The following is a 72,089-nucleotide window of genomic DNA, read 5'->3' on the forward strand; positions in this document are numbered from 1 at the left end:
CTCGTGGTATCAAACCCTTGAATGAATAGGGCCAGAGCCTCAGCTGGTGTAAAAGGGCACTGATTTCAGTGGATCACTAAACCCAAAGTGGTGTGTACCCACGCTAATGAAATGGTTTTTTTTAAGCTTATTATAAAAAAAGATACATAGAAAGGAAGGGTGGATTGGCAGCTTATAAAAAGATGCCTGTAACTGAAGTGCACTTAGTGTATAATTATGACTATTTAGTTAATGTGAGCCAAACAGCTTTACAGAAAGGTGGGTTAGAGCCAAGTTAGAAATAGAGAGGACCAGATCCTCAGCTGGCCTTAATCAGTGCAGCGTCATTGATATCAATGGAGCAACGTCAGTTTACACCGAGCTGTGTATGTGGCCTGGACTGTGTACTCTGCTACCCACAGTTCCGTATCCTGCCCTGAGTTATACCTGTGGACCCTCCAGCGAAGTCAGGGGGTGCTGTACGTGCATATCCGAGGGCAGAACTGAGCCCCACGTGTCTACCAACGATTGTACTTTTTATTTTTAAATCCTCGGCGCACTCTGTCTGGTTACATCGAGTCATGTCATGCCATGCAGTGGCAGGTCACCAATGACACAAAGGAATGTAACTGCATGTGGCACTGAGTGTCTGGAAGCAACAAAAAGAAAATGTTGAAAAAGTGTTTTTTCCATATTCTAATCCAAGAGGTGGAAAGTCACAGTGCCTCAAAGCACTGCCGAAATAGTAGCCATCAGAACAAAAAAAATGTCCTATTCGCCCCTGCCTCAGTCCTCATGCCAAGCTGCAGAGTCAGAGAGTCTAAAGCAAAGAAACCAGCTGCCGATTTTTCTAATATTGGTGGTCTTCCCCCTGAGGAGCCTAAACAAAAGAAAACAGAAGGGAGCTCTTCCCCCATCCATCTAATAATTGCAGCAGGGGCCACGTATAGTGTAGAGTGGAGAATCTATTTTAAAAGTTGATCAAAATAAATTGATTCTTGGAGACAGCATATTCCCCAGCCCCCCAGGCCTTGCTGCAGGAGTCTGTCTCGGTTAGATTTTATAGCTCTGTAAGTTGGATCAACAATTTCTTTTAACACTATGAGCCTGACCCTGCCATCCTTAGGCACAAGAGTAATCCTCACTCATGCAAATATAGCCATTGAGACTTCCACTGATCTCCTTTCCACTTATGTGAAGACCTGCTCTTATGAGGTACTGAGCACCTCCAGCAGAGTGCTGCGCTGCCACTGAGCTCAGCCAGAGAACCTGAGCACCTTGCAGGAGCACACCCTAAATTCAGAGCACTGATATTATAATCAAGTGAATCACAATCTAAATAGAACCGGTGTGAGACCAGAATCAGGTCAAGTGATCACTATCAGGAATACCCAGGTGAGCAGAAGTTGCAGTAACATTATCTTCAGATAATTCACTTTTAGATCACGAACACTGGTGGAACCCAACAGTATGTTTTGGGCCTGATTTGAGTTGTGCTGACCAGTTCACTCCTTTTGGGAAAATCTCCACTACAAACAGCAGTGCAGCTGTAGTGCTCCTGATGAAGCCGCTCTAAGCATACAGGAGAGAGCTCACCCATCTGCTTAATAACTCCATGTCTGCAAGAGGTGGTAGCTATGTCAGCAAGAGAGTGGATTATTCACACCCCTAAGCAACGTAATTATGCCAAAGTAATTCTGTAGTGTAGACAAGGGCTTTGATTCCAGTGGTGGTTTAAGCATCTCTCCAAGTCAGATCCAAGTGCTGTAGCTCTTCTAAAATCTTAAAATGGGATTGTCATTTCCAAGTAGTGTTAGCACAAGTTAAAGAAAGTCTTGATTAGTTTTGGACTTCGCTTGCATCACTAGACGTTGAAAGACACCCAGTGAGTTGCAAAGAGAGCGAGCCAGGAGGGAAAGACTGATTCATTCAGAACCTGTTTGCACCGGCATATTGTACATGCGATAAACACTGAGCATGGAACTAGCCTGTCATATAAAACACTCTGTGCAGCGACTCGATAAAGCAACGTTGGCAGTCAAGGTACTCACCTGGGCAATGTTATGCAGACTACAATTTAATGACAGCAGTGGAACAGTAATGAATACTACTTTACCAAGGGCTCAAATGGTGAGCCAGTCCTTGTGGTGCTTTACTCCAATACACAGACTACCTACATCTTGGATCACAGGGGAGGAGGTGGGTAGAGCAGCCACTGTCGGACTGGTACTCCCCTTCTGTGCAGGAGGGTTAGGAGCGGGCAAAACCTTGAATCCACCCCCCAGTGGGGCATAGCGAGCTGGCACACATTATCCCTTCACAGATAGAGCAAGGAGAAGCAGGGACTTAACTGCGGCTGGGTCACAGTTCAGTCTGTGCTGTGCTACTGGAGCAGCACAAATATTCATTCCCCTTCCTCAGGGCAGGTTGCAAGGGTCCCACTTAGCCCCAAGTTCTGGTGTTTCTCTTTCACAAAGGATGTTGAGACATTGGTAAGGGTTCAGCAAATAGCAGCAGGAATGATTCAAGGTCTGGAAAACGTGCTGCCTGATAGCGAGCAATTAAAGTTCCATCTATTCCATTTATCCAAGAGAAGGCTAAGAGGTGGCTGGATCGCAGTCTCTGTGGGGAAGAGATTTCCAATAGTAGAAGACTGTTTATCAGAAAAAGGCGTAACAAGACCAAGGGCTGGAAGCTGACGCTAGAGAAATTCAGACTAGAAAAAAAGGTGCCCATTTTTAACAGTGCGGGTAATTAACAATTGGAATAGCTTACCTAGGAACATGGTGGATTCTCCATTACTTGAAATCTATAAATCAAGATGGGATGTCTCTCTCAAAGATATGCTATAGCTCAAACAGGAGATACGGGCTTGATACAGGCCCTACTCAGTCTAGGTGATCATAACATCCATTCTATTAAAGTTTGCTGCAATTTGTTCGACTAACTATTCAGGAGATTGGGATATGATGTTTTCCATGTTAACAGAAGAGACCAGACTTATTAACTTCAGATAGATGCACAGTTATGAAGCTGCTCTCAGGGGGAAGCATCAGAGGGCTTAGCATTTGAACCCAGTAGTATCACCAGTGGCAAGGGTCTGTAGGGCCAGCAGTAGAGGAACCCAGGCCCTCCCTGCTCCACTGGGTTCCAACCCAGGGCCCTGTGATTGACGTGTCAGATATACAGCTTGGGGAAGACTCCACCACACCTGCTCCCTGGCTTTACTGAGGCCTTTTGCCTCCAAAGTCACAGCCAAGTGTGTGTATGGACTCACCAGCTCAGGGGGGTGCTTCCCAACCATGATCCAGAGGCTCCTCTCCATCAATCACAGCCCACGATTCCCAGCCCCCACACGGGCCTTCAACAGCAAGGTCTGATCCAAGCGGTGGGGAACTCCCACAGCCTCTCTGCAGGAGCTAACAGCATGGGGCTGCTCCCCTGCTCTGCCTATCTGGACTGAACTGGGCAGCTCCCTTTTGAGCTCCGCCTCCATGGTGAGCATGCCAAGCAGGTACAACTGGGCAGGGCTTTCTGGATCCAGAGCTGCTCATTAGCCTTGATTCCCCAGGGTGGTGTATACCTCTCATCACAGGCAGTAATTCAGATCTTGAATGATTTATGGCACAATGCCTCTGCATGGAGCTTCCATTGACTTCCATGGGATTTCCTAAGATGGAGGGCTTGCAGGGTCACTTCCGTAGTTTCACCTTATTGTATTACTGTTACCCTAACTGTATGCCCAACTATTTAAACTGCAGCTAATCTGTTAGTATTTTATAAATTAATAGAAATAGTCCCGGAATAGCTTAGATTTTCACCCAGCATTCCTAAAATGCTGCTTAGAAGGAACACGCATTCAGCACCTCAAAAGGTTACCCATGTGATAGGCTTTGATTTTTTTTTTTTTTGGTTGAATGGTAATTAGCGTAAACCTTTATTTACATTGGAACTTGTACTGTTAAAATTCATTTAACAATCAACAAAGGAGTGGAATAGGCTGTTGTATTTCTTCTGAAATAGTTTTAATTAGGACTCAAAAGACAGCCAGCCATTGAATAGCAATGATTGTTTAGTACTCATACATCTACATAATCTTTGTGCATTTGGATGGATATTTCCTTTTGAACTGTAGGCACAATTTTTCTATTGGCCGATAAAACTCTTTCTTCATCCGGCGCTGAATCCCCCAGCAAATCCTCAAAATATCTTTGCAAATATCTTTGATATTTAGGCATTTAACTTTTTTCCTTCCTGTTTAGACCTTTGAAGGCAGGTGTGACTGGAATGATTTTAGGGTTATAACTCACAGTCTGAATAAGAAATTAAAGGAAGAACATTGCAATACTGTAGCCAGTACAGTAACTAATTGCTTATAGATTTTAAGTCACTTTTGAAAAAAGAAATATTTAAATAAAATGTATAATCTTTTGGAGTCAGACTTTTTAAAATGCTTCTGGGGGTAAACTCAGCTGTGTCATGCAGAATAACTGACTTCATTGGGGCTTACTACAGAGCGACACTAATGCAACTGAAAGCAGAATTTGGCTCACTGTCTAAAATGGAAAAACCTATTCATTAGACAGTACTGCTATCAGAACGGACTCCTTGCTCATTTTAGTTGGTAGGACCTTTTGTATGACATTATTTTCGAATATATATTGAAGCTGTAGTTTTTGGAAAAGGTTAATAAAACTGGGGGTCATAGGGACATCAGAAAGGAGAAAGCTGAGACAACGTCTTGCCAAAAACCTTTCTATTGGTCAAAAAACTTCTGTAGAATATATGGAACACAACACATACATAATGCATATATATAGGCCTTGGTTATGCAAAGACTTATGCATGCAAGTAACTTTATGCATGAATAATTCTATTGAAACCATTGGGGCTACTCATATTCCTAAAGCTATTGTAACCCACACACCTCCTGGGTGTGGTACTCTGGTCCCTCTAGAGGCACAGAGACCACTTAGAGATTAATGAATCTGCTACAGCCTTAGATGAGAGCTGCGTGACTTTTAGCTCATGCAGTAGACACTCACATTTAGTTCCAGAGGTCCCAGGTTGGATCCTGCCAATGGACAACTGAGGTCTATCAGTGTTGCACGACGTCAGAGGAATCTGGGGCGCAAGATGTGGTACATCTGAAAGCCATTTTATAAGTTATAGATATGAAGCTTCTTCTTTCTCTCACATGCCCCGTCATACCAGAGGACTAGAGTCAGCCTCACTGGGTCTACACCAGCCAGGGATTGGCTGCTTAAGGGAACTAAGACAGTTTTGCACTATCACATCAATATGAGGCAGCTTAATGGGACCATTCCTTATCTACTCATGTCATTTGGTTGACTAGTTAGATCTCACTTTCTTTTAAGCCAAGCAGTGATGGCTTGTAGATTCTTACTTCCTTCACGTGGACATAGACACATCAGCATAGGATGAAAGCGGCCTTAGTGCTTTAACTAACAGAGTGTCAAGCAATAAGCTGTTCCAGGCAATAAATGCGAGCAAAGAACTGAGGTACATGGCAGGAGAGCTAACAAGGCATGTACTGCATACGCTGTCAGCGTCGGCGGTGGCTGCTGAAGATGATTAGTATGAAGGAGAGTGAGAGAAACAAGATTTTGTGGACACATATTTGAGACAGATGCCTTCTTCCGTTGTTACATTTATCTGAATGAGACTAGGAAAAAGCCTTTCGCCAGAACAAGTGCCTGCAGAACGTAGCTGATGAGATTTTATTCAGGTTCCCAATGGGAGAGTTTGGAGGAGATGGATGGAAATACAATTTGTGTATCGTACATTATCAGATGCTTTTTAACCTTTAGACAGGCCTAGCATGCATATTAAAATGATTACCACTCTTACTGTCTCTAGCATGAGCAGGAGAAATCATAAGTACATTTGACATTTAATATTACAGTTTTAACTGACTTAAAAAAAATAATCAAACAGATCACCCTTTTAGCTGTGAGCCAAATGTAATTGCCCTCCTCTGCCTTTCAGAGCTAAATCATCCTGCCATAGCACAGTTATTGATATCCCTTGGATGCATTCAGCATACACCTGAGGTTGTAGAAATCTGAGGGACTTGTTTTAAGGTGGTAAACATCGTGCTTGTCAGAAATGAAGGGATCTTTTTTGAGGGAGGAGGGCAGGATGAGGTCACAATTCTCAGCAATTTGGATTATATACAGATTTCATTGCTAGTACAAAAACTGCATTATACCTGTTGTCTAACCATAATTTAGGAACTACCTTTAATCTCCTATATATAATGTTTTAGACTTCAATAGTAATGCCAGTGCTGTGACAGCAATGATGAAATAAATACCAGTTATCAGAAGGGCCTTGTGACGCCAGAGTTTCACAAATATGGAATCCAGCCTTGCTGCAAAACTGAGCTTCAGAATCCAAACTTTCATTAGCAAGTGTTTCTAGACCATATTAAAAAAAAAAACCTTGAAAATGAAAACTGAGCACTGATGCAATGCTGCCTTCCTGAGCCTGCAGACAGCCTCAAACAATAGCTCAGCAACATGAGGAGTCCTAGTCATGTCAATTGTTTGTTAAAAATTAGAGATGACCATTTACATGTCACCATGTTTATCATTAACTATTTCACTTGTGATTAATTTAGGAGTAACTCCCAGCCAGTGTGCTTAACCCACAATCTCAGACTGCCTCCCCCCACTCCTTCACAACTACAAAAAGCCCACTTGCCTTCTATTGAAGTACCAACCCCTGCCCTGCTTCACCCCTGACAATACTCCAGTGCTCAGTTTATTGAAAAGTGAAAAAGTGTGGAGATAACATAAGACAGAGGGAATTTAACCTGAAGCTAACACGGGAGCCACTCTAGTGGCTGCATTCTTTAATTTCATATTTAATTCAATAAAACCCTATTGTTTCCTTCATTTAAATGAGGCTAGCATGTCAGAGGGCTGCAGAATCCAGGTCTTTTGCTGCATAGCTTACATGTAGTACACATAGGCTCTGTTACTAAACACTCAAGATGAGAGTCAGGTGAAATTTTTTCAGCATTGTAGTGATCCCTCGCTCTCGTGTGGGGAGGGAGGCCACTCCGCCTCACAACAGGCAAACAGCAAGTTTCTATAGGAGAAACTCCAGCCCTCCGGGTGGGGTAGAGCCACAAACTGTCTTTAGCCTCCAGCCGCCTGGCTGGGGCAGACAGCAAACAGTGTAGGGGGGAAAGAGCTCTGGCCGTGGGCAGCAGGTGACCCGGCCATTGGGGAAGCCTATCCCCGGGCCCATCTCCTTATGCCCAAGGCCCCACCCTTCACCATCACCCCTCCCTTCTCCACCATCCCCTGCAAGAGCCTAGTGCACCCCCACCACAGCGCCAGGCCCGGGCGGCTGGGGGCAAGGCCCCAGTCCTGGTGCCTCAGAGCTCCAGGCAGCAGCGTTCCTGGCCCCCATGCTCTGGGCAGCATGGCCAGCCCTGGTGCGCCAGGCGGCAGCACTCCTGGTCCCAGGGCTCCGGGCAGCCAGGCGATGTGGCCAGCCCTGGGTGGCACAGCCCCAGCACCTGTCACCCTGAGTCCCTGCAGGAGGCAGCCAGCCCCAGCTAGCTAGGGCCAGCCAAGGCAGAGCACTCTGGGAAGGGAACCACAGGAGGGGGAGGCCTGGCCTGGGGGGCAGGCTGTTTGGGAAGGCACAGCCTACCCTTGCCTCCGATGCCGCACCCAGAGGGCCAGAGCCATGGGCGGGGGATAAAGCCATAAACATTCTTTACCCCACAGCCACCTGGTTCAGGCAAACAGGAATTAATAGCCTATAGGGGAGTTCTGGCCCTCTGGGCAGGGCAGAGCACAAGCAGTCTATGGCTTCATAGCCTTCTGACTACAACACAGCCCAGGCGTTCGGGCCAAAAAGAGGGTGTTTGGCCTCCACCCCAGGGGTGGGGTCAATGACAAGGGGGAGGGTAAGGGGACCCAGGGTCCTAAAAGTGACACCTCTCAGTCAGCAGGGAATCCTCCCAAAACATGTTGACTCACTCTCCAGCAGCAGAGCTAGACTAAAGTCTGGTTCCCCTGGTCTACTTCCTACCACAGTCTGGATGTAGGGCTCCATAGTCTAAAGGTCCTCTGTCTCCTTAGGGTACTCGGCTGTTGGCCATCCCCACAGCTCCTTGGGACATTCATCGGACAGCGATCCTGGCAACTCCTCAGGGTACTCATTGGGCTTCATTCAGGGACTAGTCCGGGATCCTACAAGGATCTCCACTCCCTGGAAGAAACATCTGCTCCCTCCTGTGGGCCAGTCCCCACTGAGCTCCAGGGCTCTGCTTTTATACTTCCTATCCCACCCCAGGAGTTCTGGTGCTGGGGGTGGGGCAGATTCAGCTCCGCCCACCTGGGGGAGCATAGTCCCTCGCTTTCCAGTTCAGAGGGAGGCCACTCCATCTCACTACAGGGATATAATAAATTTGCTGAAAAATGCATTGTTCAGGGCACTGTTCACATTGTTCACAAATTTGCATTGAATTCAGCAAATAGTTTCAGTCAAAAAACCCCCTAAAGACAAAAATTTCAAATTCATCAAATTGAGTCATTTCGAATCATCAAGTTGAATCGACAATGAAACCATTTAGTTCAAACCAAATAATTGGGTTTTTTTTCCATTTTGGTGAGAAAAACTGTCAGTTTCAGTTTGGAATTAATCAATTTTTTTCCAGTTCACCCACCAAACTGAAAAATCATTTATTCACTCAGCTGTTCTCTTGCCTATAAGGGAAAAGGGGTGAGGGTGAAAAATGTAAAGAAAAAAGTTGTTGATTCACTTGCTCACCAAGCTCTCCAACAGCCTGGACTCCTTTGAGCCCACCCCCACCATCCGCTTGTTCCACCCTTGCTTCTGTGCTACTGAAGATCTCCACAGACAGTCCCACAAACATGCAGACTTACTCCAGCTGATTTTCTCCTCACTCAGTTCTGCCTGTTTCCTGGTCAAGCAGCACAACTTAGCCATCCTCCTCAACTCCCCCTCTGACCTATTTGGCATCATCTAATCCCCCCTGCATATATCCCCTCTCTCACGCTCATTTCCCTCTCTGCTCAGGATATTGCTGAGGAGAATCTCAACAAATTTCATCATGAACTACCATCTCCCAAAGCTTTCTCCTCATTCACTTGCCACCAAGTGCTGACGTTTCTTACCTCACTTCCTCTTCTGGCCCTGCAAGCTGCCCCAGTGACCTCTGACTCCCTCCCCACAAAATACTGTGGCATATAACAGAAGGCGAAACACTGGTTCTGGGTAGCAGCTCTGGGAATACCAGTCTTTTAACAGTATTCAGATGTGCTATTTATTGGTCAGAAGCGTGATGTGAATAGCCTCATTGACTTCAGTAGGAGTACTTACTAATCTATAGGCTGTGAGATCAGGCCCCACATCCCAGAGAAGTCAGTGCAAATCAAAAAGGTTCACTGCCTTGCCATGTGTCACTGATGAGCCTTAAAGATATGGAGAAGCTAGTCCATTGGTCTTCCTCATGAGAGAGAGAGAGAGAGAGTGTGTGTGTGTGTGTGAGAGAGAGAGAGAAACGGGCTAGTATAGCAACTCTAACTCTAGATTTCTTTCTCACCAACCTCTTCTAAAATTCCAGAATAGCTTAGTTCCAGCTCATAAAACATGGTCAAGGAAGGAGATGGGGACCATCTGGAAAGATCAACACTCCGGAGGGAAAATATTCAGTTTTAATTAATTGTATCCCTTTTTTCCATGACAATGTAATTGCATTCTCTTTAACTAAATCTTTTTAATTGGCACTGGGAGGAAATGATAAGCAGAGCTGTACAAGTCCTTATTAGCTATTACACAGCGGTCACACTCGCTGCTGCTTGGAGAGGCTGTGCTGAGCAACATCAGCAGAGCTAGGGACATACAGATACAGGGTGGTGTGGTTATTTTGGGCTATGATCCTTCTGAGTGAGCAGAGGGAGCGAGGGAACTGGCTGCAGGAGACTTGAAACCTGGAGCAGGTTTTCTAAATAAGCCAACCAGAAACACCCGTCCCAGGAAAGGAACTCAAGCAGCTGGTTCCTTATAAGACAGCTGAAGCAGTTCTGGAAGGGGGTGCTGACTCTGGGAAGTCTGTAAGGGCTGAGCAGGGCCGTGCAGAGGCACATTGACCATGCTGGTGGCCAACTTGTTTAGAATTATGTTAAGTTATGCCAGCTAATGCTGAACTGGGTGTTTGGATAGCGAGGGGGATGTGGGTGCTAGCTAACATCTGAATCTGCCCATGTGCCTTTGTTCTGACATAGAAAGCCTGTGCTGCTCCAGAATGCCTGAGAAGGGCTCTACTGCCATTATGTTCCCTACGTAGCTACCTCCAGCAGGGCTGCTGTGGAGCCCAGCTAAACAAGACCGTTGACTTCTCCTAATAGAGCCCCAGAAGAGAACGCCAGCCTGAACAGGGTGGGCCAAAACAGCTGCCCCTCATTGGCACTGGAAGGGGGTGGGGGTGAGGGTCAGCTTCACTTTCATGTTGTTACTCATTGTCAACTCTCCTGATTGTACTGTGTACTGTGTATCTCACAGTGTGTGTTGTTTGTCTGAAAGCCCCAGCTCCTAGACTCATGTGATTAATCCAGGGAGGATCTCAGCTTTCATTAAAAGAAGAAGAATTTCTAGCCCTCATGACAGCAGAGAAAAAGCATGAAACACTGCCTCTTCTAGGCTTAGCAACTAGAAGGCAAGGAACAAGAACCCCCAGGATTTTTTTTTTAAATCTCATGTGTTTTTAAGGTTTGGGGTTCTTTGGGGCAGTGATTGTCTCATTGTGTCTTTACAGTTCCTAGCACAATAAAGCCCTGATTTCAGTTTAATCAGTTCAGCCCTGATTTCAGTTCAGTCTAACTGAATGTTTCACATCTAGTCAATTTTGACAATAATCTGTGTGTGTAACACTGACAGACCCCGGTCATCGGTGGGTAGGATCGAACCAGGGACCTGTGGATCTTAGTGCATGAACCAAAAGCCAACTGGCTGTTAGCTAAGGCTGTAGAGCAGACTCATTTTATCTCTCTCTTTAAGTGGTGTCAGTGCCACTAGATGGGACAGAACACCACACCCAAGGAGGTGGGTGGGTTACATGTGCACCTCTGCTGCCATGTTGCCTCATGGGAGATGTAATTTAGGTGCTTCCTGTGACCCTTCTCACCTAAGGGCCAGGTTCCCTGGCTGGACCTCATCTCCCATGATGCACTGCTGTCTCCCCTCTCATTAAACCAGCATGATGCATCATAGGAGATTATGGGCTGGACATCTTGACTGGACTATGAGAAGAATGGGGTCAGGAGGTGCTTTAGCAGCTTGGAAGTCATAATTCAATGACAGACAGAGCTGAAATGTAGGTTCATAGATTCCAAGGCCAGAAGGGGCTATTATGATCATCTAGTCTGATTGGTATAACAGAGGCCATAGAACTTCCCCAAAATAATTCTCAGAGCAGATCTTTTAGAAAAACATCCAATTTTCATTTTAAAATGATCAGTGTTGGAATTCATGATAACTCTTGGTAAATTGTTCCAAGGTTAATTATTCTAATTCTTAAAAATTACACCCTATTTCCAGTCTGAATTTGTCTAGCTTCAACTTCCCGACATTGGACCACTTTATATCTTTCCCTGCTAAACTGAAGAGCCCATTATCAAATATTTGTTCCCCATGTAGGTACATATAGCCTGCAATCAAGTCACTTCTTAACTTTCTCTGTGTTAGACTCAAGGAGCTCAGTCTATTTGGTTTATCACTATAAGGCATGTTTTCTAATCCTGTAATCATTCTTGTGGCTCTTCTCTGAACCCTCTCCTCTCCAATTTAGCAACACGCTTCTTGAATTGTGGACTCCAGAAATGGACACGGTGTTCCAGCAGCAGTTGTACCAGTGCCGTATAGAGGTAAAAGAACCTCGTTACTGCTACTGGAGATTCCCCTGTTATGCATCCAAGGATCACATTACCCCTTTGGGCTACATGCTCAGCTGATTATCCACCATGATCCTCAAGTCTTTTTCAGAGTCACTGCTTCTCAGGATAGCATCTCCCATCCAGTAAGTAGGGCCTACAGTCGTTTTCCCCCTAGATGTAAAAATTGACATTTAGCCATATTAAAATGCATAATGCGTGCTTGTGATCTGCTAACCATATGATCCAGATTGCGCTGAATCAGTGACCCGTCCTCTTCATAACCTACCACTCCTCCAATTTTCACATTGCCTGCAAACTTTATCAGAGATGAGTTGATGTTTTCTTCCAGGTCATTGATAAAAATATTAAATAGGGTAGGGCCAAGAACTGAGCTCTGCAGAACCCCACTAGAATCACAGATTCGCTTGATGATGATTTCCTAAATGGGCTGTATTTCTAGTGAAGTCCTGCAGACCTATCAGTTAGCCATATTTAATCCATTTAATGTGCGGGCATGTTAATTTTATGTTGTTCTAGTTTTTGTCAAAATAGGTGCCAAGTCAAATGCCTTACAGAAGTCTAGTACATCAACACTATTACATTTATCAGCCAAACTTGTCATCTCATCAAAAAAAGATATCAGTTTAGTTTGCCCAGATCTATTTTTCATAAACCCATGTTGATTGGCATTAATTGTATTATTCTCCAGTAATTCTTTATTAATCAAATCCTGTACCAGCCACTCCATTATCTTGCTTGGGATCAATGTAAAACTAACAGGCCTATAATTACCTGGGTCATTTCATTTACCCTTTAAAAAATATTGGCACAATATTAGCTTTCTTCGTGTCTTCTGAGCGTTCCACAGCTTTCTGAAAATCAGCATTAATGGTCCAGCGAGCTTCTCAGCCATCTCTTTTAAAACTCTTGTGTGCAAGTTATCTGGACATGATGAGTTAAAAATGTCTAAGTTTAGTAGCTGCTGTTTAATATCCTTCTGGGATACTAATGGAAACAGTGTTACCATTACCATATGATATAACTACATCATCTCCCCCCCAATATAGAACAGAAATATTTATTGATCATTACTGCCACTGAATTATTATTGATAATTCTACCATTCCCATTTAGTAATGGACCAATACCATTGTTAGGAATCTTTTTGTTCCTAATATACATAACAAACCCTCCTTATTGTCCTTAACTCTGCTGGCTATAGATTTCTCCTTGTGTCCCTTTGCTTCCATCATCAATTTTCTACAGGTCCTAGTTTCTGATTTATATTTGATACTATTAACTTCCCCTTTCTTCCATTTGTTATATACTTATAGCTACCTTCACTTCCACACTCAACTAGGTAATATTTTTAATCATTGTGTCCTTTTTCCTTGATTGTGGTTTTTTAGGCATCTAGTAAAGTATACTTAAACGATTTCCAATTGTCATTCACCTTTTTCTAATTAAGTTCTTCCTCCCACCTGTTTTAGCTCATCATTGTTTTCAGCTTTGTGAAATTGGCCGACTTAAATCACCAAGTGCTTTACTTTTTGATGGTTCTAAACTGAAATTTTTCTGAACTTTCCATTCTGCAAAAAATTTTGCTATTTCAAATTTTCCTCCCAACTTGGACCAATAACAACTATCAAAATGTGGGAATTTTCCAGTGATCAGAAAGTTCCAATCTGCAACCAGCTCTGTTTGAAATTTTGAAAATATTCCCTTTAGTGAAGAAGTGGTGTGTGATGAAAAGTGAGTTGTATTTGTTTGTTTTTTCTTTCCAGGACCCAGGTATTGTAGATTTTATCACCACCAATTCATTACCACTGTTTGACTTTATTTGCTTCCAAAGGAGGTTGGGAGGGATGATTCAGATCTGGGGAAATTTACACAAGTGAAAATAAAGGGTGTGTGTGTCTGGGGCAGCGGCGGCCAGGGGAGGGGTGCAGTTGTGTCAGAATAAAGAAAACTGTTTTGATTTGAAATCTAAACATTTAAAAATGATTGAAAATTGCTAAGTGATTTACAGCAGAAAGTCATGTGCATAAGCAGACACCCTAAGGAAGGCAGTTTATATATTAGCACAAGGACACATACTCTTTGATTACTTTTGTCAGTGATTCATTTGTATTGGTATGCTAGAGCTGATTCAGAGCACATCTTTATTCAGAATGGGTGGTGGCCCTTGAGCTCCCCCTAATGGCGGGAAGGATTGTTTTTTAAATCTAAATCACTGGTCTGATAATGTCACCCAGCCTTTCGGTTATTTCGTGAGGCTGTAAACACCAATTTGTTTCAAATGCCATAATCCAAATGCCATTCAAAGAATCAAATCTTTAAAATAAGGTGTCCTGAATACTGGTATAGGAGAAGACATTTAAAGAAAGTCTTTTAAACCTGGCAACTGGTTTTTATTTTTTAAATATTTTTTTCTGCTAGCCTTGTAAAACAACAGTGTAATAGACAAGAGTCAAACCCTTTGTAAACATCACCATTGAATGGAGTCTATGATAGGCCACAGCTGGTTTAGCAAGGTCCAATAGGTGTCTACTCTAAGATTTTTGTTTTTGGGAGAAGATATAGTGGGCTGATACTGCAACTCCCAGACTGCTGGTGTCATAAATGCTATTATACATTCAGCAAATTGGCCATCCCAGATAGTAAATAGGAGAGCATTGATTTATTATGAATTTTCTGAACCTAGTTCTGAATCAGATAAAACAAATTTTTGCACTTTGGAATTAAATCAATAATCCAGCAATTTAAACCACCATTTCAAAAGCTAAAACACATTAATTGCCTTGTTTATATTTAAATAGTAGAAGCTATGCTGCTTTCCATCAGCCAACCATCTGCCTCCAGATCTTTGTGCTTTGAATCCAAAGGTTTAGAATTTAACCAAGCCTCCTGCTTTTACAAAACTGGGCTAGAAATCACTGAAAGAACTTTCTATTGTGCTATATTTCTGGCACTTTCAGTCCTTGCAGGAAATAGATGAGAATAATTTATCTTGTGGTATTTGTACACCTTAATTTCTGGTCCTGGCAGGAAATTAGAAATGGAGAAACACAGATTTGGTTCTAAGACTAGGCAAAGGCTGTGAGCTGTTTTATCTGCACCAGTTGACCCACTCCTAGTTCAGATGGAGACTCTCAGTCTGCTTTCATGTTGTTTTATACTATACATGATACTTCTAGGGTCCCCATGTCCAAGCTCCTCACAATCTCGAAGGTATGTATCCGCACAGCATCCCTGCAACAGAGGGAAGTGCTATCATCCCCATTTCAAAGGTGGGGAACTGAGGCAGAGAGAGATGAAATGACTTGCCTACGGTCGCACAGACATTCTGTAGTGGAGAAGGCGGGAGCTGAACCCAGGTCTCTGAGGGTATGTCTACACTGCAGCTGGCAGGCATGATTCCCAGCATGGGGAGCTGGACTCATGCTTGAGCTAATGTGCTATAAATAGCAGCGTGGACACCGGCAGCTGCTCTGGCTAGGCACCTGAGCTCGGGCCCAGAGGGCCAGGCAGGCTTGGACTCAGGCAGGTAGCCCAAACTGCCATCAGTGCAACAATGTCCATGCTGCTATTTTTAGCCTGCTAACTTAGGGTGACCAGATGTCCCGATTTTATAGGGACAGTCCTGATTTGGGGTCTTTTCCTTATATAGGCTTCTATTACCATGGGACCATCACTGGTACTGCTCATGTGCATACATCAGGAAGTGATCTTACATGATCCTAGTACTACACAGCAAGCCAGAAAACCAAATGACTTCTGCCATTAAACTCATTTATTCTGGAGGGTGGAGTCAGCAATTTCCAGTTTGCTGAAGGGCCACACCCACTTCAAAAGTTGCACTCGGCAGCTGTTCACCAGGATGCAGACAGCACATCTGCAAGCTCTTCACATCACTGCTGTGGCAGTGGGAGAGAAAGCTAAACCTTTCAATGAAAGCTGGAAATATTCCCCGAAGACACACAGATCATTTGAAAGTCATACCCCCCTTTCACAGACATGAAAGCGATCGCTGAACAATTAGCTGCCGTTAAGATTTTCATCCTCATAACAGGAACACGTGAAGGCAAGTCTGCAGTGCAAAAGGCCAAATTCACAGCAGGCTTAACTGGATTTAATTCAGTTACATTAATGAGAGTTGGACCTAGTGAGTTTAGTCCAGTCCAGTCCCTCAGAGGAGTTTGATAAAACTGCCCATGGGGCAGTTTCATGGGGTCAGATCCTCACCAGGATCAAATCAGCACATATTGATTGACATTAGCCGAGGCACTTACCCACAGACTAGTACTAGAATAGACCTTGGAGATCATCTAGCCCAATTCCCCGCCACTGCAGTTGGCTTCCTTGTTGTAGGGTTACTACCACTACAAAAAGTTTTTTTCTCTCCTGCTGATAATAGCTCACCTTAACTGATCACTCTCATTAGAGTGTACATAGTAACACCCATCATTTCATGTTCTCTGTGTGTATATTGTGACAAAGTTCCTCCTCTACCTTGGTGGGTCCTGCACTTATTGGCAGATTTGCTCACCTCAGTGATCTTCCCCACAGTCTGGGTCAACTCCTCCTGTGTCTGATCAGGAGTTGGGAGGTTTGGGGGGAACCTAGGCCCACCCTCTACTCCAGGTTTCAGCCCAGGGCCCTGTGGATTGCAGCTGTCTATAGTGCCTCTTGTACCAGCTGCATGACAGCTACATCTCCCTGGGCTACTTCCCCATGGCCTCCTCCAAACACCTTCTTTATCCTCACCACAGGACCTTCCTCCTGGTGTCTGATAATACTTGTACTCCTTAGTCCTCCAGCAGTACACCCGCCCAGCTCCTTATGCCTCTTGCTCCCAGCTCCTCTCACACACTTCCTCTTCTCCAGCTCCCCCTCACCTGACTGGAGTGAGCTCCTTTTTAAACCCAGGTGCCCTGATTAGCCTGCCTTGATTGGCTGCAGGTGTTCTAATCAGCCTGTCTGCCTTAATTGGTTCTAGCAGTTTCCTGGTTACTCTAATGCAGCCCCTGCTTTGGTCACTCAGGGAACAGAAAACTACTCACCCAGTGACCAGTATATTTGCCCTCTGCCAGACTCCTCTACCCCACTGGTCTGGGTCTGTCACAATATATGTAGATCTTCCTACTCTATTTTCCACTGCATGCATCCAATGAAGTGGGCGGTAGCCCACGAAAGCTTATGCTCAAATAAATGTGTTAGTCTCTAAGGTGCCACAAGGACACCTGTTCTTTTATTTATTTTTTTCAGTCTGGTTTTAAATATCCCAAGTGAGCAGTCTTCTTTGGGAGGCTGTTCCTGGTGAAACAGAATTATAAAGCACTCTCCTCCACGGCTGCATGCCACGTTGAATTCCCCACAATTCAAGCATGCTGAGAACCTGAGACAGATTTACAGGGGTCCAGGATTAGGATTTGTGAATCCAGCCATCAGGGAGATTATTTTAGTGGACCTGAATAACACAAGTAACCCTTCAGCCTAGAAATGCTGCTTAGCTAAGCACATATTACCAGTGAGGGTGAAGGGTTTTTTTTTCCTTCTTATCATTGCCCCTAAAGATTTCTCTCTGGTTTCACTTTGAACATAAGCTTCATAGTATTACGGATGAAGACTCAAATATTGTAAGTCTGATCCTGAGATCTTGAAAGCAGGGTCCGTGCCTTTATGTTAGGAAGGGTTACAAAGGACAGTTCAGGTCCCTGGTCGCACGGTTAAGTAGTACTTACAAAATCAGATGACAACGGTGACTCATTCAGCGTGGTCCTTTCAGTTTTCATGTACTTTGCATTTTAGAATTGGCCTGTCCCCTGTCTGGCCCTGCAGAATGTCTTGGTCATTATTTATTTATTTCTTTTGACCCAGTTCATCTAAAGTTGCATGCACAAATAGAAAGCATTCAGACAATACATGCCACTTTATTTTAACAGCCAGAAATGCCCCTGGGTTAGTGTTTATAATTCCTATATGTGAGCTAAAATGACACACACCTTAGAGGAAATAGGATTAAAAAAAAAAGAGCAACAAAAGCCCCAGATCAGTCTAACAAAAGAATAAACATAGAGTATAAAAAATCTCACTTGCCATGCCCATGTTGTCCTCAGCTGCCTCGTTTCTGTGTGTATCATCTATTTGCCTGATTTTGATTGTAAAACCTGTGGAGCAGGGGACAGGGCCTGTATGTGTCTGTAAAGTACGACACTGCATGTATGCTCATTTTAGCCCATTCAGAACAGCTAGCAGGGAACAGGACATATGGTGTTAGCCAATCAGATGAGGCTAATATATCAGGGAATCTCACATTCTGAGGGCTCTACAAGCAGGAGCAATGGGAGTGCAAACGGACTGTTACTGAAATCAATGCTTGACGAAGTGCAATACAACACAAGAACAGCGAGTGGATTGAATTATAAATGAGCATTGGCTGGCAGATCAAGCTTGCGGGCAGTCTCAGGTGAGGGGACAAGGACTGAATGGACTGAGTTTTAGCACAATGGTTACTTGCATGACAACATACCAGACAGTGCATTAGTCACAGCTCATTTTTCTCTTGTTTAAAATATTTCAGTCCATCCAATTAGGGAGCAGAAATAGCGCCATGTGACTTGGGTGACCAACCACACACCAGGAACAATAAATAGAGAACAGCCAAAGCAAAGAGGTCACAAAAAACCGATGGTCTGAAGCTAACACAGTAGGTAGAGTTACACTGATTTACACCTTCAAAGGACTGGGCCTCCCAACATTTGTTCAGAATAGCCAGTGAATATTTATGAATAATTAATACATTAAAAAAAATCCAAGATGAGTGTAAGAAAGTTTTGCTAACCAAGAAAAGGGGCTAAATTCACAATGGCTATTATTCCTAACAAACAATTCAACCATCTGTAGATTCATCGCAAGAGTGTTTAAGCACACAACTGGGTTGTAAGCCTTGAGGGTCAGATTTTCAAGAACACCCAAGTCCTAATGGGTACTTTAGAAAGTTTTACCCTGCACTCCTGCTGCCAATAATACATATGCTTCAAGATATAATTAGAGGACTTCTGCTTTCAGTGCTTCTAACTGGAAACCAACACAAAATTCACCCCTCCAGTACTCCACACGCCCTCCTGCGCCCCAACCCCTTGCCTTGAGCAACTTCCTGTACATCGCACCCCCTCCCACACCCTGCACTCCCTCCCGCACCCCAACCCCCTGCCCGAGCCCTACATTCATGGCCCTGCATGCAATTTCCCCACCCAGATGTAGCCCTTGGGCCAAAAAGTTTGCCCACCCCTGGGCTAAGAGGAGCAGTTTGTTTTTTTCCCCTTCCAGGAGACATTCACCAGTTTAGAGGTCAGGTGTGAATGGAAAAAGCAGGTCACCAAATGCAGGGATTTAGGACTGGTCTACACTCAAGCTTTACCAGTATAACTATGTTAGTAAGAGGGATGATTTCCCCCACCCCGCAACATAGTTATACCACTAAAAGCCTAGTGGAGATGCAGTTGTAGTAGTAGGAAGGTGCTTTATATTGGTATGGGATATTTCACTTCCCAAAGCAGAATGAGCAATACTAGTATAAGCACTTTTATACCGGTATACCCGAGCCCACTCTGGGGTGGTAGGGTTGCTGTAACTTTAACAGTCTAGTTAAAGCAGCGAAATTTTCCAGTGCAGATAAAGCCTTAAACAAAGTTCATGTGTAATCAGATGTGTCATATTAACCGAATGGTAGCTTTGGTAAGAAAAAGGCAGTGTGGGGCACTTTGTGTTCATGTCAGCCATGTGACCATGACATTAATGCGCATGGAGCTCTCTCACTGTTACCTTTTGGCTATGTCTCCATTACGGCTTAGGTTGGTATAACTGATGTCGCTCAGGGGTGTGAATGAGCCACCCCCCCCTCACCCCCAAGCGACGTGAATTACACCGAAGTAAGCGCTGGTGTGGAAAGCCACCGTTGCTCATTTGGGGTGGATTAATTAATCAATGGGAGAGCTCTCTAATGTAGCCATAGCATAATTGTAATGGTCTCTTGTGGGTAAAATAGAAACAATTGCAAAAAATTAACTTGGGATCAAGAAGAGCTTTCTTTGGCTGCATTGAGACCATGCCAGGGTGGTCTCCCACTTTAAGAAGTGTTAGGTTAATGAAGTTCCAAAACAAAGTTACAACGGACGTTATTTCCAAGGTTGATCTGAGTCCTGGCCAGCACTGGCTGTTGCTTCCTCTTTTCAAATAGTTAGTAGCTTATACACTTTAAGGTCAGAAGTGACCATCATGATCAGCTAGTTCGCTCCTTTGAAGTTCCTGTTTTTATCAGCTTCCTTCTCTCAGGTACTACTTATTTACCAATTTGCCACACCTTTGCCTAATTCTTCTTGAAGCAACAGACCACCTTGACACAGGAAATTATAAGCAATTGTGATTGAATTTCAACAAAGTGAGCCTAGTTATCAAATGTGGGAGACTTAGTAGGATGTCCATATTCTGCACTGGGAGGCTGAACTTATCACAGAGACACAGAGATGGCCACTTAACTCATCCAAATATGGTGGTTGGACATCCTGAGAGGAGGCCCCCATCTGAATATGGGGTTCTTACTCAACTAGAGCTGGGTGACTAATATGATAATGGATTTGCAAATGTTTTGGGCAATGGAAGTCAAGAACTCAGTTTACAGTTAACTTATGGGGTCATAACAGACAGTGTTTGTGAGTATTTGGAAGGCTGTTGTATAGCTGTGAAAAAGTTTGAAAATCCCGAATGTTTTGCATATTTTAGCCTGGGGATGATTAATCTAAAGATTCAGACCAAAGTGAACTATTCACTGTCTGCTGTTATTAGTCACTTGTTATTTTCTTGTTTAAACATTCAGTTGGGGAGAAGAAATAATGCACTGTGACGCAGATCAAGAACCACAGCTAATAATAGAGGTTGATACCCACAGGCTGAAATTTGGTCCCATAAACTACTAGGCGTTTACTTACAATTAAGTAAGAAGCAGAACCAGACTAACACAGCTACCCCTCTGATACTTTACAATTAAGTAAGACACTCATAGAAATAAGGGTTGGTTCATGAACAATCTGAGAGTAGAAAAAAGAACTAGAACTTCAACAAACATTAGTCACAATGAATAGCGCAACCTGCCATATACCCAACCAAGTGGCTGGGTGCAGAAAGCAGGGTGAAAGTAGAGATGGTTATTTTCCAGTCTTGATAGACAAAGGCAGTATTTATATTATTCTAAACATGAGTCCTACTAAGTAACATGACCTTTTCCCCTTTAAAACTTTATTTGCCACCTGGAATTTAGAGGCAAAAGGGCTTCCCAGCAAAAACTTTAAGTGGGATATGAAACCGATCAGTGTCAGCTTTTCAAACAGCTGAGGAGAGAGGCATTGTGCATAAAGACGGGAACTTGGGTTGAATTCTGCATAATACATATTATGAACTGGGAAGTCCAGATCTGAACATTTCCTTAACTTTTAAAGATTGAGTTCTGATGGGGCAAAAACAAGAACTAACTGCAGGAGCAGAAACAAAAATTGGATGAGCATGTGGGAAAAGCAAGAACTAAATGTCTGATTAGAAATCACCCTCTTTTCTGGGGCAGGGGAGTTTTTGCCAGCTTGGCTTTGTTTCTTAAGCTCATGCTGGATACCATCATTCAATCACATATGCCTGTCAATAAATATCTGCTGCATTTTGACAAAGCCAGGGTTCATCATTTTATCATTTTGATTTTGTTATGCCTCTCTTCCCATATTTGCTGAGCTTTCAGGGGCAGAGACCTTGTATCCATAGTTGTTTCTGAAGCACCCACTAGAACGATATTGGTGCTATATAAACAGCCAGAACTATTAATTGTGTGAACTTCTTTGAAGACCATGAGCTTAGGCCTCGAAGATAAAGTTTTAACCCTAGTTTTGGCACAGCGTTTGACTGCTACCCCACGTACCCAACACAGAGCAGGTATGACACATGTAAATGTGTACTGAGGTCTGGGCATATGTGGAAAGCTGTATGCTCTGCTAACAGCAGAAACTGAAGAGCTTTACAAACGTGTACATCTCTTGGATACAATGGTGATGAGCGCAGTCCCAAAGCCTAGATACCGACCTTAATACAGGAAATCCCTATGGCCTGCGTTCTACAGAAGGTCAGACTAGTCAATCACAAAGCTGCCTCCTGGCCCTGGACTCTGTGGAATCTCCTGAATGAGAATTCAGCCTTTGGAGAAGGAACTTGAAACTACAGCCGAGGCCCTATAAGAGCCGTTCCTTCAGGAGGTGCACTGAGCCTGTGCCTTCAGTGGGAATTGGCCTGAGTAAAATGGAGTGAGTAAAATGGAGGATCTGGCCTGATCATTTTGATGAACCTCCCTCTCCCACGTCCCATTAACAAAATCAGAAAGCGCAAGGACAAGGAGGTATCGGCCAAGGCAACAAGCCACAGACACTGTTTGTAAGTCCCTTCATTGCAGAGAGCGAGGGAGGCTTGATCCATGTGGCTTGCTATTACAAAATGATGGATGAATTAATATCACACAATACAGATTCACTGATTGCCAACGGAAGCCCTATGAGAAGCTACTTTAGTCCAAGAAGCATTATTCACTACACTGGTGAGACAGGCCAACTCCTTTAATTTATGTGGGATGCACCACGGCTCTCATTTGGATGGTCCACTGCTTCTACAGCAAGTTTTAAAATGCTTGTTGCTGATGAGGTTTCAGCCTCCTGTTTTTGATGATGCATGTGCCTTGCCTCCACTAAATCTGATCTGAGAAAGGAAACTGAATCTATCAGTCAACATTAAAGAGAAAGGAGACTGGAAAACATTAGCAATTTCCTTCTCTTCATAAGGCTCATCCCGCTCTCCAATTATCTACTCTTCGCATTTGAAATGAGTCGTGTATTCTGATCACTTACTGGTGATGCTTGAGCCTGCTCAAGAATCAGGGTCCAGAGAATCTTATTACATGAGTTCAGGGGACCAACTCCCCCTTGCCTCAGAAACCGCTCCTCCTCTGTGATGTGATCTCTCTCTGGGTATGCCTATACTAGAAACGTAAGTCAACCTATATTAGGGCAACTTACAGCCACTGCAGTAATTACTGAGGTGGTGCATGTCCACACTAGTCTTCTAGGGTCAATGGTGCACGTCCTCACCAGGAGTGCTTGCCCTGACCTACGAGGGGCAGCATGGGGAGCTGAGAGTCTGGTCTCTAAGCTCTGCTGGCAACTCCCTGCTGCCGGCGCCAGTGCTCTGGGCGGCTCTGGAGCTCCTGCCACTTTGAGCAGCAAGGTAAGGGTGGGGGGCTGCGAGCCCCAGCGGGCCGCGCAACATCCTTACACACTGCCCTGAGCAGCATGGTAAGGGGGCCGGGCCGGGGCTGGGAGGAGGAGTTGGATAAGGGGCAGGGAGCGGCTGGAGGGGGCGGAGGTTCTGGGGGGGCGGTCAGGGGATGGGGAACAGGGGGTTGGGTAAGTGTGGGAGTTCCGGGGGGTCTGTTGGGGTGGTGGTGGATGGGATCGGGGCACTCAGAGGACAGGGAGCAGGGCGAGTTGGGTAGGGGGTGGGTCCTGAGGGGCAGTTAGGGTGGGGGGGTCTCAGGAGGGGGTGGTCAGGGGACAAGGAGCAGGGGGAGTTGAGGGGTTGCAGGTTCTGAGGGGGACAGTCGGGGGCAGGATGTGGGTGGGGGTCGGATGGTGGGGGACAGGCTGTTTTGGGAGGCACAGCCTTCCCTACCCAGCCCCTGATACAATTTTGCAATCCCGGTGTGCAGGGCCAGATTTAGGAAGTGCGGGGCCAGATTTCGACGGGGCCCCAGCAGGGATGACTAAAAAAAAAAAAAAGCCACATAAAAAACCACACGTGGGGCTTGTACTCACTGGGTGGTGCTCCAAGTCTTTGGCAGCACTTCAGCGGCGGGTCCTTCATTCACTCCGGGTCTTCGGTGGCACTGAAGGAGCCACTGCTGAAGTGCCGCCGAAGATCCGGTAGGGAACCGGTTATTAAGATTTTGGCAGCTCATCACTGGGGGAGGCCACCGGTGCTCCTTGCCCTGGCTCCCAGGCAGGAGGAGGGTCAGGCCACCCAGCTCTCGGAGGCATGGAGGCACCTAGGCCTTTCTTGTCAATTTCACAGCTCCTGCCATGAAATTAACAAGACAGCCAATAGCCAATGTAAGGACTGCAGTGTCTACACAGACACTGCATCACCCTAACTACACGGACATAAGCCTTACGCCTCTTGTGGAGGGGGATTTGTGATGTCCGTGTAGTAGGGCACTTACACTGGTGGGAGGAATGCTGTAGTGTAGACACCGCCATAATTAGGTCAACATAAACTGCCTAACCATGTAGTGTGGACCAGTCCTAAAACTTTGTGGCATGGCCCAGACACATTTCACTTTGTATGTGACACTGTATTATTGCATAGAAGAAAAGTGCACAGTCAAATAAGGAAAAAAAATGTAGCCAGGGTTGCATAATAATATCAAAGCACAGGAAAAGGGTTTTGGTAAACTTATTTCTTATTTTAAAGTAACATTCCTGTAAGCAAGATATATTGTACACAGCTCTGTATGTGCTACTGTTCATCCGCCACGTTACAATATGTAAATGTATGGTGCAGGAGTGTGTTGTGGATCCTTAAAAAGAAAGAAAGTGCTCAGTACAAATAAAAATCAATGCATCAGACATGGTTCTGTATAACAGACAGTAAAGGATGGAAGCCATTATGTAGCTACATATAGGACAGTTAACTCTGCAAGCTTTACACTTCATCATCAGTGACTTTCTGTCAGAATGGTACTGTGGCTAATGCATTCTCCTGCTTTGTATTTGTATATATTTCTATATTTCCATAGAGCGTTATGTCTAAGGATCTAAAAGGACTCTAGAATATGAATCAGTCTTCCTAATACTCCTGAGAGGTAAGTATAATTACCTCTGTTTAATAGATTGGGAGACTGTGAAACTGAGAAACAGAGGTTACGGACCAGATCCTCAAAGGTTTTCATGTGCCTAACTCCTCACCTTTAAGGATCTGGGCCTTAGTGACCTGGCCATGGTCATGAAGGAGGTCCAGGGAAGAGCTCGGAAGAGTGCCGGGCACAGGTCTCCTACTCCTAAGCTTTAACTTCCACTATCCTTCCACTCTGTGCAGAATACATGATTACTGGATACCAGACCAGCCAGGTTACCCGAAGATTTACGAGTGTTTGCATGACTTGGGTATTTCATTCCTTTTCTGTCAATAATTGTTTTGCGGCAACTAGGGTGACCAGTTGTCCCGATTTTATAGGGCGATTTTTGGGTCTTTTTACCCAAATAGGCTCTTATTACCCCCAGCCTCCATCCCGATTTTTCACATTTGCTGTCTGGTCACCCTAGTGGCAACTGGATTTCCTGGTTTACTCTTGGCCTTACTGGTTATTAAAGATTTAAGGAACAATTACTTGCCTAGTTAATGCATATTTTTAAAATAGGTAAAGAAACCAACAGTTTTATAAACACAGAAACAAAGAAGCAAGTCCCAGTCACAGACAACAGCAGCACAGTCTTTTGGAACTGATGGGATTACGACATCTTACGCCAGACAGCAGTGTACCATGCCCATTTCTACACTGGCTTAGGCACATTCCACCCCAGCATCTTCGCTGTGGCTGCAGTCGTGAACCTCCCAGTCGCTCTTTTCACAGTCAAAAATGGAAGCTTCTGTTCCACTGCACTCCACGTTATCGAGCCAAATGGGATCAGAAACTTTTTCGGGGGTGAGTGCTTAAAAATAAAAAGCAAAATAAGTCACTGTAGGGCGTGTGAAATAGACATATACCAAAGAAACCTGGAATGTGAATCACAAAGAGGACATTCTTTAGGCACAGCTCAGTGTCAGGAGCGGGTACCTGTGTCAACTCAGGAGGCGGCCCTGGCCCCAAGAGAAAGTAACTTATTGCAGCCTTTTACTGAGTGCAGCTGACTTCCCCTCTCACACCAGCTTGGCATTGTGGGCTGGCGCACTGGGGGGTGGAGTCAAAGCGTCACATATTCCTGGCCCTCCCTCCACCCATCTGCAGGTGAATGGGAACGGTGGGCCAGCAAAGGCTGCTCAGTGACCCGCAGTGCAGCTAACTCAGATGGGAGGAAAGGACTCTTTATGCAGGTTACGTCCATTCTGGCTCACAGCGCAGAGTGCACCTTTACCACCGTGTGTGTCCTGGTAAGAGCAGGTCACAATCCTGTCTTTTGTTACCAGTGAAAAACAGAACAAGCCCCCCTCCCGCCAGGGAATACATCATGAACTCCTGAAACAAAACACAGGAGGGGAAGGAGCTGGCCGGATTGCAATCGAAGTTGTCACCTGACACGTTGGAGGTGGTCTCTCAGCTTGAAGCTCATGCACTTTGCTGCACATATTGCTCATAGTCCCTTTGAAATGGAAGGGGTAACACTTACTTAAGAGGCCTTTGGGTACCCCACTGCAGAGAATTACACTTGCCACCTAGGCCTGCTCCAGCCTTTTTGCCGCCCCAAGCGGCAAAGAAAAAAGAAAAAGAAAAACCCAATTGAGCTGCCGCCGAATTGCCGCCAAAGACTGAAGCGGGGGACTGAAGGACCCGCCTCCGAATTGCCGCCGCTGACCCGGACGTGCCGCCCCCAATAACGGTCGGAGTGCTGCCGCTTTCTATTGGCCACCCCAGGCACCTGCTTCCTTCGCTGGTGCCTGGAGCCGGCCCTGCTTGTCACTAATATAGGGCATAGCTAAGACAGTGCAGAGCTTTAGGTTAGATGGTTTCATCCAAACAATCTCTACTCTCTGGGATCTGCAAAACTGGAAATTTTGCAAGAACAGACTTTCTAGTACTATTGTGGCACTTCTGCTTCCAGCTTTGGCTAGAAGTAGGAAGTGCAGGGGCACATGGAAATGAGAGATCAGAGAGGAAACAACATTAAGTGAACTTTTGTGAACTTTGGAAAAGTTGAGTGAGTTCAGATTGTGGGTAAAACTTGAGGGTGGGTGGAGGATAGAAGGGTTTTCTTTATAAGGGTTTAATTATAATGATTCACCCCAGTGATCGTGTCAAATCAGGGATATGTGCACTAATCCCAGCAATCCTATTTAACACAGAAATCTCTAAAAACTTTGCTTCTGTTGACCATCCCTATTCTGAATGGCTCGTGCCCACTTGCCCCAGAACACTTCCATACAACTGTTCTGTAAGTTCTTGATTGCTGGATGATTATTCTATAGGTTATGATACTGCCCTCTTTGCTTTAGCAGAATGCCCATTCGCTTCAGAAGGAGTTTTGTCTCGGTAAGAGTGGCAGGGTCTGGAGCAGAGGGGATGTGTGGGGGTGGAGGCAGGGTCGCCCCCAGATTTGCTGCTTGGCTTGCACTGAGCAGGAGCACACAGACTGAGCATGCTCAGTAACACTGCTGAAGCCGGCTGCCCTGACTCCGCGCCCCGCATCAGAAGGCATGGGTTGCCTCTGGTCTGGACCATCATAATTTCTCTTTCGGAGACCACTGGGGTAGGTGGGTATTTTGACAATCAGGAAATAGAAATAGCAGGTGGTAGGGAGATAAAAGGGACGAATGGAAATTCTAGAGTTATCCTCTGAGGCAGCATGTCTGCAAAGCCCATGCAGCTCACATGAGAATGCATGTATCTCAGTATTTGCCATCAAGAAACCATATATTGTGTACAACCTTAGACTGTGATCCTGCACTTGGAAAGAATGTCAGGACTTCCTGCTGTGAAGAGCAAAATTCCTGTGCAAGTGGCAGCAAACAAGTGTGGCACCCTGGACTGAAAAAATTTCAGCTCTGTATCTGAATGGGTGCCAGGAGGCCATGAATACTGTCCCTGTAAATGTTGAATCTTGCACCGAACACCAGCCATTCTATATAAAATCACAGATCACAATTTGGGATCGGGAATGTAATTGGTGATTTGGGTGATTAGTTATTAACTTACGTGTGGGTGCTGTCATGATGCGAACTGCATGACTATATCCCAGCATTTTGCAGACCACGTTTCCATCGCTTTTGTCCCATTTATCATCACATATTGTTCCCCACTTCCCTTTGTACAGAATTTCGACACGGCCCTCCTTAGCTGTTCCAACGAGCCTTATCTGGGGGTCGGAGTAGCTTCCCGCTGATGGATTAGGTGGTTATGAAATAATTGCACCAATTATACACAAGGAAAATAAGATGGTTGCATAAGAAAAAATGACACAGAAGAATAAAGTGTTAAATCCAATAACACAAATGAATGCCCACACCTAAATGAACATGGCTACATGGAAAACAGGTTGCTGTTGTAGCAAAAATCAGATCAGTTCAGGACCCTGTGGTAGATATGATGAACACAGGCATAGCTTGAGACTATTGAATCATTCTTAGGCCTGTTATTTGTACAGGTTATATGCATTATTGTGGGCTCAGGATTGTATTCTACTCCAATATGGAGGGTTACTGCAGCTCCTCTAAGAACTAAAAACAGTGGGGTGTGATTACTGCAGTCCCTGGGACCAGTAAACAGTTCCAGAGAAGTACCACTCTCTGTGGTGGTTTGCATATACTGGTTCAGATTGTGTTCAAGAGACCCAGGAGACTGGCGTATAAAGAGACAGGTTTTCATTTTGAGGCCACAAATGGGCTTGACCATTTGTCCAAAAAGGAGATGGCGTATCAAACCCCGTGGAACAACTGGAACATGCAGGGATGTCACTGGGGAGCACTGGTAAGCTTAATTATGTGTTTAGACCTTTTATTGTTCTATACGTTGTTTCTGTACTGCTCTGAGAGAGCTGTTGGTTACTCATAACCACTGGCACATAGCCCTTGGAGAGAAAACAAAGCACAGAAGCTGGACACTAGTCAGCCCTGCTGGGATAAGCAAGGGCATTGCAGGGAGGTGGGTTGCAACCGAACAACCCTGCTCAGCAGGAAGAGTGATGGAGGTCCCTGCCCAGAGATTGGTGATGGTGAAAGGCCTCCTTGAGCAGACCCAGGAAGGGCTCAGAGGTGCAGTTACTTCAGAAGCGTGACAGCCCTGATCCTGCAGGCTCTTAAACACTTGCTTCACTTTATGCACGTGGGAGGTTCAGTTGGCATCACTGAGACTATGCAAATGGTCAAAGTTAAGCATGTGTCCTGGGTATACACTGGGTTCTATATAGCACTGGTGTTACAGGGCAAGCTATGGAAACGAGATAACTGTCCAGTACCTGGTTCACCCCTCTCACCTTTGCTCCCTGGCAGTCCTGTTCCAAATTAAAAAAAACCAATCATTAAGCACACTTGCAAGGTAAAGTATAATGATTACCACTATGTCTTATACTTGTGTTGATCAGGGATGCAAGCAAATGTTCAAAGAAAACTCCAGCCCCCTCGCACATTTAGAATTTGAAATGTACTCCTGGAATTAAACCCCTGATGTGGTTAAGCCCCCGGGACAGCTTTGGAACTCATGATAGCAGCATGTTAAAAGCGGCAGGAATATTATCCACTGGAGAGTATTTGCAATGCACAACACTGGTGAAAAGGTCCTGTGATGGTGAATATATGTCAGTGTGCAGAATCCTGCTATATTAAGTGGACAGTATTTTACTGGTGCTGCCATGCATATAATACATATTTTAAATGTTATAAAAACAGCTCCAGAGCAGACATTTTTAAAATGATGTTTTAAAAAAATACATTTACAAACAACCTCCAGCTGCTTATGTTCTTTTCAAAATATAAAAGTCCCTTTCTCTATTTTGTGATCAAATGGCCTCCAGCAATTAATTTGACCAGCTCTTTGCTATCAGGTGCTGTCTCTCACTGTGTGTTTGCACAGAACCTCGCACAATGGGGCTGCAATCTCAGTTCACATCTCTACTATATTGTGGTAGTATTTTGGCAATAATGCCCAGTTCTTGGACAATTCCGTGTGACTCTGCATTAGACACAAACACATTTTCTTTTAATGTCACTCATCTATGTCGTCTTGTTTCATAAATTTGCCTCTTGGACTATATTACTACTATATTACAATTAAAAAAACCCAACAATAACAATAAATGTTCATAATAATTATTGGTACTTCAGGGGAGGGATGGCTCAGTGGTTTGAGCATTGGCCTGCTAAACCAAGGGTTATGAGTTTAATCCTTGAGGGGGCCATTTAAGGAACTGGGGTTAAAAAGAACAACAAAAAAAATGTCTGGGGATTTGCCCTGCATTGAGCAGGGGGTTGGACTAGATGATCTGAAACTAAGGGAAAGGTCCAGATCCTCCAGGGTGTTTAGGCACCTAACTCCCATTGAAAGGTGGGAATTAGGCATCTAAATACCTTTGAAGATCTGGGTCTAAGTGACTTTCATCCAAAGTCAAACAAGAAGTTAGTGGCAGAGTCAGGAATAGGAGCTGGGTCTCTTGACACCACAATGCCACTTGGGTCCTCTTAAAGGGTAGATTAGTTGGAGCGCACAAAGGAATCCCAAATTGACTCAAAAAAAAGTTTCCCATCCTTATTCTTTTGCTAAAAGCACTAAATATACAACTCTTCCTTTTAAAAAAGGATAAATATATAAATGGACATACACAGCCTATTTTGTAATCTGGTAGGGGTGTTTTCTGCATCATTAACCAGAGTTAGATGCAGGAGAAATCCAAAACTACCTGGCTGCATGTTGGCATCTGAGTCGGGTGTGGCCTAAGCAGATTTCAAATACGTGCCCGGAGTGAATTCAGAAATCAGTTCTTAACGTACAATCCAGTCTCACTGTTCTGATTGGGGCCAAATCAATTTGAGCTCAGTGGGAGTTTTGCATGTGTAAGGTTGGCTGGCTGGGGGCCACTTTATATCTAGCTCATCAGCAAAGATGCAGCCTCCGTCTAGAGTGGCAGTGGGCAGGGGCTGGTTAGTGTCACAGTGAAGTGGAGTGATGTCTCACTCTAGGGCTGTCTGCCCAGGTTGATATTCTGTGTTGTTACTTCCGGGCCACGTAAGCTGCTGTCTCGGCCACTTTTGGGCAACTGGGGACCTCGGAGCTTCACGCAAGGAGGAAAATATATTTCAGTCCTGTGCAAAGCGTGAACTATGGATAAAAAAAAAGCCTCCAACGTTAGCAGCTGCACTGGTGCTGGAGCCACCAGAATAAATAAGGGCTGGACTGAGCCTTTACATCTTGCCCTGTGTAAAGTAATAGTGTAGCTGGGCTACCCCAGAAACAGGCCGGGGAGGAACTGTGACTCTCCTCCTCAGGCTTCCCCTTTGCTCCGTGGGTTGTGGGAGTAATTTACTTCATAGGGTGCAGGGTAGTCCCCCTTTTTGGGCCAGCACAGCTCTGCTGGCTGGCTGGGGTTTGGAACCAGGGCCCTATCAAGTCCCTGATCTCCTCCACTCATTACCTGCCCACCGCTTCCTCCCTCCTCCCCTGTATACAGAGTTATGATCTGGGAAAGGTAAGCGGGAGGGGTCACATCCCCTTATGTTGCAGGGGCCAGTTAGAATCTAGAAAGAAAGAAGGAAACAACGAAAGGCAGACGTTTGGCACAGAATCCCATGCTGCATCACTGCCTGAATGTAGCGTCCGAAAGAAACATCTCAGCTCAGATGCAAGCAGTGAATGAAATTTCCCCTGTAATGGCTGCACTGAAATGCACTTGTCCAAGAGGCAAATTTATGAAACAAGACGACATAGATGAGTGACATTAAAAGAAAATGTCTTTGTGTCTAATGCAGAGTCACACAGGAATTGTTCAAGAACTGGGCATTATTGCCAAAATACTACCACTGCAATGCTGGTACAATTGCTGGTCCTCCAAGTTATGGGTGTCTATGGGCCAGTCTCATGATGACACCTAACTTTACTGATCACTTTTGAAATGTTTTTTTTTCCAGTCAGTCACTTTCCCTTTCCTTATTGCAATTGCATCCCTTTATGTTCACGCCTTGTTGCATGCAGATACCTAGATATTGTTGAATTCTTAATTTCATATAAGTTACAGAGGAGAGGTGCATTGCAAGGTGTCTCTGCTGAAACGATACACGGGAGCAGAAATGAAGTGTAATGAACTGCACTGGCAACCAGGGTGACATAAAGGTGGCTTGACCAGAGAATCTGGCCTCATGACTTTAAAACCCTTTGCATGATTTTTACCAAAGTTTCCAGAAAGATGATACTATGAGGTAGCATCCAAAATGTCAGGAAGATTGGTTTCTTTGTGGGGGAACTTGGTAGTAGGGTTGAAAAATCAGGTTTATAATGGAGAGCTAGCAGCAAGCTTAACCATGGAACAACTACTGCAACTTCCTAATACACACACAATGCAAAACATACCAGCTAATCATCACAAACCTTGAGAGACAGTCTTACCTCTAGGTCCCATGTCTCCTTTGGAGCCTTTCATTCCTCGTTCACCTTTTGGACCTGGAATGCACTGCCTGCTTTCACCATGTTGGCCTCTAAACCCTAGGTGGAAAATATCAGAGAGCTGATGCCTTTGTCAATTTCTGAAGAAAAGAGCATGACAAGTATTACATGCAATTCCCTTCAAATGTCAGTGAAACATTCCATGTAAAGTACCCGATTGTGTAATCGTCTATTACAGCAAGTGGTTTACCTGAATCTCCCTGTTCTCCCTTTGGTCCTGGAATGCCTAAGATCATCAAAACCAAAATAAATAAGTCAAACAGATATTTTCACACTTTTAAGCTTCCTCAAGCTTACATTTATAGTCAACGTTTCAATTAATGAAGATGGGAAGGCACGTTGGTTCTCTAGCTAATGGTTAATGAAGCGGATAAGGCACGTACAATATATTAAAATAAGAGCTTATTAACCTAGGAAGATTGGGTTTTCAGATCAAATCTTAGAGGATAAGTGGACCTTTCATTGATAACATACATAAATTGACATATCTTATGTGCCAGATACACAGCTGGGGTAAGTCACAGTAGCTCCATTAATGTCAGTGGAAGGAGATTTGGGGTGGGTTATCTTAACCTGCTGCACTTTATGTTTTTAAGTTATATCAAAAGGTGCCTCTAAGGACCCTTGGCACAGCTACATAAATAAGTATCCTGCCATGGCAGCCTGGCAGAGCTCCGTGCCCACTACTGTAGGTCCACACTGCATGAGTCCGTCATGCATGGGATTGAGCATACTGCCTCCTGGCTTGAGCTGGTCATTCATTCCACTGCACCCCCCCTATTCGAATAACTTGCGTTGCTGATGCTGAGCTTGTCTTGTTTTCCTTTACCTGCTACTCCTCTTTGTCCCTTTTCACCTTCAGGTCCCCTCTCTCCTGGGATTCCTGATGTTTAAAAAAAAAAAAAAAAGGTGCATGAGTAAAAAATACCTAGCAGGATATTCTTTTACTAAATTCAAAATGCTGGTAGCTATGTACCCTTCTCCCCTCTCTGACCAGGCATGCCATTTAAACCAGAAAGTCCCGGGGCACCAACTTCTCCATTCAGGCCTTAAAAGTTGAACAACAGCAAAAGTGAAGTACAAAGAACTATAAAGGAACCAAAGTAACATAACATTTCTCCAGGGGCGGATCCTCTATTCCTGTGCAGAGGGAGAGCAAAGTGGGTATAACTGCTTCCACGTTGGAATCCTCCACTCGCTTTCATTAGGGGTATCGTTTTAGAACCCACTTTGCAGAGTGTAAATGAGCGTACAAAGCGAAAGGCAGTGGAGAATCAGGTCCATACCGCATTTCAGTCTGAAGGATCCCAAAGCACTTTCCAAAATTTAGGTCAAATTCTGCATCTGGGATGCAAACACATTGGGTCACATTGACTTCAATGGGAGTGATGTGTATAGAGCCAAAAGGCGAATATGGCCATATACACACAGACTATGGTCCTGTAAACACACACACAAATAAATTAGGGCTCTAGGGAAATTTAATAGGATTCTATATAAATTGCTCTAAAAATCTATAGATGTTAACAGAAAAGAAGATCTTTTCTATAGACTTTCTAAGTCATCCCATAGAATTTTAGCGAAGGGATATAATTCTGTAGGATAGTTCACAAAGCCCAGAGAAAGGATAGCAGCTGCTATGAGGACTTTGCCATAGGGGTAAAGAACACTCCATCCATATGCACCCGAAGGGGAAATGTTCATAGACAGAAAGCATTTACCTGTGTTGCAATTTTTCCAGGGTACTATGAGACAGATTTGCCTTTCATTTACACTGGGCTAAATCAGGAGCAACTCCATGCAGTTACTATAGTGTGAAACTGTTGCTAGCAGGATACTCGGTATCCATATTTTCATATCTAAATGCCATGATGAGTCAGGCCACGAAGCAGGGGAGACACCATATGAATTTAGAATTAGACAAAAGGGGCCTGATTCACCACTGCATTATTCAAGTTTGACACTGGTGTTGCCTCAGTGGAGTGAAACTGGAGTGAAAGTGGAGTAATACTATGGTGAGCCTGGCCTTAGAGGATTAGAAAGGGATTTACTGGGTGAAATTCTGGGACCCGTGTAACAGACTGACAATTTCCTGCAATATCGTAAATGAACTTTATTGAATGAAGTTCAACCTTATTGAATTAGTTTTGAAATCTTTGAATTCCTTGTATTAAAAATGCAATGGTGCGTGTGTTATTGTGGAATTGTATGTATTTTCATACAGCTAGGGGTGATCACACAAATTCACTCAGGTTGTAAAGAAACCCCCCCACCCTGGTGTATACTAATTCAACCTAGATTCTCCAGGGACTGACAGACAAAGGAAGGATTTTTGAATAAATAACCTGGTTGTAAATTGGCATATGGTCTTTTTCCTGGTCGAGCAAATGGACTGGACCCCTAATCCACAGTGGGCCCCAATCTTTCAGGTAGGGTTGGAAGGACTGGCCTTGCAGAATCCATGTTAGGGTTGAGGTTAATTCTGTTATACTTATTAGCATGTGCGTAGGTTCTTTTATTGTTTTAATGTGTTTTCTCTGCAATGCGTTATCCCTTAAGAATAAAGTGGGTGTGCATAGGAAGTGCTGCATGGTAACTTATAACTATCGATGATCATTCTGTTATCAGTCTCTGAAGAAAAAACAAGCAGGTGTCCTCGGCCAACCTGGCTGAGCTGGGAAATACACAGTGAAGGCAAGGAAGTGTGCAGCCTGGGAACACCTTAGTCAGAAGGGAGAGAGATGCAGGTCTCCAACCAGAAAGGCAGTGCCTGGGGAACTGGAAGCTGGAGAGTGGATGCCTTTGCTGAATCACCGAGGAGACAGAGGTGCAGTTGCCCTGGATTGTGATTGCCTATGATATGCAGGAGGTCAGACAAGATGGTCGTAATGGGCTCTCCTGACTTTAAAAATCTATGTAAAATATAGAACAAAAGATCCTCCTTCTCCTTTCACTTACACCCATTTACAGCAGTTTCACACTGGTGTAACTCGACTGAGTTCAGTGGAATTACTCTTCAAGGCTGGTGGTGTATGTGAGACAACAGGCCTTGAATCTGTTGCTTGCTGCGGGATTGGAGGGAGGGCAGGGCAGATGTTGTGTTTATAATACTCCTCCTTGGTAATTGGGACAAATGGACATTTCTCAGTTACAATGATGGTGGGTTTGATTTTCTTTTAAAATTAGACTTTCAGGGCCAATCCACTACAGCTGTTAATTGACCTCGATTAAGTTAAAGCCGATTTACACCAGCTGTGGACCTTCCCCTTTTTTAATGAAATGCACCTTTAAGGGGGATCAGTGTGATACCAATACGAGAAACTTTTCTTTTTGACTGGCTTACCTGCCTCTCCTTTCTGTCCTGGAAACCCTGGTGCACCCACTCTACCTACAATACAATATTGGTGTTAGCATTAGTGATATTTGTACAAATCATTAAACATGCATCTCCCCTCCTCTCCACCAGCCCCCTGCCAGATTTGGCTTTCTGCCTTATTAACTTACCATTTAACCTGACTAACCTGCATCTCCCTTGTTTCCAGGAGCACCAGTTTGTCCTCTGTGGCCCATCTCTCCTTTCTCACCCACTTCACCTTTACTTCCTTGAAGACCTATTTAACAATACAATGAATGTGTGTGAATCAAAGGGTTGGAGTCAAATCTGCGTCTCTCTCCCATTGCTATAACAACATCAGCATCTGGCCCTGGGTCTGCATTTCTCGATCTGACGTTTTCAGTTGGTAATCAAGATACTTATGACAGAATACAAAAGAATGCAACAAAATATTTCAGAAGTGATTGCAATCCTCTATTTCCCTTTTCTGTTCCAGCATTTTCCCAAGATTCCTTGAATTTTTTAAGATCTGTTTTGGCATTTATGAGCCAGACCCTCAGCTGGTGCAAATCAGTGGAATTCTGTTAAATAAATGGAACCTACTGACGTACACCAGCCAAGCGGCAATGCTACATTTCCAAATGTTCTGTGTATAATCATCATTCTCTGCTCATATGTACCACTTCCCCTTGTTTCCACTCTCCACCCTGTCTTCGGTTCATTCTCCCTGTCCACATCTCAGATGCGGCTGATGAATACCAATGTAATGCAAGTTACACAGGCGAGAAACACTGCCTAATTCTTCTGTTTAACTTACACAAAACTCTAGCTTATATGGGATATAAACCACTCAGAGGCAGGCTTTTCTATCACTCTAACCAACCAAAGCTGCACACGATTGTGCATTTAAATTGTATTGTATTAGTTTATACCATATAAATCCTTCTGTAAACAGCACTGCTATAATCAGGGATGTGCTGATAATTAAATACCTGCTTCTTTCATTACACGTACATATCCTCAAAAGAGAATATAGGAGCCCATTACTCTGAGTCAGCATTTCTGGAGGACCACCCTCCTTGGTGCACTGGCATAGCAAGAAACAAAATGGCACCCCACAAATAAGGCAAATAACCTCATTCATCCCATCCCTTTATAGACTGGTAACCCCCTGGTCAGAGATATCTGAATCTTTGTGGAAACAACTCATAGAGTAATAATACATTTTACACCGTAAATGGAAAAGACTTAACTAGGAAGGCATGTGAAATTGTTATAACTGCATAGGTAAAAATAAGCAAATTGTCTTACCTGTAGGCCCCCTATCCCCTTTCATTCCTGGTTCACCTTTTGGACCAGTGAGGCCCCTGTCCCCTTTACTTCCATCTTCACCCGGTGGTCCTCTTAAACCTGGATGAAAAATACCAAACTTCTGATGCTTTGAACATCCCAGGAAAGACCCATTACACACACTACAAAATGCAATACCGATATAAGAGTCCAATTCTGCTCTTGTTGTAGATCCAGAGTGACTCCGAAGATCCCAATGCAGTTACTTTTGAAATAGATATCTGTCACCGAGGGCCAAATTTGGGCCTCTCTGTGTAAATTCAGTACTGTCCGCTGGATTCTATTCTCATTCACTGGTTTTACTTTGGTTTATTTCTGCTGACTTCAATGGAGTTATTCCTGATTTACACAGGTGTTGCTGAGAGCAAAATCCATAGTAGCAACACAGTGAAGGAAATGCATTACCTTGGTCTCCTTTTGTCCCGTTTGGTCCTTCTATTCCTGAAATCCCAATAAGTACATATTAATAACAATGATTAATGGACATGAAAGGTAGATATTTTTGAGCCTAGACAATCCACGGGTATTGGGCCAGATTCTCAGTGGGCGTAAAGGACACAGTCACTCCACTGACGTAACTGGAGCTATGCTAATTTACACTAGCTGCAAAACTGGTCCAACTGTCTATGACCCAAATCCTGCTGTCCTGGCTCAAAGGCTGAGGTCTGTGGGAATTTTTCCCTGAAAAGGCATTGAAACGTATAGGCAGCGAACTGCAGGATTTGGCCTGAAGTTGTACTTCATTGTTGTAAGTCATGCTGCACAGCCAGGAAGACACGGATGCTTGATGCTTAAAATGCTTGTTTGGCATAAACATAGACAAGCACCACGGATGGAGGAGGTGGGGGAGCAGCAGAGCGGACTTGCTGCCTTAGTAAGGGTCCCCACAGGCAGTCAGGCAGCAAGACCGCTCTGCTGCTCCCCCACCTTTACCTAGTGAGACTGGTGCAATTCCAGTGCAGAAAGGCTTGGGGTCCCCAAGCGGTGGGTAGCAATCTCCCTGCATGTCAGGAACATCTAACATCTAGGAGCCTTGGGGAGAAGGGAGGGATGAGGGAGAACCTGGTCAATCCATGGTTTGCCATGGTCCTAAACGGAGAACCAAGGCAGCGACCAGGGGACTACATCTGTTGTGAGTACAAAGCACAGCCTGAGGGATAATTCCTTCCCCAGCATGTACCATTTGGGCTGTGCAATAGCTCCAGGATTTAGTCCTAATGAAAGACCACATTCCGATCTCATTTACACTAGTGAAAAATTGGGAATAAATCCATACACTTTAGTGGAGTTACTCCCAATTTATCCTAGTGTAAATGAGACTAGAATCTGGTTGGAAGACTGGGTCTCCAGGAACAGGACACACAGGATAACTGGATCGTATGTTGATTACAACATACACATTTCAGTGTTCATCTTATAGAGCAATGGCTGATCAAATTATGTTGGCTCTATCAATAGGACTGTCATCTCTGACTGAGACAGAAAGTTAAGTTACCCTCCAGTTACAACTTATGACCCATAAAACACCAAGTAAATCACTCAGGTTGCTGCTGCGTGTCCTGGTTTTACCAAAACTTTGTGTATTCAGTTATTTGCTTCGCTCTTCGTTTACTTTTGAGGAGGTGCTGCTACTAATCCTTTCTTACCTGCTTCTCCCTTGTCTCCCTTGGCACCTGGAGCTCCTACTCCTCCAGGTATCCCTAAAATATCAAAGGAAATATGTGGATTGAGCATTATGTAGGCTAACATTTGTACAGTGACTGTAAAGGTTAGTAACTCAGTACCTGGAGTTCCATCCTTTCCAGAGGAACCTTTTTCCCCTTTCTGAGCACCCCCAGGGCCAGAAAGACCTTCAGCACCCTTTTCTCCAGGATTACCTTGAAATTGAATTGGCAAAAAAATTAACATTGATTCTTTTGTGGAGACTGAAACCACAGCTCCCAAACAAGTAAACTAACTGCAAGACACACACAAAACCTGCATCTACAGAAGCTCACCACACCTATCTATTTGTTTTCTACAAGTGAATGGGGTGAAATGCAGGAAATATCACAGGGGTTATAAAGGACATTCCTTGACAATGCACGGGATGTGTTCAGAGGTGGATTACAGTTTTGTGGGGCTCTGGGCCAGAGCAAGTGGCCTCTTCCCCATCATCCCCCCGCACTCCTGCCAAGGAGCAGGGTTGGGGTGCAGGGGCTTCCCCCCCCTCCCTGGCAGGACCACTGAGCGGGCAGAACAGATGTGCAGGATGCCCATTTTTCCAGGGGCCCCACTGGATATGTTCACATTCTCAGAGTTTGCAGTGGGAAGCATGTGCTTAAAAACCCTTTCAGGTTTAAAAACCAGTGGCCAAAATGTTCACATCTGAAGCGCTTAACGTTGGGTATCTCAATCCATATTTAGGCGCCAAAATCAAAGTGCCAATGGGAAGTCTGAGAATCAGGGCATTTTTATTTCTATTTGTTCTTATGATGCAAGGGAGGGTTCATTTCCACGACTTACCCTTCTCTCCTTTCTCCCCAGGAAATCCAATACCTAAAATACAAATACATCCACTTTTGTTCTCCTCTGCTTGTCTACATTGTTAAATATGTCCCCACCCCTCTCTGAGTTTTGTTATTTGCTTACCCTTTGACCCTGGTTCTCCTTTGCTTCCAGCTGGTCCTCGTAGACCCATGTCTCCCTTCTCACCTTTTCCTCCTAGAAGATGGATTTGACAGCATAATGAACAAGTGTAAATTAAAGGCTGTGGAGCAGGATTTGGCCATAACTAGGACCAGATCCGCAGATGGGTGTAAGCTGACATAGCTCCATTGAGTGCAATTGAATTATGCTAATTTACACCCAGTGAGAATCTGGTCTTGTGTATATTTCGGCATGTAACCAACAGGAGGAGTAAGCACTTGAAAACGTGAAATCCTTTTCACCTTGACTTCCTTTCTCCCCCCTGGCACCTGAATTGGACAGAATAAAGCCTTCATTTCAGGCAGGCAGAGATAACTTGGCTCAGAAAAAAAGGTTGCAGTTGTAGACACTAGTTAGACACCAGTTTGAAGTATAAGTCTTGGGGAGATTGAGGAACAGACAGTCAATGTTAGAAAAGGGAAGATTTTCTCCTAAAGCACCACGTGAATTCATCTAGGAGAAGTAATCGTCACATCTGGGGAGTTTTAGGGCTTGATCCTGAGCATGTGCAAACCCCCCCCCTCAAGTCAGTGGGCCCAGTCCAACTCCCACTGAAGTCAATGGATGAATTTCCATTGTCTTCAATGGGAAATGCATGAGGACCTTATTCAGCTATTCTACTGCAAGAACAAGTGCCAGAATTTGGGGTGCAGTCCTATGAAAGGCTGAGGCCCATAGTGCGATGTGGGAGCTGCTCAGCACTTTGTAGGATCACACCTTATTCACATAGGAAAACTGACATGTTGTATTACTCATTGTGGACTAGATTGAGCCTGTAGTAAAAGGTGCTGTGAAACTACTCTGCAGTTGTGGCTCCCACCTGGTTCCCATCAGTTCCTCCCTGGTCCCATCCAGGTTCAAGAAGTAAGTTACTGATAAAGCTCTTGGTAAAATACAACTTACTTCTCCCACCATGTCTGCCCGGCTACCCTGGCTAATGAGCAGCAGCGGGGAGGGGAGACAGAGTTGAGATTCTACTAGCTCCCAGCTTCTCCCCACCCACTTGCTCAGAATGGGGAGTATCCAGAGAACAGGGACTACACTCTGCACCAAAGCCAGACTCCCAGCAGGCCATGCAAGGGGGTGTGGGAGGAGCTTGACTTCAATGGGACCACTGATGTGCATAAAATTATGCAGGGTAATTACGTCTTTGCAGGAGCGGGACCCAAATGACTTATTGAATAGGGTTCCAAAATCTAACTTCCGATTCTGTACAGAACAGGGGAAGGGAGGGGGAATGAGAGAGAGGGGAAGCTGTTCATTGCTCGAGTATTTACTTACCTGGAGGACCAGGTTCTCCTTTGATTCCAAGTTGCCCTGAAATGGATATTTGATGTGTATTTTTAAACGGTCACCACTCAATCGTTGATTGAACAGTATGTTAACAAATTTAGCTCTGAGTTGAAAATGTCAGCCTCCCAGACTAGATGATCATAATGGTCCCACTCCCTTCTGACCTTAAAGTCTATGAGTCTATGAGTTTATAAGACTAGAAGTCCTAGAGAGGCCTGAAAAAAGTCTGAGCAACATTATGTGGGTGTGCTGGTTTGGGGGACTGAGTACAGGCAGCCCACGCCCATTTCAGCACAGGAAATAGAATCCAGCTGCAACAAAGTGGGACCATGAAGGGATATGCCAGCCTGGGCTCCATACTTCCACCCTACACACAATCCAGTTCTGAGGGCCAGATCTTCAGCTGGGACAGATCATCATAACTCCATTCATTTTTTGTGGCAGCCACTGTCTACTACTCTGTGTTTATACAATGAGGCCCTGTTCCTGGTTGCTCCTTAAGTATTATTATATTTTCGTAGCAGTGCCTATCTCTCACAGCGTGCTTTTCCTCGGTAGATTTCAAAGCACTGCACTTTGCAATCTTTAACGTATTTACCTTCACAACACTCCTGGGAGGCAGGACTGTCATCCCCATTTTACACGTGGGGAACTGAGGCACACGGAGGCTAAGTGACTTGCCCAAGATCACACAGAAAGGCTGTAGCAGAGCAGAGAACTGACTCCAGGTCTCTCAAGTCCTAAGGCTAGTGCCCTAACCGCTGGACCATCCACAATAATAAGTCAAGTTAATGGAGCTACACCATTTACATGAGCTGAGGATCTGCCCCCCGCCCCTTCAATCTTAGGGAAGAAAGCTGGAGTTTCCCATAGGGACCACTGAATTGTGCATTTTCTATTTAAAGAGGCTTTGACTCTTGTATTGCTTGTACAGCCCTATCAGGCTTTCAGATTATGCACCAAATATGACAGTAAAAAAGATAAGGTGCAGCAGAGAGATACCTGCAGCCAGTGTGATATTGTTCATCCTCATCCATAAATGGTGGTTGCTGACCCTAATGGTGTTGATTTCCTCTTCTAAGCTTTCGATCAATGGTTCTTCACCTCTGGGGTTCTTTCTGTAAAAGCTTCTCTCCGGAAGAGTTTCATTGTAGAAGGGGCTGACCAGTTCCTCTGCTAAATGAGAGTCGTCTTCTCTTTGGAGTTTGCGTATTTCCTCCTGCATGTTAAACACTGGGAAAATGGAAGGCATCATGGAATACATTTTCTTAATCTCCTTCTATCATCCTGCTCTATAGAGCAATTCCTGTTGACTAGCCCTGAGTTCCTGTAAAACAGACACTTCTTTCTTGCAGGACAGGTAGGATGTGACCTGAAACCGGGACGTAGGTACTGGGCACAGCTCAGCCATGCCTCCGCTGCTAGTCTGGCTGCACTGGTGTTTGTACTCACGCTAGCTCAATGAGACTACATTGAGCAGGGCAATACACCCCTAACTTATAGTGTAGACAGAGCCATTGGCTCTCATTGACTTACGTAGGCATTTTTAGTATGCCCTTCATTACTGTACCCAGGGGCCACATATGCCTGGATATGTGGCCAGATATGTAACATATCTAATGTGCACCTGGGGAAAACAACAGTTTCTAATAGAGGGAGCCTTCATTCTTAGAGTGCTCAGGATCATTTACTGTGCTCCAAACGTTTCTCTGAGGAACTGAAGGAAAGTGTCCTTATCCTCTGCTCTTCATGGCACTCGTCCCTTACCACCCTGAAACAGAGATCAGCTTCCTGGCATGAGGAGAGCGCGTGCGTAAAACTCTCCCCACCCTGTAACCACACTCTTCCTGGGTGTACTCTTCCAGAACCAGCCCTGAGGGACAGACGGGCATAGCAATGGTGTATAGGAGTGATATTGATTGCTCTTGGATATTAGCGGGGTAATGCTGAAATAGTCTACCTAGCTGTCTATTGATAATGCACCAATCATCACAGTATCTTAACTGGCTGAGCGAAGGGGGACTCTCCCAGGCAGAAAGAAAAGGTCTGAGACTGGTGGGAAGGAGGGGGAACTGAGGAACGGAGGACACACAAAGCACTCTGGAATGTGGGACAATGGTACGGAGGAAGGGCACATGAGGGACTCGAAGAGCCCCCTGGCATATGGCAGAGAGGGAATGGGGGGCACACAGAGCCCTTGCCATGGTGGGGACGAGGAGAATGAGGAACAATGGTATGGGGGCACACAGAGCCCCGGGCATGATGGGAGAATGGGGGACACTAGAGGGAGAGGGGGATGGGGAACCCACAGAGCCCCGGCATGGCAGAGAGGGGGGCTGGGGTTGCAGGGAGTTGCTGAAATAGAGGGCTGGAAGGGTGGCACACAGGAGCTTGCTGAGGCAGCGACTGGAGGGATGCACAGAGCCCCTGGTCTGGACAGTATGCTCAGCCTAGTGAAGCATGCAGCCCGCTAGGATGGCGCATTGCTAAAGCTCAGGCGCAAACATGTTGCCAACCATTACGAGCATCTTTGACTCTCAAGGGGTAATTATAGTAAATGGTTATTTACTGTAGCCTTAGGGTAATTACCTTTAAGCGCCAATAGTCCCAGGCCTAGAGTTAGCGCCATTATGTAGATTGCCAGTGCAGTCCAGACACAGCACGCAGAAGGCTTCTTCTTGCTGTGCGGTTCTAAAGTCCAGCAGAAACAAGACAAACATCCTTTCAAATCGTGTTCACCGGGACATCCTCTGTTCATTTGCAGCACACACATTTCTTTGGCCAATTCTGTGCAAATAAAGTATCTGTACCATTCTTGAAACACGGGCCGTATCTACACTTGCAGGGGCATGTAGGGTACATGGAGCTGCTGGGAAAAGCAAGCTGTGTGCACACTACAGTGTGTAGCTACATGCCACATGGCACGGGGGAAGTAGCAGGAAAAGGGTCTGGCAGTGGGGAGCTCCTGGAGTCTTTCTCCGCCGCCTCCCCTTGCCAGAGCCTTTCCGCACTGCGACAGCCTTTCACAGTGGCGGGGCAAGGCTCTGACAACATAAGAACAGAAGCTCAGGAAGATTCCTGTAATAGAAGGCACTGTACACAAAGTTACAGCAGGAGCACTCTGTTGGTACTAAAAGGGGAGGCAGTCCTGTGAAAGGGCTTTCATTTTAGAAGCTACAGTATTAAAAAAATGAAATCGAACTTTCAAAGAATTGTTCTTCAAAAGTGCTATTCTGTCCCCATATGCAGACACTAAACGATCCAGAAGCACATGATCCTGTGAGCAATTTATAAACTTTTAGTTAAACAAGAGTTTCATGCAGTGAGTGCTAGGATTGTACAGGCTGTAAGTCCAGGCAACTTAGAACATAAAAACGGCCCTGCTGGGTCAGACCAAAGGTCCATCTAGCCCAGTAACCTGTCTTCCGACTGTGGCCAATGGCAGGTGCCCTTAATTGAGTTTAGCGAAGTGTATGATGCTGAGTCATAATGATTAAAAGGAGCATCATCTTCATTAATGTTACAAGAGAATTGTTTTGAGTCAGCAACAGTGTTTTTATATTCACCTGCAATTCATAAATGTACATTTTTGGTTAGCTTTTGGTGATTCGAATCTCTGAAATATTTTAGGCATTGAAATTTTACACAATGGAAATGTATTTAGTTTATTTAAAAACCACTGGAAGAAAAAAATGATTAGTATTTGCTGGAGACTATCTCCTCAGCATTTTTGGCTGGAAGAGATGTGTCCCAGATACAGCTCTTTATTAATGTTCAGATACATTTAGGAGCAAAAGTCACAGTAAAAAGATATGTAACGCAAATAGATCAGCTATTTTCTTCACAGATCAGCCTAAATACTTATAAATCAATTTAATTAAGCAATAAAAGTACTTTACCGTATAGTTCAAATGTGGTGGTACCAGATGAAGCAAACCTAATCTTGTCTGACATTGTGAACGTTTTGGTATTATTCGAAATTCCATCTTCATTGTAACTCTTTGGATTTTCCATGGTGATTTTTTTTATAGTTAACCTAGAGTCCTGTCAGATTACAGACTCCGAGGAAATAAGGAACTTTCTACTTCATCTGCTGAATTTATGTCATCTGCTGTGCATTCTGATTAACTCGATTTTTCTAGACTTGCAAGATACTTCTGATGTGGTAATTTGATCAGTTCCTCAAAAATTCTATAACCAAGATGTTTAGCTTCTCCCTTGTGCTTACATTAGAACAAAATCTGGATGGGCCCTGCAGTTTGATCCTGCAAGGTGAACTCAATAAGAATAGTGAATGCTCCACACCGCTAAGAGTTGCTTAGCACTTTGCAGCATTTGAAGCCGAAGTGGCCAGCCCATATGCAGGTAAAACGCCCACTGAAGCCAATATGATGTTTGGTTGAACACAGACTTCAGGATTGGTTCCTTAGAGACAGAGGGCTAAGTGTTAACACAACAGTGTAGCTGGCACCGAAATGACATTTAGTCAGTGCGCAAAATGAGCATGACTTGGGGGAAGGCACTAACAGGAACATGTAAGGGTTTGTCTACACCGCTAATAAAAGATGTGTTCTTACCTCGAGTTAGCTAACTCGGGTTAAAACAGCAGTGAAGACATCACAACTCACCCTTTAATTCCTTTAAGGTTAGACTCTTGAATATGACTATAGAGGAGATTGGGGTTGAACGCAAGCTGAGTTGCTGTGTCTTCATTGCTATTTTAACCCAAGTTAGGAACACACCTTTTATCTGCAGTGTAGACCTACCCTAAAACAAAGCAGGTCAGAGCAGAAGATCACTCGGGTGGATTTCAAGTAAAAGGAGTACGTAGAGAAAGCTGGGAGGGCTGATTTCTCTTATACCCTCCCTTTAGGCCTTGTCTACACTTGCAGCGGCATGTAGGGTACATGTAGCTACATGCTGACATGAAAAACAGGCTGCATCTACTCTGGGGTGTGTAGCGACATGAGGTGGTGAAAGGCTCTGGTAGGGAGGAGGCAGCTCCTCCTTGCTGTCTGGCTCTGCCCTCCCAACCTTCCAGATCCACCAGCCCACTTGCATTTATGAGAGGGTTGTGTGGTCTTCCAGGCTGTACATAGAGTGGTTGTTTCATTCCTTTGTGATACATTGGGGAAGGCTCTTTGCTCCTTTTCTCCCCTCCCCTCTACAATGCAGAACCGAGGGTTAATTAACATGGTGATAAAAAATGTGTCCAGCCATGGGAACCTTACTTACAGTCAGGCCCCCACCGGTGAACATCAATGTAAAACTCTTTAGTGTAGACCAGGTTGGTCTGTGCTGAGAGCTCCTGGTTACCTACAAAAGGACAAATCTTATCAGCAAATATGAAACTGCTGAGGCATTCTGATTACTTACTGAACTGCACCCAAACCACTCCAAGGAAGTTCACATCATCTCTGCTAGTACTAATGCATTAGTACATTACTTTGTGAAAGTTTAGCCTAACGGGAGCAGCATCAGGCGTTTAAGTAATTACTTAAATAAGAAATGACAATAAGAGAAGGGCCACCGGGCACAAACGGATCTTTAGATGAAGGAGAATGCTGATCAGACCTTGCAACTGGGATGACAGTGATAGAGAAACATAATAAGAAAGTGATTTGCTAAAGGCTGCATCTGCTGAGAATCACAAAACTCCCTATTTTTCAAATTCAAATACAACAGGTCTCATCGAATCAACATTACAAAAGTGGATCCTGAAAGCAAACCAATGGCAAATGCTTATGCCTTCCATTATTCAAGAGCATTACAGCTCGTTATCAGCTAACAAGCTATTTAACAATATGTTTTCAAACACAAGCACATTTAAGAAACAACTGTAAAATGGGACTAGAAGATAGACATTACTATAGGATTCCCAACTACCTGATGAGATTTTGCAGTACTCCTGGTCACTGATGACTTTATTCTAGAATCCCAGTAATCAACCTATTGGTAACATTTTGCATATGGTAACTGTGGGATATGTAGCATGAAACTATGATGCTTTTTTCCCTTTTTTTAAAATACCATGTACTTGATCTCCACCTTTCTCAGAAGCCTGCCAGCATGGAGAGACAGCAGCCAGTTTGCTCTGAGAATTGCTGCAGCCTGTAGGAAGGAGGAACACACACTGTGCTCTCTCAGGGAACATATGTCGAGTGGTTCTCAGTCAGGGGTACATGGCTGACGCATGCAGCCCCAAATCCGCAAGGGTATTTAGACACCTAGTTGCTGTTGAAATCACTGGAAGTTCAGTGTCTATATACACTTGAGGATGTGGGCCTTGGTCTCTCTCTGCATCAGTTCCCCATCTGTAAAATTGAGATAACAGCCCTCCCCTACGTCACAGGGATGTTGTGAGTAGGGTTACCAGATGTCCCAATAAAATCAGGACTGTCTCAATATTTAGCTGTTTGTCCCACGTCCCGACCGATGTATGGTTGGGACTCAATTTGTCATGATATTTGGTGCCTGGCCGCCCCTGACCCTAGGAGCCAGAGGGACCTGCTGGCTACTTCCTGGGAGCCACCCCAGGTAAGTGCCACCCAGATCCTGCCCCTGCCCCAGCCTTCAGGTGAGGAGCCAAGTGGCAGGCGGGGCAGCCAGGGGCAATGCGGCATGCATGGCATGGCCAGACGCACATTGGTCCACTTGGCCCTGTGCTGCCAGTGTGCCCCTTCTTGTCGGGGGCGGGCCCACACAGCTCCCCCCACCAACACCCCGCGGACCTGCTGTGCCCAGTGCCTCCCCCAAATGCACAGTGCCCTGAAACCACCACAACTGCCCAGCACCCCCCACACAGCCCCATACCCCCTAGTTCCCCAACACACACAGCTCTCCCCCTCCCCCCACAACCCAGTGCCCTTCCCCACAGCCCCCCCACAACTACACAGTGCCCCACACAGACCCCTCTGCCCAGTGCCCTGACACACACAGATCTCCTCCACTGCCCATGCCACCCAAAGGCCCCCTACTGACTAACACCCCAAAACACACCAACCTCCCCCACTGCCCAGCATCCTCTCTACTCTACCCCATTACAGCCCTGTACCACCACCCTCCCCAACCTCCCAGACACTCCCCCATGCCCTGCCCCGCTCCCCTGGCTGCACTCATTGGCCCTGCCGGGAGGGGATGTGACTTTCAGCTGCACTCAGCCAGCAGTGCGGCTGGGGCTGGAACTGGGAAGCCGTGGGCTGGAGCCGGGGCTCTGCCAGGGGCACCATTTCAGATTTTGGTGTGTGTGTGGGTGTGGGGGGGCAACTTTAACTGTTATTCCAAGGGCTACTTAGGCCCTGAAAACTAGGGTCTTCTTGTAGATAATGTAGAAATTAGCTGATAGGACAGAGCACCGTATCCAATTCCTATGTAAAAAAAGAGGAGTTAATAAATATTAGACCCATCAACTCTAATACTAACATGTTCTCACATCTTGTGTCAAGTCACTTAAGGAACACTGGTTAGGTTGAAACATTTAATGTATATTCTTTGCACTAACTCTTGAATACAACAATTGAAACAATGGTAGAAAAACCTAGATTACTTTTTTGCAGTTCATCAAGCTTGGAATAGATCATTTAAGCTTGGAATAGATCACTACAAATAATAGACTAGAAACGAACCTTAAACAGGAGTGAAACTGACACTTTCAAGTCACTTTCACAGTATTGCCAACCCCAAATGTGCAAAAAATCCTGAGTCAGGCTCCCCAAAAATCATGAGATTGGCTTTAAAATCATGAGATTATGTAAAAATAACAGCTTTGGGGTTCTTTTTATTTACCTCTGCTTTTTGAGCCTTTAAGGTGCACTGGGGTCACATTTTGAAGCTTTCTCCACAGCCATGAGGACTAGACATTTCATTTTTCTTTAAGAATGAAGGCTGAAATCATCACATATCCACTTGACTCCAGGAGCTGGGGCTTTAAGGAAAACAATGATCATCATGAGGAAATCAGAAGTAAAATCACCGCTTTTACTTCTGTTTAAAGGCTAGTTACTGGCCAGAAGGCTCTTAAACACAACACTACAGCGATTGAGTTGCAGGTCTCACAGGAGAATACTTAAAACCGAACACCAAGAAAATTCTATATTTTAAAGTTGAGAAAAAAACTGAGACTTCTGAGGTATATCAGGGCCACTGCAGGCAGGAAAGGAAAATAAACAGGCTCAGGAGCTCTTCCTTTAGAAAGAAAGTTGGAGGGTCAAATCTTCTAGTCCTTAATCAACCAAACCTCTATTGCCATCAGTGCCTCCACTCATCGATATAAACATCACAGTGAACATGTAATAACATGTGTGGTCAATAACTATACACTTCATACTTAAATATCTGAGCCATCTTACCCAGTTACACATCTTATATCATTGGCTCAGGGACTGGATTTTCTGGCATATTCTGAACAGTGCTGAGCACACAGATGGTGAATAATGCAAAACATGACAATAATCGTCGACTTTATGGACTCTGTGGATGCAGTTTTGGGTCTTTGTTCTGGACTTGTCCTGAATGCAGCTGAAACCCTAAGAATTTGAGGCATAAATACATCTGATACTTATATGATACTTTCTCATTCCTACCTTTTCTCAAACTCAGAACAAAAAATGGTTTTCAGTTTACATGTAAAATTGCACAGCAGCCATTGCTGTACAACTCAGCCTGGGGCAGAACCTGCCACCCCTTAGGAGTGAAGTGATCTCCTCTCATAGACTTATAGACTTTAAGGTCAGAAGGGACCACTATGATCATCTAGTCTGACCTCCTGCACAATGCAGGCCACAGAATCTCACCCACCCCCTCCTATAACAAGCCCCTAACCTATGTCTGAGCTACTGAAGTCCTCAAATTATGGTTTAAAGACTTCAAGCTGCAGAGAATCCTCCAGCAAGTGACCCGTGCCCCATGCTGCAGAGGAAGGTGAAAAATCCCCAGGGCCGCTGCCAATCTGTCCTGGAGGAGAATTCCTTCCTGACCCCAAATATGGCAATCAGCTATGGGAACTTCCCTATACACTGCTAGCCCTGCCCTAGGTTTGACCCCTTCTTTTCACCTACGCCCCCAAATCTCTCCCTTTTCTGAATGTAACCTATGGTCCGTGCTTTGCTGTATTTTTCCTGAGTTCTCTCTAAAACAACCCCTCCTCCCTCTCCCCCCTCTACAGAGGGATTCCTCTTTTAGAAAGCTTATGTTCAAATAAATGTGTTAGTCTCTAAGGTGCCACAAGTACGCCTGTTCTTTTTGCGGATACAGACTAACAGGGCTGCTACTCTGAAACCTCTCTTACAGGCTAAACTTCCATATCTTTAATTTAATCACCAGCCTTTTCTTATCTTAATCACCCTGCCTCTGTTTGTAAACAAAACACTGACTCCCTGCCCCAGGGGCACCTCTCCTCCGCAGAACTTACCTTTCACACTCATGCTGGGCTGTAATTAAGAGCTCCACCTGGGAGCTTTCACATCTGTATGAAACTCATGGGAGGGAGCTCCCGCCCTTCCCCACTAATTGGCAGCCTTGGGCCGTGCTCCCCTGCCCTGTGGCTTCTGCCAGGGGGCTGGAGCTGGGGCCATGAGCCCATCCCGTGGCTTGGGGTGGGGGCTGCAGAAGGGGCTGTATGCCATAGGCACCGACTCCATGGTGCTCCGGGGCTGGAGCACCCAGGGAGAAAAATTGCTCAGCACCCACCAGCAGCTCCCTGCCCCGCACCAGCTCACCTCCACCTCCTCCGCGAGCGCGCCACCACATCCTGCTTCTCCTCCCTCCCTCCCAGCGCTTGTGCCGCAAAACAGCTGTTTTGTGGGGCAGGGAGGGAGGGGAGAGGAGGGGGAACATGGCGCACTGGGGGAAGAGGTGGGGCTGAGGTCGGGATTTGGGGAAGGGATCCAACAAGGGTAGGGAGGGGGTGGAGTTGGGGCGGAGACTTTGGGGAAGGGGTTGGAATGGGGCAGGGCCAGGGCAGGGAAAGGGTGGAGTCACCCCACCGGCACTGGAGAAAGTTGGCGCCTATGCTGTACGCCCCCCTCGCAGCTTCCTAGGCCTGTGCGCCCCCCCCTATGGCTCTGGTTGGGGGTGAGGCTGCCCTCCCCCCCATGTGTCCTAATATTTTACTCTTGCGATCTGGTCACCCTAGTTGTGAGTATAAACATATTACAGATTGTAAGGTGCTCAGATACTGCAGTAATGCAAACCAGGTAAGTGCCATGGATGCACAGAGACTACAATTCAACACCACTTGGGCTTAATCCAGTATCCCCATTCATTAGCATGAGACACTTCGGAAGCTGGGGGCAGGCCCTGTTCCATCACTCATAAGTGCCAATTTTCTGGCAAAAGGAGCTCTCTCAACGCTAGTTATATTGTAAAAGCTACTTTATAGACTATGTCATCAAAAATTTGGAAATTTCATAACATGATTCCAACAGGGTGTAAACCAAAACAAATGACAAAATCTTTCCTGACAAATCTTTCACCCGGCTCTAATATACATTTATATCACAGTAAGGATGAAGGCGCGATCACTTATTGGATTTGCTTCCTTAGCCTCCGCTGCATATTCACTGTAGCTGCTGGCTCCTGCCGGCTTCTGTGATGCTTCGGATCCTGCTGTGCTATCTCTGGCTGCACCAATTGATTGACTTTGATTGTGCAATGGGGTTACTAAATAAGGGGAAAACATGAATGCTGAAGCAGGGTGCGTGACTGGGTGGAGGGCTTGCTAAAGCAACATGATTATTAATAGAAGAGCCGCTTCCAGCACATTGTATGGGCAGGAGGAGGATGAGCAGCTACACCCGTGATTCCTCTCATTGACGGTAAGCAAAGGGACTCATTTGTGATGCTCACCATCTTCAATCCTTGGGCACATCCCTTCCAGAAGAACAGGGAGGCGTTGAAGACAGGGGCTCTCTCTCAGCGCCAGCAATTGCTGCTCTTCTCATTCACCACCTGTCACCTCTTGGGCCTGGTCTACACTGGGGGGAGTGTCGAACTAAGGTACGCAACTTCGCGTAGCTGAAGTCGAACTACCTTAGTTCGAACTACTTACCCGTCCTCACGGCACGGGATCGACGTCCACGGCTCCCCCATTGACTCCGCCACCGCCGTTCGCGGTGATGGAGTTCCAGAGTCGACGGGAGCGTGTTCGGAGTTCGATATATCGCGTCTAGATGAGACACGATATATCAAACTCCGAGAAGTCGATTGCTACCCGCTGATCCGGGCGGGTAGTATGGACGTACCCTTGGACATCATTTTCTTTCCCCAGCCAGGGGTCAGTGTAGCCAGACAAGCAGGAAAGCCTCCCTGACAGCCTGTCTTTATCCTCGGTGGGGCATACCAACACCTGACAGGCCTGGGAAAGTGCACAACTACAAAATGGAGAATAACTGGCTAGGCGGTAGTACTGTTGAAAAGGATCTGGGGGTTAGAGTGAATATGAGTCAACGTGATGCAGTTGCAAAAAAAGGCTAATGTCACTCTGGGATGTATTAAGAGGGATGTCTTATGTAAGACGTGGGAGGTAAGTGTCCAACTCTACTAGGTTCTGATGAGGCCTCAGCTGGAACAGTGTGTCCACTTCTGGGCACCACACTCTGAGAGGTGGACGGAGACAGATATGGCAAGAGTGCAGAGGGAGCAACAAAAATGATAAAAGGTTTCGATAACCTGACCTATGAGGAAAGGTTAAAAAAACTGAGCATGTTTAGTCTGGAGAAAAGACGACTGAGGAGGGACCTGATATGTTAAGAGTTGTTATAAACAGGACTGTGATCACTTGTTCCCCCCTGTCCTCTGAAGCTAAGACAAGAAGTAATCAGCTTAACTGGCAGAAAGATAAATTTAGGTTGGATATTAGGAAAAACTTTCTTAACTATAAGAATAGTTAAGTCCTGGAACAGGATTCCAAGGGAGGTTGTGGAATCCCCATCCTTAGAGGTTTTTAAGAACAGGTCAAACAAACACTGATCTGGGATGGTCTATGTCTACGTGGCCTTGCCTCAGCACACGGGGCTGGACTAGATGACCTCTGGAGGCTGCTCCCAGCCCTACATTTCTGATTCACCATCATGGATCCAGGGATCATCAGAAATGGAGTAGAGAGTAGACCCATGCTAAGTTCCCTGTAAACTGCATGGCCACGCAGCAGTCTATTTAGCACTGTGCAGGCGCTCTGGGAACCTGCCTGGGGACCTGCCGGGGGAGGGGCTACCCTCCCCTGGCCCCCACCTAGCCCAGCCCCCAACCTGTCATGGGAGGGGTTCCCCTCCCCCAGCCCCAACTCAGTTAACCTGCGGCCCGGACCTGCCATGGCCGGATCAAGCCCAGGCATGGCTGGGGTGGCGCAGCCAGAGTGGCCAGGACCCAGCCACAGCTGGATCAGGCCCAGGCGCAGCCGGGGTGATGCAGCCCGACTTCGGAATGGCCTGGACCCAGCTATGGCAGCACAGCATGGCCTGGACTCAGGCGCCACCGAGGGGGCCCTCCCCCAGCCCGGACCTGCTGGGGGCCAGGGCAGGGCTGCCTATCTTGCAGCCCCAGAGCTCCTGTGGTGGGGTGAGGTGCCTCTCCCTCCCATCCCAGGTGCTGCTTTGGGGAGAGAGAGCTGGGGGGTGTCCTCTCTCCCCGCCGTAGCCCCAGAGCACCCTTCTGCACCCCAAACCCCTCATCCCGGGCCCCACCCCAGAGCCTGCACCCCCAGCCGGAGCCCTCACCTCGTCCACCCATCCCTCTGCCCCAGCCCTGAGCCCCCTCCCACACGTCAAACCCCTCGGCCCCACCCACCATATGCATTTTGTTATGTGCACCAATATGAAGGTGAGGTATCACACATCACCTCCATACTGGTGCACATAACAGAATTCATTCCGCACATGGGTGGGAGAAATCAGAGGGAACGCTGGGCTCATGTAGTTGGGCTCCCTGCTTCAGCCATTTCATCAAATCACTATTGTTGGCTTCAGATAGTTGCCGGCTCTCCTACCATTAAGATTCTCCCAGCTCAGAATAAAGGGTCAAAGTCAAGCTCTCACTCAGAATTAGCCAACCACAGCCCCACTCAGCTGCCCCACTACTGAGGTGTCCAGGGTGACATTAGCCCGTATGGCCCCTCAAGAAGGAGTTTACAACAGAAGGAAATGAAGGTCGGCACACATTTTAGGGCCTTTTAAAAAAGGGAAATCATGCTTCTCCAGTCTATTAGAATTCTTTGAGGGTGTAAACAAATATGTTGAGAAGGATGATCCAGTTGATATAATGTACTTGGACTTTCTTAAAACCATTGATAAAGGTCCCACACCAAAGTCTCTTAAGCAAAGTAAGCAGTCATAGGAGAAGAGGGAAGGTTCTCTCATACGTCAGTAACTGGTTAAAAGGTAGGAAATAAAGGGTAGGAATAAATGGTCAATTTTCACAGCGGAGAGAGGTAAATAGCAGCTTCCCCCAACGGTCTGTACTGGGATCAGTGCTGTCCAGTGTATTCATACATGATCTGGAAAAGAGCATAAACAGTGAGGTGGCAAAGTTGGTGGACAGTACAAAATTACTCAAGATAGTTAAGCCCAAAGCAGAATTCAAAGAGTTGCAAAGGGATGTGACAAAACTGGGTGACTGAGCAACAAAATGGCAGATGAAATTCAGTGTTAATAAGTGCAAAGTAAAACTGGATTGCACTGGAAAATACAATTCCAACTATACATACAAAACGATGGTCTAAATTAGCTGTTACCACTTAAGAAAGATTTTGGGGTCATCGTGGATAATTCTCTGAAAACATCTGCTCAATTTTCAGCGACAGTCCAAAAAGCTAACAATGTTAGGGACCATTAGGAAAGGGAGAGATAATAAGACAGAAAATATCATAATGACACGATATAAATCCTGGGTACACCCACACCTTGAATACTGCGTGCAGTTCTGGTTGCCCCATCTCAAAAAAAGATATATTAGAAATTGAATTTTAAAAAGTACAGAAAAGGACAACAAAAATGAGTAGGTGTATGGAATAACTTCCATATGAGGAGAGATTAAACAGACTGGGAGTTGTCTCTTTTCCAAGATGAACAGTAAGGCAGGATATGGTAGAGGTTTATAAAATTATGAAGGGTGTGGAGCAAGTGAATAGGGAAGTGTTATTTCTCCTTCACATGACACAAGAACCAGGGGTCAGTCAATGAAATTAATAGACAGCCCGTTGAAAACAAATGTAAGGAAGTACTTCTTCACACGATGCATAGTCAACCTGTGGAATTGGGTGCCAGGCGATGTTGTGAAGGCTAAGAGTATAACTGGGTTCAAAAAAGAATTAGATGAGTTCATGGAGGACAGGTCCATCAATGGCTGTTAGCCAAGATGGTCAGGAATGCAAGCCCATGCTCTGGGTGTCCCCTAAGCCTCTGACTGACAGAAGCTGGGACTGGATGACAGGGAACTGATTACTCAATATTTGCCTTGTTCTGTTCATTCACTCTAAAGCATCTCCTTTGGCCACTGTTGGAAGACAGGATACTAGGCTAGATGGACCATTGGCCTGACCCAGTATGGCCGTTCTTTTGTTCGTATGTTTGTTTTCCTGCGTTTTGTTGGCTTAGTGAGGTACAGTCCTATGCTCAACTTGATGACATTTCTCTGTTTGTAACATGGTAACTTTTGAATGCCCCATCAGACCAATGCCAACATTGCAGAGAATGTTCTAGGCATCAGTAGGTGGAACACTACTGATTTTAGGGAAAAATCAGGAAACTGGAAGAGGGGAAATGGAGGACACCCAGAGCCCCTGCCATCTGGTGAGCAGACTCAGCAGTTTCAACCACCTCTAACTGTTTATAGCCCAGTGCAGTTTAAAATGTTGACACCCTCTCCAAGAGAGAAAAGAATGAATAAGATTGGTCGGGGGAATAAGCGGGCGTGAAAGGGAAGGGGGATACACACAAACCCTGGCATGGGGGAGAATGGGGTATCCTGGCTTGGCAGGAATGGGAGCACACAGAGCCCCATGCAATGATAGAATCTTGGTGTAGTGGGGAAGGGAGGGGAATAGAGTGAAAAGGGGAATGGGTATCGCACAGAGCCCTGGATGTGGGAGTGGGGGAGAACGGGAGACAATGGCGTGAGGGAGGATGACATGGAATACACAGAATCTCTGGCATGTGCTGGATGGGGAGTGGGGGATACAGAGCCCCTGGCATGGAGAGGAGGGAGAGAGGATTGTGGGGGTGGGGGTGTCCCTGAAGTAGAGAGACTTGGAAGGGTGGTACACAGGGAACGTGTGGGGGGAATGGAGGAATGCAAGGAACCCTGGTGCCTGCAATGCATTCAGGGCCGGCTCCAGGGGTTTTGCCACCCCAAGCAGCCAAAAAACAAAAGAAAAAAAAAGAAAAGCCACGATCGCGATCTGCGGCAATTCAGCGGGAGGTCCTTTGCTCGGAGTGGGAGTGAGGGACTCTCCGCAGAATTGCCGCCGAATACCTGAATGTGCCACCCCACTCCGGAGTGGCCGTCCCAAGCACCTGCTTGCTAAGCTGGTGCCTGGAGCCGGCCCTGAATGCATTTGGCCTATGGAAGCAACAAAGTGTGAGCCCCTCTAGTTCAGTAATGTTTCCTGCTTCCTGACAGCAACCCCATGTCTGCATTTCCCTGTTAACGCGCTGCTCAGCTAGGCTTCGCTCTGACAACCAACACTTCTTTAAACTTCTCTAAGAAACTCGATAAGCAAGTTGCCCCCACACTGCAGCTTCCGCACAGCTTTCTGACCAAGATAATTGCATCCAGAAACCTGAAAAGCTTAAGTGTTATTTGCTTCCAGGCCTTTTCAAAAGTAATACACTGGCACTGGCTTTACAATATTTACACCAGTATTCTGCTCCTCTCACCGAGTAATCTCATTTGTTTCAGTGCAATTACTCAAAGAATAAGGTGAAACTCAAGGTGAGAAATGCCAAGATACAATGGTGATGGGCGGCACGCCATAAGGTAAGATAGCAAAGGGGGCTGAATCTCGCCTTAGTTTTATGCAAATGATGTGCTCCGGTGCAAAAAAAATTGGGTTTACTTTTAACTCCTTTGCCTTCTGACTTTCAACTTCCAGTCAGGATTGGGAGTGAAGGTCCATCTACACCAGAAAACGCTTGCCACTCTAGCTATACTTGCAAACTATCCTAGTGTAATCTCAGTTTATACCAGGGGGAAAAAAAGTTCTTTTGGCAGTATGGTTTACATGGGTTCCCTGAGCAAAATAAGCTACACAAACAAAGTACTTTTATGCTAATATAATGGTGTCTACACTAGAGCTTTTGCTGGTATAAAAACGGTGCAAAAAAATTCATACCCCTAAGCGACACTGCTTTATCGGCAAAAGTTTCTAGTGTAAACCTGTCCAGAAGGCCATAAGTGTGGGAAACAAGAGATTTATAGAAAATAGGAGGCACATGAGTGCTGCCTGGATAACTGACTGTATGCTAATAGCTTTACAGCAAACAGACTCTCAGCCTGAACTTCAATAGTGTAGCTACAAGATTGTTGATAAATTGGCTTATTTAACCTCTGATTCACCTAATTAGTGTGTTTCCTGTCTCTCTCCCTTTTTAAAAAACATTTCTTTATTAAAATGCGTATTAAACAGTTCTGCCACGTGTCCAGTCTTCAATTTTACAAACACGGGGCCTGATCCTGAAAGCACATAGGCACATGAGTAACTGACAGACTAAGGGCCCAATGCAATGCCCAGTGAAGTCACTGGGAGCCTGTTGAGTTCAATGGTAATGGGCATTGAATCGGGTCCTAAGTGATTTGTCCGTGGTCTACAGCCAGTCACTGGCAGAGCGAGGAATACTATCAATCAGGCCTCGGGGCTCCCAGTCGAACACCACAGTCACCAGACTACACTGTACTGTGTTCAGTTCTGGGTACCCCATCTCAAAAGCGATACAGCAGGAGGAGGATAGGAGTCCAGATAGGAGTGAAAGAAATCATTAAAGGCCCTGCAGAGACATTCACACGAGGGGAGACTGAAAAGGCCAGGCTGAGTCAAACAGGGCCAGCTCCAGGTTTTCTGCTGCCCCAAGCAGTGGGAAAAAAAAAAAAAAAGCCGAACGCTGGCACTTCGGGGGCAGCTCAGTCGCGCCGCTCCATTCTTCGGCGGCCGTTCGGCGGCAGGTCCTTCACTCCCTCCCTTCCTCGTCGGCGGCACTTCGGCAGCAGCTCAAAGAGGAAGAGAGGGACTGAGGGACCTGGTGCCGAATTCCCGCCGAAGACCCAGACGTGCCGCCCCTTTGTATTGGCTGCCTCAAGCACCTGCTTCCTTCGCTGGTGCCTGGAGCCAGCCCTGGAGCCAAACCCCTGGATCTAAACACCAGTGTGTCAGTGCTGGCCCTTGTGTTAACACAAAACACTTGGACTCAAATATCTTCAGACTCTGAGTTTTCAAGCTCCAGATCCAAATTTTCCTGTTCGGGCCCATCTTTGACAACCAGGCCCAGCAATTTCCCCAGAACTGGGGAGGTGTGTCAGCAGGAGGAGATATTTGCAGCATATCTACAGGGCCCCTTTACAATGCAATACTTTACTCCAAAGAGCGTCTCAATGCCCAAGGGAGGGGACCATTTGCGTTGAATAGCCTTGGGCTGATTATGGACTGGCACCAGCCTCCCCACTCCCCTTTGAGACCACCAGCTTTCCTTTTCTCAGGGGGATAGCCATGAAATGAACACATTGCTTTGCCCAGCTCTTCTTCCCCTGCCTGGGACGCAGATTCTCTTATTCCCCAAAGAGAGCCAGGAGTCAGCACGGAGTACATGAGTGGTATCAGCAGCTACAGTAGATAGGGGGTGTGTGTGTGTGTATGGGAGACAGAGATCGAGCCTGCCACTGCTGTGCAACACGAGAAATGGAACAAGGCACAGCCTGAAAATCTGAGTGTGCGTATACAGGTTCCACAGCTGTCGGCAGCAGCATGCACCTGCCGACTCCCCCGGGATTCATGAAGAAGCACTTGTGCTAAAGCAATAAAAGCTCAGATGCTGGAGGGCTGACCTGTCTCCTCCCTAGCTTTAGCGTGTAGGGATTGAAAGCAGATTTATTTTCTGTGGTGAGCTACGTTAATTTGTGTGCCACCAGAACCTATTCCCCTCCAACCCATCTTTAGGCCCAGCTGCATCATGAATTCAAGGAACCACCTGCAAAGTATTTTAGAGACTCAGACCTGCTCTTTGAGGTGAATTAACACCAGGGAGGCCCCCTCAGCCCAGTAAAATGGTCAGGGTTGCCTAAGAGGGCCACCCTCAAAGAGAAAAAAAAACATGCTCTGTAAGAAAAGAGCTACCATTGTTCTCCAAAGATCCTATACATCATCTAGTCCCTCCTGTCCGAATACATAATTGTTCCCTACACAAGTAATATCTGAGCCCAGACATTTCCCGGGTATAAAAGACAAGTTGGATATAGGATCATGAGATACACAAAAACATGAGCTCTATAAAAATCCGCCACATTCAAAATGGGTTAGCTCTTCTAATGGTCTATTAGAAACAACATCATGACAGCTGGCATGCTGCATCTTCTTGAGTTCAAATCCACACACGGAGCTGTGAGCTGGAGAGGAGAAGTCAGCTGATCCCTAACTGTGTCTTGTTTAACTTGGCTGTTTGAACTGCTGCCCCTCTGCATTTCATAAAGAACCTCAGCAAGTTTTCCCTAGGCACCATTGGATCATTCAGGAAGACCCGCAACTGTCAGATTCCTAAATCAGACTTCTGGATTTACACTGATGTAACTAAGGGCTGGTCCACACTAAGAAGTGGGGTCGAACTAGGGTACGCAAATTCAGCTACGTGAATAGCGTAGCTGAATTCGAAGTACCCTAGTTCGAACTACTCACCCGTCCAGACGCCGCGGAATCGAAGTCCGCAGCTCCAAGGTCAACTCCGCCACCGCCTTTTGCAGTGGTGGAGTACCGGAGTCGACCACGACGCTTCCGGAGTTCGAACTATCGCGTCCAGATTAGACGCGATAGTTTGAACTCCAATAAGTCGAACTCACCGCGTCGACCCGGCTCGTAAGTGTAGACTAGCCCTAAGGTAAGAATCTAATACATGGTCTTCTGCTTGATGAATGGCACCACACAGCAACTTGTCCTCTTAAGCATCCTGGCCTGAAGTGCTGCTCTCAAGAGGCACCAACCTCACTTCCACATCCTGAATGCTACTGGCAAACATTTCAACTTGAACCATCATGAACCTCTGACCACTCCAGTCCCACATCACTTGTCTGGCAAGCAGATATGTGCATGAACAAAGCTGAAATATTTCATCCAGGGGTAAATGCTTTAAACTTATGTATAAAGGACAGTATAAAGAATTGAGTGTGCATGGTTACTGAATGCTGGGAATTCAAAGAACATGCCTCACACCCCACTATCTTGGGGCTTCCTGCTGAGAGCAAAAGCCAGTGCCACAGTTCAAACTGTCCCCCAAATTATGCCCCTTTGCCCATTTAGCAGAAACCAGATCACTCTTATGTGTATGCAACAAGCACACTCAACCAGGCTAATAATACTCTGGGTTCAGCTCTCATTCTGAACATAGCAGGTAGCTGACTTGGGACAATTTGCAACACAGGCATAGCTTAGAGCAGTGAGATGTAACCTAGGCTGAGGACCAATCCGGAGGCTGGATTGGGGAAATGCAAGTGACTCCCTTTCTCAGCTGCACCCACCAGATAATGGGCACAGCTGAAGACCATGCCTAGAATCTCCTATCCTACCATCAATGCTAGTGGTTTTTCCCACTCTTTCCCCTTGCAGTTCATGGGGCATCCTCCCATTCTGTTCCTGTAGGGGTCTGATACTTACAGGACCATGGTGTCACTGGTCATCTTAACAGTGGGCAGTTTCAATCTGCTTTACATGACCTTTCCCATCTGGCAGAACATTTTTTTTTTTTGGCAATGATGGATATTCTGGACAGGTCTTGCTCAATCTAATTGCTGAGAAATTGTAATGCTCAGTGTGACTTTACCAGTGTCAGCACAAACTTTTATACATGTTAACAAGCACTTTTCTTGCAACTCTGTAACAATCCGTCGCTGGAAGAGATCTTAGCACATTTTCATTCCCTGAATTGCTCTTTACAACTTACTGAAGTCAGGCCATTGGAGTTGTATGGGGTTTTAAATACAACACTATAAAGGTCTATCTGAGTTTGTTCAGTTTCATCTTCTAGCCCATTTGATCTTGTTAATACCTTTGTCTTCTAGACTGAAGAGCCTTCTACTGTCAGAAATCTCCCAACAGAGGACTGCACTAAGCCTAGGTTAAATGTTACATATAAGCATTTAGACCAGGGGTAGGCAACCTATGGCATGGGTGCCGAAGGTGGCATGCAAGCTGATTTTCAGTGGCACTCACACTGCCCAGGTACTGGCCACTGGTTCGGGGGGCTCTGCATTTTAATTTAATTTTAAATGAAGCTTCTTAAACATTTTAAAAACCTTATTTACTTTACGTACAACAATAGTTTAGTTGTATATTATAGACTTATAGTAAGAGACCTTCTAAAAATGTTAAAATGTATGACTGGCACGCGAAACCTTAAATTAGAGTGAATAAATGAAGACTCGGCACAGCACTTCTGAAAGGCTGCCGACCCCTGATTTAGTAGTAGTCTTCTCCACACTAACCAGTCTAATTTGTGTAACAGTTCAGCGCAGCCAGTCACTGCATGCTCTCCAAATGCTCCCATACAAATGCATTGTGGGTCAGTTGAGATACCTGACACAGTTTCCTGAATTGGGGATTTATGGGAGACCCTGCAAAGTACTATGGGACCAGAATAGAATTCTGGGAGATCAGATCAACATTGGAGGATACCCTGCCTCTGGGGATCGACCCTGTTTTGTGCAGTTACCCCAGTACAAAGCACACCTTCGAGCTGTGCTCAGGAAGCCCAGTTTGTGATGGAAATGCTGGCAAGACAATGGAATGGCTGTTGAGGCTGGAAGATGGGGTGGAAGGAGTTCCAGCAGAGAAAGTTGTCTCAATCAGGGCCAGCCTGGGTGCCTGCTGGTTAGCAACCCTCACTGGTCAAGTGCCACTTTGGGAACAGAGGGAGCACAGCCAGTCACTGGTGGGAAAAGGCTGTACTGTAGGCCTTGGGAAAATAAGTAGTGGCATCTTCCGAATGAGGGAAGAAACCTATTTCTAACTCTGTGAGGCCATAGAGCTGATTCAAGACACTCACTGTGAAATCACTACGTGGACAGCACTGTACCTTAGTGGAAGATCCTTCTTCTCCATCCCTGTCAAGGCCAGGTTCACAGAGCCTGGGAGCTCCCAGTCCTTGTCCTGCTCATAGCAGCAAGCCTCCTCCTTTCCTCCAGACCCACCATCACACTGCCAGGTCACTCCAAATGGTTGCCTCAGGGCCCAGAATGTGCAGAAGAGACAGATGCAACTTCCTACCCCAGACCTCTAGTCACCGTCCATCACTTTGAGGCTCTTGATTTAGAGCTAGCACTACTTGGTATGGCAATTTACACTGCTCTCAGCCACATGCCTGGGTACTTTTAAATACATCACAGCGTTCAAGATCCTTGAGCTCAGCTCACTTCATCTCATCACCCCAGGTCCTCAGAAGAGCTCTAGTGTCCATTGAGGGCCAGCTGGTAACATGACTATAGAAGAGATTCATCATAAAAACAGCTGTGAATCTGAAAGTTTCAGGTAGCTTGCACACCACCCTAGCATCCTCACAGAAATGGATGCAGGTGACAAGGTGCAAGCTGCAGTTACCTGAGGTGGCAGCAAAGCATTACGTCTGGGCAAGGAACTTGCTGGAGAATTGCTTCCAGGGGAGGGCACAGAATCCAGAGGTGCTGAAGAATGGTCAGCACCAGGAGAACCAATTCAACAGGTGCTGCTGCAACATTGGTGCTTTCTATTGGCCCCAGCACTGAACTGGTTAGAAGTGGCCATTGTGACATTAACAAGACTCACTCGGCGCTACTCTAGGTTAGCAGCGCTATGCATGCTAGTGAGCTGTTCGGAGCACCTGTGTGTGTTGGCAGAATGCATTCCAAGTGCCTGAGCTGCTGGAGTAGACAAGCATTCACAAAGACTCAGACTTTCTAATAAAGAAGTAAATCACAGATAGCATCAGCACACAGCAGCTTCTTTCGGGGCACTCATGATGGCTCCTTCCTTTCAACCCAGAAAAAGAAGCAAAAATATATAACGTGCTGTAGTGTAAAGCATACACTCGGGTGCCTTTCTAAGCATGATAGAAACTGGCTCAGCTGATTTAACAGTGGGAAAGAATTCGTACCAGGGAGGTGTGGGGAGAGAGAGAGAAGGAAGGAAGTTGGCAGCTAAATGACATGTTTTAATTAGGTCACGGACTCTTTGCTCCTCCTGACTTCCTGCACCAATGGTGCTGACACCGCTGGTTTGTAGCCACTGCTGTGTACTTTATTTGTGTTTTGTCAGACACCACCTTCTTATAGTTCTGGGCAGCAATTCTATTTACAGAGTCACACAATCATCACAGAGGGCAGAGATCTCCCCAAGGCCCTAGTTGCACCTACCCCACCCCGCTTCCTGCCTGCTTTTTCTATTCTTGCAGTTAACAGTCTCCTTAGCTCTCCCCAACCCAGGCTGATCTAGTACTTAGCCACTCCTTCCCTCAATCAGAGGAGGGGTAAGGGACTGTAGCAAGGTTGGAGATTCACCAGCACAGTGCCTCCTGCTGGTCGTCTAGGGAATTAGCTCAACTCCAGCTCTGGAGCGCCCTCTGCTGGTCAATGTTTCACCTGCTTTAGGCCCCATGTCCCTCCCAGACCCTACTGCCTTTTACCTGAGGGTACTGTACCCCTACTCTCTGGGTCTCCTCTCCCTGGGGAACCCCCACCCCTCTATCCCCACCTGGCCTCAGTGGCTACTGCCAGTCATCATCTAGCCCCCACTCACTGGGGCAAACTACAGTCTGTAAAAGCCACTCATCATCAGCAAGGGGGTCAGACCAGCTGCCTCTGCCTAACCCCAGGCTGCACCTCTGCAACCCCAGTACCTGCTTTGGCCTTTAGCAAGGCCTCAGCCTGGGAATTTGCCAGGCTGGAGCTCCCCAGCTCCTCTTGCCTTTCCCCAGCCCTGCTCTACTCCTAGTACCCTGAGCTCCCAAGCAGCCAGGTCCTTCTCTCTCCACCGCTAGAGAGAGACTAACCCAGCTCCTCCCTGAGCCCTAACAACAGGGCCAGGTGTGGCCTGACTGGGGCATGGGCCCCAGCTCCCCCAATCAGCCCAGCCTTCCTCCACCAGAGCGGGGTAACTACCCTGCTACGGGACTCATTGGATTCACAACGGAGAGTTCAGCAGCTGGTTCTCAGCACTCTGTCCCACATTTCAATACACACATTTTTATTTCCTTGCTGACCTTTCTCAACCGAATGAATTACGCTGAATCTTGCCACTAGCAGGTCAGGTAACTAGCTAGAGAAAGATAATTAATTGTACTAGTCAGAGCTGGGCATTTCCACCTGGGCCTATCTTTGCCAGCTGGTATCTTCCATTTTCTGCCTGCAGCTAGCTGACCGATGTATAATTCCCCCATCCTGCACCTTTCTCTATGTCAGACTCCTGTTGTTCTGATTAACCTGCCAGCAATGAATAAAAGATAATTTGCAATGCATCCCGGCACCTTCTATAATTACATCCCTCTGTACAAAACTTGATTTCTGTGAATGGAAATAAAGCCCATCGTAAACAGAGGAACTTATGTAGAGCCCCAAAGGCTGGGAACTTTAAAAGTACCCAAGGGAGGCAGGTGTCCAATACCCATTGGTTGTTGTTCTCTTAGGCACCTTTGGCAAGGCGAACCTATGTTGATTATAATTTAGATGGTAAGCTCTCTGGGGCAGGGACCGTCCTTTTGTGCTGTATTTGGACAGCACCTCGCACAATGGGGTCCAGGGCTGCAGATCTGAGGTGCTACAGTAATCTAGTAATAAAGAAAGAAATAAAATAAAAACGTGGTTCAACACAGGGAGGCTGATCGCTTAAAAAAAAATCCAAATAAAGTCCCTCTGTTCTTACAAAGAAAACAAGACTTTAAAAGACACATTGGAGAAATCGGGTGGTGAATCGTGTTTTCATTATTGGTCAAATATTTAACTCTAGCCCCATAAAATAATAAGATCTGACTGTCATTATTGACCTTTATTAACTGGAGTCTGAGATTTGTGATTCAGTGCAGCGCTCTTGATGGGATCGAGAAATCCGCTACGGAAGTAGCTGATTTATATTCACTGTTGTGTTTAAATTAACGTAGCGGCTGTAAACACCTGCACTGCACAGCGTTTAACCTTTCCAAGTCATGTGCAGCCCCAAGGCTTCGGGGCCTGATCCAAAGCCCACGGATGTCAACGGGAGACTTTCCACTGTCTTCAGTGGACTTTAGATCAGTTCCTTGGTGAAGCAGAACTCCTTGAAGTGCAAGTCACCTCTTTGCACACAAACCCCAAGTGGTCTGGCTTAGTGCAGGGGACTCAGTGCGGGTGGGGGGACAGAATTCACACTCCCCTGAACCTGGGGCCCCTGGCGGCTCTTCCAGCCTTTTGGATAGAAGGGCAGCAGCATGCTCTCTGCATCCCTTATGTGTGAGGAGGGGGATTGGGCTGCTAGATTCACGTAGCTGTGGTGGTTCCTGCGGGCTCTTCCCTGGCCCACTACAAAGCCATCTCCACACCAGCCTATTCAGCACCATTGCATAGACCACATTTGCAGCCCGCATGGGGTGCAGGAGGCATCTTGATTGCACTTGCTCTGTCTACATCCCCCCAGTCCGCCCATTGCAGGACCTAAATGGTGCAGAGGGGCCAGTGCCCTGTGCACCACAGTGAACTCCCTGAGCCAGCCAAGCATTTAAACACTGCCATCAATAGGACCACTCGTGTGCTTCAAGTTCAGCATACACGCAAGTCCTGGGCTGAATCCAGGCCTAAATAAATGGAGCATCTGGATCAATGCAGTTGGTTGGATACAATGCCAAAAGCCTGACTCTTGCTACTTTTGCATCCACACCCCCAATGGGTTTGCAAGGAATTCAGGGGCAGGCTGTAAGTGTGTATTAATGACCAAATTATTAGACAGACAACTAGCATATATGCCTATTATCTGCTATTTTGTGCTTCCTTAATTATTTTAATTAAATTGCAGAGAAACCTAGCAGGCCAGTAAGCAGCTTTCACTGGTGTGTAGTTGAGGGAGTATGACCAGCGCAACAGGTGTTAATCATTACAGGACTTTGGCTGCATAATGTCTTTAAATCTCAGGCTTGGAAGAGTCTGCTTATGAAATCATGCTATTCCCATTACAAATGGATTGATTTTCAGTGGATAGCTTGAGATTTGCTTGGAGTGAATCTCTGCCAAGAAATGCGTAGAGATGAGAAATCAGATAATCCCGTATGATGTGGTCCCAGTTTCGGGGGAAAAAAGTTATTTTTATCTCCCTTCCCCCTTCTATAAATTAAAGCATTTAAATATTCTGTTCTAATGATTGCAGACTGATGGAGTAGCCCTAGTGCAGGCAGAATAAAAAGAGAGATGTCAACATGACAATAAATGTATGTGCCAGACATAAATATAGTTAATGTCAGACCGACTGTCTAAACACAGAGAATAAAAGAGAGATTTTCTTTCTGTATGGACAGTAAAGCCAAATCGTTCACAGGAGATATACTTCCCCCCTCTCCTTCCCCCAAAAAACACCTTATGTAAGGCTTTAGTCACAAAACTTAGACCCTGATCTAGATTTCAAACACTCATGCGTTCAGGGGAAGGCTGGGTGAGAAATTAGATCTAGGGTTTTAGCTCAGCCCATTATAAAGATTTGCACTCAAATTTTCAAAAGTGTGCACTCATGTTGTGTACCTCAATTGCGCACACAACCTGAGACAACTAGATTAGAGGCCACTTAAATGCTTTAATGCCACACTTCTATAGTCACTTTTGCTGTCCATTTGCTCTAGACCGATATCCAGTGACCCAAAACTTCCTGATGGGGATCAGTGCTGAGTCTAATCTGAAGTCTTGTCTAGGTTTGCACTGATTTAAACTGGTTTTGTTAAAGCAGTGCAAACCCTTGTGTGGACACTGCTAAAGCAGTTTTAAATTGGCTTATATTGATTTCTCTTAAGTCAGTAAGGGCTAGTCTACACTTACCGCGCGGGTCGACGCGGTGAGTTCGACTTTCCGGAGTTCGAACTATCGCGTCTGATCTAGACGCGATAGTTCGAACTCCGGAAGCGCTAGTTCGAACTCCGGTACTCCACCTCGGCAGCTGGAGTTAGCAGAGTCGACCTTGGAGCCGCGGAGTTCGGTTCCGCGGCGTCTGGACGGGTACGTAGTTCGAACTAGGGTAGTTCGAATTCAGCTACGCTATTCACGTAGCTGAATTTGCGTACCCTAGTTCGACCCCCATTCTTAGTGTAGACCAGGCCTAAGGCCTGGTCTACATTAAGGGGGGGTGTCGAACTAAGGTACGCGACTTCAGCTACGCAAATAGCGTAGCTGAAGTCAAAGTACCTTAGTTCGGGCTACTCACCCGTCCAGACGCCGCGGGATCGAAGTCCGCGGCTCCAAGGTCGACTCCGCCACCGCCGTTTGCGGTGGTGGAGTTCCGGAGTCGACCGGAGCGCGTGGGGAGTTCGAACTATCGCGTCTTGATTAGACACGATAGTTCGAACTCCGAGAAGTCGAACTCTCCGCGTCGACCCGCGCGGTAAGTATAGACTTACCCTTAGAAACAGGCTTCCACAAAGCTCGTGTTCTAGCTTTATCACTTTGGTTTACAATAGAGTACACTTTGCTTGGAAAGCACCCACTGACAACTAGTTGCGGAATAACTCACTGTAACTAAACACATCATTACAGTACCCAAGCCTACTCCTCATGTCAAGGTTCAGGTCCTCTCTTTCAGACACCTGTCCATAAATGTCCCAAATGATTTTGGGACCCAGTGTAAATGCTCTTAACCAAAACTATATTTTACTGGCAATTTTACAGAAACTAGGACAAAATTAATAAAATAAAAAATAAGTAGAAACAAACATGTCTGATCAAATAGTACAACAGTGGCTCTAGGCTGGCACAGAGTTTATATTAAATGATAATGAAATGTTTCTTACTAGAGTGGGTTGGAAAAATTTTGTCAAAAATTGCTTTTCACCAAAATTGATACATTTAGAAAAACTTGCAGATGGACAACATTTTGTTTAGAAAAAAAATGAATCAAGGCATTTCAATAATCCCATTTTAACATTTTCAGAATGAAGTTTTGAGTTTTTGAAATGAAACTCATTGGTTTTTCTTTATGTAAAAACATTTTAAAAGGGTGAAATCGGAACAAAATGTTTTAACGTGATCAAAACAGAACATCTTGAGTGACCCAAACCAAACAAATATTCAGAATTTGATTTTGTGGGACATTTCAATTTTTTTATTCTTTTTTTAGTTTTGTGCCATTTCAGAATGAACAGGGTTTCAGAATCACAGCATTTCTCACAAAATGGAAAACCCAGTGTCCCGCTCACCTCTGCTTAATATAGCAGGGGAAAAAAGTTGCCTGTTATTTGCCCAATCGAATGTGACCTGTTTGTGCTTGGCAGCTATTCTGATGGCATGTATCAAAGAATTAGTGCCCTGCTCTAAATAGAGATGTTGTAGATATACTCCTGTAGAGACAGGCCGTGACAGTTAAGTCTCAATTAGTATTTGGCATTACCTCAGCTATATTCAACACATAACTATCTTTTTCCTTTTGCAAACCCGTTTTCTTATCATTCAGAAGCAAACTCAATTATAATTCTTCCCAGGCCAGACATGAGATCATTTTCGCTTCCCCTCTCATCAATGTCCATCAGCCACTCTTTTGTCTCTCTAATGATTCCCAGTCAATGTGCTGGAAACAGGCCTGGACGTGGGGCCTGGGAACTTGCCAGCAGGCAACACTCGAAGGCTGCATGCCAATAGAAAGATTTAGTCCAATAAGAAGAGGAGAAATATCAGGTGACATAAAAAACCTGGAGCAGCTTGGTCTTGTTAGTCATTTGCTCACTCTCCCATGGTCCCGTTCTTCCTCCCCCAGACAAAGGGCTCTGATGTGCCATCCAGGTGTTGTCCTGAGCTGGAGGCAGGATGGAGAAGCAACACACTGGGAAGGCACAAGGAGTCCAGCTGCTGCTCCCCCTTTTAAGGGGATGCAGCATGTGCTGTCCTGCCTACATCCAGCCAACTCTGCTGGCCGGTGCAGCACAGAGGAGGTAGGACAATATTTCCACCTTTTCCCCACCCCTGCATGTCTCTTCTTTGCCCAGGATCAGTCTGAAAGAGGAGCATGTCACCGCCCGTCCTTGCCCTCAGGACACGGTAGTATACCATGGTGCCCTATCCCAGGTTGTTACTGAACAGCCATGATAAGGCTGAGAATGCTATGTGGGGAGCATGGTGCCATTTGCGCTGGCCCTGATACTTGCCCACAGTATTCGCATGTTACCTGGCTAATCCACACCGTGTCACCTCTTATCATTGGGGCGGTTCTACTGTTGGATAAATCCTGGCCTCAGTGAACATCCTATGCAGCTGGCTTGTGTGTTGGGGAATTCCTTAGGGGCCAGCGGGAGAAGGAATCCAGACCGAAAAAGGTTTAAAAGTTGCTAAAATTCCCTACTCTGGCTTATCTGTTCTGTCTCCTAAACTGCCGCCTTTCCCCGAGAGATTCAAAACCATCATGGCTTCTTCAGCCAAACCCTCCTCCTTATTATAGGCCCTGAATCTCACCCAATCAGGGAACAGAAATAATATCATGTGATGTACGCGGCCAGTCACAACTAAGCAGCTCATCTTATATTACAGGTCTCAGGTATCTGACAACTCACGGGGACTGTTTCTCACCAATTATTGGATTAAAAACATGCTCCCCAAACCTTCAAATAACAGCTTGCTATCGGCTTGAGGGTGTTCTGTGAGCTGAAAAAGAGGCTGAATTCACTGAATAAATGATTCACTGCAGTTGACACACTAAACACTAGTAACAACCTTCAGCCACCGTGGACCACTTGGGCTGGTTTTGAAAAGACCAGCCCGAGGTAAAAGGCTTCAGGCCCCTGAACTGTCCAGTCCCATAATTTTCTATCATATAAATCAAAGTTAATAATTCTCTGTAAAATCTGTAAGCCTGGGAAGGAGGGTGCTATTCATCAGCCTAGGATGGTTTGCAGAGCATTGTATCTCTATTGCATGAAAAAGACACAGTGTCACAATGGGCCTGGTCAGTGCCGTGATGTTTGTGTGGAGATGTTGCAGGTGTGCAGTGATGTTGCACTGCGTATGTGTGGGCCTTTAGAACACACAGCCTGTCTCTCACAGTGTGTTTGCACAGTCTGTAGTACAAAGGCTCAGGCCCTGCTTGGGGACTATGGATGCAATGCAATAACACCAATACTGATTAGCAGAGAGCTTATAAAACTGAAGTGATTTCCTCAGAGAAAAGTAAATAAAAGCAGGACTGGGGGTAAAGACACCCTTACAGGATGGTCAAATGTAGATATCATATAGATTCTACCCCAGCATGGATGCGGCACAATAAATAATATGGAGTTAATAAAATAAAGGCTGAAAATAGGATTAGAGTGGCATTTGAAAGGAAATATGCTTTCCGGGCTACATTTCCCACTGTAGTGTGCGGGGAGTTATCCACATAAATCCTATTAATGCTGACTGCATTTGTCAGATAACTCCATGCTTGGTTCTCAGAAAATTTACCTCCTGATGTCTTTTTTACTTTAAGAAAATTAAAGGTTTCGAAGTGTTTTCTAGTAAAGTGCAATTACAAGGAAAGCACATCGAGTCAGACTCAGTTGTAGAAGCTTAATTTTAGTGGAGGATGCATATGCATTTATTTATCTAATTTACTGCAGATGTAATAAAAGTCCATATAGAAGCTCTGAGCATCCTAATGATAATTAAACTTATAATACCAATGATAACCACGCAGCAGACATATATACTATTGTACAGATAAACGAACCCCACTAGCAAATAGCAGTCAATAAGCCAATTTACCTCAGACAGCCGATTAATCAAAATGGAGAAGCCCTTTAGCCTCCATCCTTCACAGGGACATACCCTCATCCTTCCCCAAAAGCCTGGGTCAAAGAATTTTACACATTCCTGGAAGGTCAAGTATGGGCTATATTGGATGCAGCAGGTAGCATGTTCTGGAGCCTATAGTTGTCACAGAGAACCCTCCCTGTGGCAGCCCTGGTCTCTTTGATAACAGGGAGATCTACCTAGAGTGCCTCCGCTGGCTTCTGTGGCAGTATGTCATGGGAAGAGAGTTGGTCTCTAAGGCAGGCAGGACCCAGGTCATTTAGGACTTTATGACCAACACATCCATGAAAACTGTTCCTTCTCTGCAGCAATACACAGTATTTGTGGGAACTGGGGAGAGCTCCGTTCAAGTGTCTTTAAGTTTCCCGAGTCAATAAACTTTACAGGCTCGCTCTGTAGTCGCATGGCAAAGAAAACCCAGCCCTTGCCGCTGACATTAGTGCCAGCATTCCATGCCACACGAGTGAGTGCAATAGTAACGCAATAAAGAAGACACTGCTCTATGTGATGTTTCATTTTGGGGTGGCTGGGGACAGTAATAAGCCAGTCACAGGTGAATGCTTTCATCTCCTACGCTATCTATAAATAGAATGCCATGGAGGGCAAACTAACTTTATTGATGCTGATTGTCACTTTTCTATCACATTCTTAAAATAAAAAAAGTTACCACTTTACCACTGCGCATGGCTTTGCTGCTTCTGCCCAACTGTTACCCCTATCAGGGGCGGCTCTAGGCATTTTGCCGCCCCAGGCACGGTAGGCAGGTTGCCTTCAGCGGCTTGCCGGCGGAGGGTCCGCTGGTCCCGCGGCTTCAGCGGACCTCCCTCCCGGCGACCGGCAGAGCGCCCCCCGTGGCTTGCCGCCCCAAGCACGCGCTTGGGGTGCTGGTGCCTGGAGCCACCCCTATAAT

The 72,089-nt window shown here is 45.6% G+C and overlaps 1 protein-coding gene across 3 annotated transcripts; it reads right to left on the minus strand.

Annotated features, from left to right (window-relative positions):
• Positions 1-24,512: 24,512 nt before the first annotated feature.
• On the minus strand, positions 24,513-46,327 carry MARCO (macrophage receptor with collagenous structure). Of its 3 annotated transcripts, none has more exons than XM_045033056.1 (18): positions 46,262-46,327; positions 43,616-43,717; positions 42,029-42,259; positions 41,015-41,050; positions 39,677-39,748; positions 39,551-39,583; positions 38,830-38,922; positions 38,692-38,745; positions 37,451-37,486; positions 37,007-37,105; positions 35,883-35,972; positions 35,705-35,749; positions 33,191-33,244; positions 32,552-32,587; positions 32,305-32,400; positions 29,168-29,203; positions 27,910-28,092; positions 24,513-25,711 (listed from the first exon to the last, which is right to left on the minus strand). In XM_045033056.1, exons 2-18 carry the CDS (start codon positions 43,653-43,655, stop codon positions 25,563-25,565), a joined length of 1,383 nt encoding a protein of 460 aa, XP_044888991.1. In that variant the 5' UTR covers positions 43,656-43,717; positions 46,262-46,327; the 3' UTR covers positions 24,513-25,562. The 3 variants fall into 3 exon arrangements, with proteins under 3 accessions (XP_044888991.1, XP_044888990.1, XP_044888989.1); XM_045033055.1 differs by lacking the exon at positions 46,262-46,327 and adding an exon at positions 44,926-44,986 and having other exon boundaries at positions 29,186-29,203; XM_045033054.1 differs by lacking the exon at positions 46,262-46,327 and adding an exon at positions 44,926-44,986.
• Positions 46,328-72,089: the final 25,762 nt, after the last annotated feature.

Source organism: Mauremys mutica, chromosome 10 (assembly GCF_020497125.1).
Source record: "Mauremys mutica isolate MM-2020 ecotype Southern chromosome 10, ASM2049712v1, whole genome shotgun sequence".
Lineage (NCBI taxonomy): Eukaryota > Metazoa > Chordata > Testudines > Geoemydidae > Mauremys > Mauremys mutica.

Excerpts from the sequence above, each read along its gene's own strand:
- MARCO (XM_045033054.1), bottom strand. The coding sequence starts at position 44,980 with ATGTCAGACAAGATTAGGTTTGCTTCATCTGGTACCACCACATTTGAA. Across the intron at positions 37,106-37,450 it reads CGGGACAAAAGGAGACCAAG|GTTTAAGAGGACCACCGGGT; the intron begins GTAATGCATTTC and ends TTTTTCATCCAG. Across the intron at positions 35,750-35,882 it reads TGGAAACAAGGGAGATGCAG|GTAGAGTGGGTGCACCAGGG; the intron begins GTTAGTCAGGTT and ends ATTGTATTGTAG.